Source organism: Elephas maximus, chromosome 4 (genome assembly GCF_024166365.1).
Source record: "Elephas maximus indicus isolate mEleMax1 chromosome 4, mEleMax1 primary haplotype, whole genome shotgun sequence".
NCBI classification, from domain to species: domain Eukaryota; kingdom Metazoa; phylum Chordata; class Mammalia; order Proboscidea; family Elephantidae; genus Elephas; species Elephas maximus.
Genome location: NC_064822.1, coordinates 180525833 through 180597486, shown reverse-complemented (window position 1 = coordinate 180597486; position 71654 = coordinate 180525833). Strand labels below are relative to the sequence as shown.

Below are 71654 nucleotides of genomic sequence, written 5' to 3'. Positions count from 1 at the left end.
TGTAGAACATTTTCTTTATGAACCATTGTCTTAGGCTGGGTTCTCTAGAGTAGAAAAACCAATAAAGCATACACACACACACACACACACAGATTTATATCAAGGAAATGGCTTTCGTGGTTGCAGAGGCTGTAATTGTCCCAAGTTCGTGGGTCAGAAAGAGGCTTCTCCTGATTCACATAGCCTCGGGGGCTGGTGAACCCAAGATCGACAGGCCGGAGACCAGGGCTGTTGCTCATAGGCTGTGAAGATCGATGAATTCCAAGATCAGCAGGCAAGACTGCAGGTAAGTTGCTAGCTCAAGTCCCAAGAACCAGAGGTCAGACAAACAAGAGCCAGCTGCAGAATCTGGAACAACCAAAAGCCACCACCCGCCCCCTGCTCTGCCCTGCCCTGCCCGAACGTCTGCCCATACTCGATGCAGGCCACATGCCCAAGGAAAACCCCCTTCAACTGATTGACTACTCACAGCAAATCCCATCATGGGGGTGATCACAACAAATCTCATCAGGAAAGTGATCACAACATTATAAGACTGCCAAAACACTGAGAATCATGGCCCAGCCCAGCTGGCACACAGTCTTAACCGTCACAACCATGATATGCCAATTGACCTAGATGTCCCCCGAGACTGTGGTCTCCAGCCCTTATTCTGGTCCCTCAAAGTGTTGGGATGTGTCTAGGAAACTTCTAAGCTTTTACTTTGATCCAGTTGTGCTGACTTCCCCTGTATTGTATGTCGTACTTCCTGTCACTGAAGTTGACACTTGTCTACTTCTAGTTAGTGACTTCCCCTTCTTTTCTCTCCCTGCCCCTGTACCTTCAAAGAAAGCTTTTCTGTGTGTAAACCTTTTCTTGAGTTCTTATAATAGTGGTCTTATACAATATTTGTCCTTTTGTGGCTGACTTATTTTACTCAGCATAATGCCCTTCAGATTCATCTGTTGTGAGATGTTTGTTATTCAGCCCTTGGCATCTGCCTCACCCTGTGCTCCACCTCAGTGGCTCTCAGTCTTTGAAAAATTACAGATCCGTAAATTACTCACCCCTACTTTCTGCCAAATTATTACAGTGGCCAATGTAGAGTTTCCAACATTAAGAAGAGGTGATGCTAGGTAAGAACATTTTAAAAAACAACTACTGTTTAGTTAGTTCCCTTTTTCTCCAAGCCTGCTCATTTACCATAAGTTCTGATTGTTAAAATGAGCATACTCATCCTTCCCCTCGCTCCTCCCTGGAACATTGGGTAAATAAATGGCACTATAGTATGCAAAGGAGCCCTGGATTTGCAGTGGTTAAGCGCTTGGCTGCTAACTGAAAGGTCAGCCATTCAAACCCATCAGCCGCTCCGTGGGAGTAAGATGTGGGAGCCTGTTTCTGTAAAGATTACAGCCTTGGAAACCCTATGGGGCAGTTCTACTCTGTCCTGTAAGGTCACTATGAGTCAGAATAGATTTGACAGCACACAACAGCAACAAACGACATCGTATGCAAAAGTCAAAACAGTCTCCATACCATCTACCATTGCTGATGTCACCATTCTTTTAATAAAAGAATATTTTGTTAAAAAAAAAAACAAAACCAAGATGAAGGAAGGATATAATCTCAGAATAAAGTGTAGTTCTTTAAATTCAATACATTTGTTTTTATTTTCCCATTATACTTCGGACTGGTGAAAACTTGGTCTCGGACTAGAATTTGAGAACAGTGGCTTATTTGCTCTTCCTTAGAGGGCAGCTCTGCAGGTATGTTTTAGTCCTCTCCTGAGTTATCCATTTCTTGAAGCTTGGAACTTGCCATTGACAGACCTGGGTACAAATTTCACCTCCCCAACTTCCCACCTGTATCTTCTTAGGTATATGGCTTAGCTTTCCTGAATGTGTTAATTAAGCTCTTCTAGAGTGGAGGACAGTGTTGGTTCAGTGGTAGAATTATTGCCTTCCATACAGGAGACCTGGGTTCAATTCTTGGCCAATGCGCCTCATGTGAAGCCACCACCCATCTATCAGTGGAGGCTTTCATGTTACTATGATGTTGAACAGGCTTCAGCAGAGCTTTCAGACTAACATAGACTAGGAAGAAAGGCCTGCTGATATATTTCCAAAAAAAAAAAAAAAAAATCAGTCATTGAAAACCCTATGGATCACAACAGTCTGATCTGCAACTGGTCATGGGGAAGGCACAGGACAAATCAGCGATTCATTCCATTGTACGTGGGTTGTCATGAGTCAGGGGGCGAACTCAATAACAGCTAACAACAAAAATTTCCAAAGAACAAAAATTCACTCAGTTGCCTTATTAGGATGTAGACTTAGAGCCAAAATACTGGTGATATAAAGACAGGAGCTTGCTTCTCTCTTCCCTAAAAGTCTGAGCTGGTGTCAAAGACTGAAGTTCCTTCTCTCTTGTTGATCCTCCAACACTGGGATGCTGAGCTCACCATTGTGGTCCAGGGTGGCTTTGCTGCAGACCTATATCCTGGCAGGAAGTGGAGAGGGAAAGAGGAGGGCGCACTCCTTATCTATAAGGGCACGAGCCTGAAATGGCACACAATTCTGCTTATTGCCATTAATCAGAGCTTAGACTTGTGACCGCACCCAACTGCAAGGGAAGCAAGAAATGCAATCTTTATTTATGGTAACTGTGTGTATTAGTTTTCTAGGAATACTGCAACAAATTCCACAAAGTTGGAGGCTTAAAACATCAGAAATTTGTTCTTTAACAGTTCTGGAGCCTAGAAGTCCAAAATCAAGGTGTCAGCAGGGCCATGCTCCCTCCAAAGTCTCTCTAGGGTAGAATTCCTTCTTGCCTCTTCCAGCTTCTGGTGGCTCCAAGTGTTCCTTGGCTTGGCTTTCTCCTCCTTCTCACCATTTGTCTCTTCTCTGCCTTTCTTTTATAAGGACACTTGTCATTGGATTTAGGGCCACCTGGATAATCCAAGATGTTCTGAGCTCAACATCCTTAACTTAATCATGTCTGCAACCATGCTTTTTCCAACTAAGGATGCATTCATAGGTACTGGGGGTTAGGATTTGGACATATCTTTTTTTTTTTTTTTTAATTGTGCTTTAGATGAAGGTTTACAGAGCAAATTAGTTTCTCATTAAACAATTAATACACATATTGTTTTGTGACATCGGTTGCCAACCCCATGATGTGTTAACATTCTCCTCGACCTTGAGTTCCCCGTTTCCATTTGTCCAGCTTTCCTGTCATCACCTGCTTTCTCATTCTTGCCCCTGGGCTCATCTTGTGCCCATTTAGCCTTGTATACATGGTTGAGCTACGTGTATTATTGTTTATTTTATGGGCCTGTCTAACCTTTGGCTGAAGGGTTCTCAGAAATGACTTCAGTACTGACTCAAAAGGGTGTCCAGGGGCCATACTCTAGGGTTTGTCCAGTCTCTGTCAGACCAGTAAGTCTGGTCTTTTTTTGCGGGTTAGAATTTTGTTCTACGTTTTTTTCCAGCTCCATCCGGGACCCTGTATTGTGATCCCTGTCAGAGCAGTTGGTGGTGGTAGCTGAAAACCATCTAGTTGTGCTGGACTCAGTCTGGTGGAGGTTGTGGTAGTTGTGGTCCATTAGACCTTTAGACTAATCTTTCCCTTGTGTCTCTGGTTTTCTTCTTCCTCCGTTGCTCCAGATGGGGTGGGACTAGTGGAGAACCTTAGATGGCCACTCACAAGCTTCTAAGACCCCAGACACTACCCACCAATGTAGGATGTAGAACATTTTCTTTACAAACAATGTTGTGCCAGTTGAGCTAGATGTCTCCAGAAACCATGGTCCTGTGTGGGCACATCTTTTTGGACCCACATAGCTGAGCTTTGCAGAATTGGAGAAATAATTGGGAAACTAGAGGTGGCTCAGACTCCAACATAGCTCAAGGCACTGGTTAACTTGTCAGCTGTTCGGTAGCAGCACCTGCCACTACTGTGATGACTCTCCTCCATCTTTTAGGCATATGACTTAACCTTGCTGAATGTGTTAATTGAACTCTTCTATTGCCTTATTGGAGCCCTAGTGGCACAGTGGTTAAGAACTGGGCTGCTAACCAAAAGGTCAGCAGTTCGAATCTACCAGCCGCTCCTTGGAAACATTATGGGGCAGTTCTACTCTGCCCTATAGGGTCGCTATGAATCGAAATCAACTCGATAGCAACAGGATTTTTTTTTTTTTTTTTTTTTTGCGGGGAAGGGGGTTATTGCTTTATTAGCCAAACAGTATTCTGGAGTCCCTGGGTAGTGCAAATGATAAAGGCACTTGACTACTAATGGAATATCTGAGTCCACCCAGGGGTACCTTTAAAGAAAGGCCTGATGATCTACTTTCAGAAAATCAGCCATGGGAAGCCCTATGAAGCACAGTTTTGCTCTGATACACGTGGGGTCATCATGAGTCAGAATCAACTAGATATCAATTTGTGGTGACATGATGGGAGCCAAGACCCTTTATCCTTTAGACCTTTAAGAGTGGCACATCATATTTTACCACTGGTCAAAGTGCCAACAATTGAACCACTACTTTGCACGAGGTGCTGTGTAGGCTGTGCCCACCTACCACCAGAGATGGGGTCCTCATTGCCAGCTGGGCAGAACCAGACCCCCATTTTGGTGCCCTTTTTTGGGTAATGTTTAGAACATTCTATTAAAATATCTAATTTTTGGAATTTTATTTAAAAAAAAAAAAACACCCCTCAGGTCATACACATATAACAGTTCAGGAAGGTCTTTAAGAGTTTACAAGTTGCCTGTCTTAGTTATCTAGTGCAACTATAACAGAAATACCACAAATGGCTGGCTTTAACAAAGAGAAGTTTATTTTCTCACACTCTACTAGGTTAGAAGTCCAAATTCACTGTGTCAGCTCCAGGTGACACCTTTCTTTCTCTGTTGGCTCTGGGGGAAGGTCCTTGTCATCAAACTGCCCCAACTGTGGAGCTTCTCAGAGCAGGGAGCTTGGGTCCAAAGGACGCGCTATTCTCCTGACTCTTGTTTCTTGGTGATATGAGGTCCCCATGTCTCTCTGCTTGTTTCTTTCTTTCATATGTCAAAAGAGATTGGCTTAAGACACAACCTAATCTTGTAGACTGAGTCCTACCTCATTAACATTTCTGTCACTAATCCCACCTCATTAACATCATAGAGGTAGGATTTACAATACATGGGAAAATCACATCAGATCACAAAATGGTTGACAATCACAGTACTGGAAATCATGGCCTAGCCAAGTTGACATATATTTTGGGGGGACACAATTCAATTTGTGACAGGGTATTAAAAGCTGCAAGCGGCCATCCAAGGCATGACAATTGGTCTCTATTCACCTGGAACAGCAGAAGAAGGGGGAAAGTCAGGAATAGGAGGAGGAAATGGCATGCATGCTTAATTGCCTCCATGAATAGCTGCCTCCTTTGCCATGAAACCAGAATGGGATGTTGTTCAGCTACCATTACTGGACATTTTGATCAAAGATTCTATAGAAGAATCTTCATCAAAAGGGAGGAAAATGAAGAACAGAATTCCAAAATTTCATGGAGTTCAGACTTTCTAGAGCCTTTGAGGCTGGATGAATTCCTGAAATTGTTGCCCTGAGACAATCTTTAAACCTTAAACCAAAAGTATCCCCTGGAGTCTTCTTAAAACCAAAAAATAAGTTAGTTTATTTTTACTAAAGAGTGTTTGCCTTGAATATAGTGCTCTTTTGAAGAACTGTCTATATGGGATCAAATTGACAACAGCAGCTCAAAAGATCAGATAGGAAGCTTTGGGTTGGGGGGCACTGGCAGTGGGTTCATGTTAACGAGGGAAGAACAATTTGGAAAAGGAGGGTGAGAATGGTTGCACAACTTGAAGAATGTAATCAGTGTCATTGAATAGTACATGTAGAAACTGTTGAAGTGTATGTTTTGTTGTATACACATTCAAAACAATTTTTAAAAAGTTCTTTAACTTACGGAGATTTTTCAACTTCGCTATAATAGCTCACTTCTGAGCTTGGCATCGATATAATAAGTAAGATCCTCGAGAATGTTGTCCCCTACTCTCCTGTAATCCAGTGCTCCCTAGGAACTTGTTACCTGTAAGATTCACACTCAGAGACAGCAGGAGGGGCAAATCAAGAATTGAGGTGTCACTCACCAGTCCAATTTCGAGAAAATCAATGAAATTATGCGTGTAATATGTCTAGCAAATAGTGTGCATGGGCTTATTATATGCTTTCTTACCGTTTTTTCTTCATCCTGGAAGTAGGAACACTTGATTTCAATTCATTTCTTTCATTTCAATTCAGTTTAATTCAGTAAAAATGCACTGTGGCGCATAAGGTCTGTTGTCTACTCGCAGTTCTATGGTGGTGCCTCCAAGATGGCTTCCAATGAGTCCCTCCTCCTAGAATTCACACTTTTGTATAGTTCCTTCCCACAATGTACGAGCACTGGTCTATGTGTCTGATAGAATACAGCAAAAGATGGCATGTCTCTTCTGATATTAATTTATTAAAAGACACTATGGCTTCCACCTTGGTCTCTCTCTCTGATCTCTCACTCTGGAGAATCCAGCTTCCACGTCATCAGCAGCCCCATGGAGAGGCCCATATGGCAAGGAACTGAAACTTCTTCCATCAAGCATGTAAGTGATCTTGGAAACAGATCCTCTGGCCTCAGCCCAGCCTTCAGATGGCTGCAGCCTGAGCCAAAGCTTTACTGAAACCTCATGAGAAACCCTGAGCCACAACCACCCAGCTATGCCACTCCTGGATTCCTGACCCTCAGAAGCTGTGAGATAACATCTGTTGTTTTAAACTGCTAAGCTCTGGGCTAATTTGTTAAACAGCAATAGATAACTTATGTGCTCCTCTCTCCTTGCCTTCTTCTAGTAGAACCCTCATTTTTCAGGTGGCTGGAGAGATCCCTTGGGCTCAGGGAAGGTAGGTCTCTATTGCAGCCGATAAGAAGAATCATCATTTAAGAAAACAGTTTTGGAAGCCTCATTCTGCTTGGGCACCGATGGGCCTAAGGATAGACAGGTGACTTATTTTGACTAGGAAAAAGACTGAGGGCTGCTAGATGAAGCAAATAAAAATACCTTGCCTATTGTCCTTTCGCCTCTTTCTATCCTTGAATATGGACTCAAATCCTTGGAATGCTGCAACCACCTTCAACCAAGAGGCAACAAACATGAGGGAAAAGCTGAGAGAACCATCTAGAAATGAGCCCTAACATTAACAAGGCAAGGAACCAGCATTGGTAGCCCCACTTCCAGATTTATTCTGCAAAAAATATTTTTAAGCCATTTCAGATTGATGCCACCTTATCCAAAAAGATATATGAAGCTCATGTTATGCTTGGGCCCCCACGCATCTGTCAGCTTGTCGTACTGTGGGGGCTTGTGTGTTGCCGTGATGCTGGAAGCTATGCCACCAATATTCAAATAACAGCAGGGTCACCCATGGTGGACAGGTTTCAGCTGAGCTTCTGGACTAAGACAGACTAGGGAAGAAGGACCCAGCGGTCTACTTCTAAAAGGAATTAACCATTGAAAACCTTATGAATAGCTGCGGAACTTTGGCTGATACAGTGCCGGAAGATGAGCTCCTCAGGTTGGAAAGCATTCAAAATACAACTGGGGAAGAGCTGTCTCCTCAAAGTAGACTTGACCTTAATGACGTGGATGGAGTCAAGCTTTCAGGACCTTCATTTGCTGATGTGACAGGACTCAAAGTGAGGAGAAACAGCTGCAAACATCCATTAATAATCCGAACATGAAACGTATGAAGTATGAACCTAGGAAACGGGAAATTGTCAAAAATGAAAGGAATGCATAAACATCCATATCCTTGGCATTAGTAAGCTGAAATGGACTGGTATTGGTCATTTTGAATCAGACAATCATATAGTCTACTATGCTGGGAATGACAACTTAAAGAGAAATGGTATTGCCTTCATCATCAAAAAGAACGTTTCAAGATCTATCCTGAAGTACAACGCTGTCAGTGATAGGATAATATCCACACGCCTACAAGGAAGACCAGTTAATACTACTATTATTCAAATTTACACACCAACTACTAATGTCAAAGATGAGGACATTGAAGATTTTTATCAACTTCTGAAGTCTGAAACTGATCAAACATGCAATCAGGATGCACTGATAATTACTGGTGATTGAAATTCAAAAGCTAGAAACAAAGAAAAAGGGTCGGTAGTTGGAAAATATGGCCTTGGTGATAGAAACCATGCTGGAGATTGCATGATTGAATATTGTAAGACCAACAACTTCTTCATTGCAAATACCCTTTTTCATCAACATGAACATTATCAGGGCATGAAGGAGGTGTGACGGGGCGGCCACCAGGTGTTTCCTTGTGCAGCTGGGTGTGTAGGGGGAGGTGCTTTCCTGAGACGGTGAGCAGCAGCAGGTTGAGAGAAGTGTGTCTTCGGCCAGCACCAACCCCTGCACACACAAGATGACTTTTCAGTGTTTGTGGGGGAATTGGTTTCTCTGGCAGTGGCAGCAGAGAGGAGCTGGTGTGACATTCTGGAACTGTAGAGCCATTTTGTGTTTTGGATCTTTATGATTCCAACTCCCTTCTTCCTGGAAGCACCCCTCCCCCAAACTGGACAACTCAGTGGTTTTGCCCTGGACCTCTAGTCTTCCAAGGCCAGATGTGTGCCCAACACACACCTTTACATCGGCAGGGGCGTCCTGAACCCAAATGGGGAACTAGGGAGGAGGCCCAAGCCCCTGCCCCCCGAAACCACCTGCTATTTATCAAGGGAGGACCAAGGTGGTAACAGAGATACCAGGAACCAAACCATGTGATTTGGAGTCATGGGGAAGATAAGGCCCTGTCAGAATCTGATCTACACAGAGACAGATAAAACAACTGCCCTAGCGTGTGAAGTTAGAGGAAGATCCCTGCCACTCCCTCCTGAGATGGGGCCGCTCCACAATGGCTTCGGGTGGGAGAGTTCATAGAAGAACTTAACGCAATTCACTAGTGGCCTGAGAAGAAGGGGGTGTCCCCACACCAGGCTGATGTGACAGGGAGGACAGAGTTGTTCTGAGAGGCAGCCTGTCAGCAGGAGCTGGGGCCCAGGCACCAGGGTAGGAAGTGGAAGTCCAAGGCAGGCCTCCATCTTGACCTTAGGACAGGGCCTGTGGCATGGGGTGGGACATAGAAACTCAGTTTCAGGCACAGGTGGGCCCTGGTTCTCAGAATTGAGGCTGAGCCCAAGATGAGAACAGAGGCTCCAAGAGGCAGGGGAACTGCTCTGGTCCCTGAAATCCTCCTGCCTCGGGTTAAGGCTAGTCTTAGGCCTAAGGGTGGATCAGAGCTCGGAGACAAAAGAGGAAGGTGGCTTAACCACAGGGAGAGAAGGACCTGGAGGAGGAATAAGGGGGTCATCATCGAGAATGCTATCCTGTGTGGCTGAAGGCCTTGCTCCAGGGGAGAGAGCAGGGAAGGATCGTGGGAGAAGCCTGGACAGATGGGTCCTGTGAGTGGGGCTCAAGACATGGAGCTGCCTCTGACGAGGAATAAGAGGGGTGGGGTGGGTGCTGGGTGCAGAGGGCAGGCTGGGCTGGGGCCTCCACAGCCGGGGTAGCCTGGGGCACTGACCCAGGTTGTGGGAGCTGGCAGAGATGGGAGGAACTGGGGGCCAGCATGGGCTTCTCTCATCCTGGGAATCCCCATTCCATCCCCCATTGGCAGGGGCCTACCCAGGTCCCACGGGAGCTCAGCATCTGTTCCTAATTTCCAAGGCATGCCCCACTGGGGCCAGCGTGAGACCCTGCCTCTCTCCAGACTGTGGTTTTGGCCAAACCTTCCGACGGTTCTCATTCTTGCTGTTGCATAATTTGATTTCTTCAAATTGATAGTTTCTTGAGAATAATAGAGGAAGTGGTGAGCCCACATTTTTAGGTGGTATTATGGGGGGGACTAGACATGGGGCCACTCACACCACATGGAGCTCAGGTGACAGGGGGCTGGGTTTTGGTGGGGAGACAGGTACGGAGAACTGAGTACATTCACACAGGGAGGGGTCATCAGCCCTGAGGGCCAAGGCCATCGGGGCCTCTCCCATCTGGGGGCTGCCCGGGAACTTGACCCCCAGCACTCTTTCTTCCTTGCAGTTACACCGCTGAGGCAGGCTTAAGTGCAGTTGACCCTCCTGTACTCCCAGAAATTCTCTGCATCACCTGCTTCTTTTCATGGAGTTCCTATCTCTGCACCTTCAGGGGTTCCTGCTTACCCATTGAAGCAAGACACCATAACCTCTGGCATCTCCAAACAGGCATAAAGTCATTCTACATTCTTAGGATTTTTATTTGCCTACATACTACCAGAGAAAATTTGACAGGGGTAATAAATCTGGTTAATGGAAGTCACAAAACTTCCAGAACTGTGTCGCCAGCCATGTACCCACCTCTTACTCTGCACAGAACAGTCAATGGTGCTCAGGGGTCTTTATCTTCGCTTTGACTGCCTTGGAGGAGACTGGCCCTCCTTTTATATTTAGAGAGACAAGCCCCACCTACCCCCAATGTGGCCTAAGAGAGCAGGCCCCCAAGGAGGTCTTCACTGCCCATCTGGCCCTGTATGACCAAGACCAAAGGAGAGGTCAACTGCCTGGAAGCATAGGGCCTGCTAGAACTTTCCCCAAGAGACCATTGTGTTCAGACCACCACTGCCAGAATCCCAGGTTCCCAGGGCATCCCTTCATGACCCAGAACTTCACCTTGAACTACTCTGTACACTTTCTAATCACAGCTCTTGTCTGAGCCCTCCCTCCTTTCTAGATCCTTCCCATGTGCTTTCAGGAACTCATGGCCTAGCAACAGCCAGCCTTCTTGTTCTCTTCTCTGTCCCTGTACCACACTGAATAGTGTCCTCAAAAATTTGTGTCCTTCCTGGAGCCTCAGAATGTGACCTTATTTGGAAAGAGGATATTTGCAGCTGTAATCAGTTAAGATGAGGTTATACTGGAGTAGGGCAGGACCAAATCCAATCTGACTGGTGTCTTTATAAAAGAGGAGAAGAGACACAGACACAGATGGAAGATGGCCATGTGAAGATGAAGGCAGAGACTGGAGTGATGCATCTATAAAGCCAAGGAACACCTGAGGTTACTAGAGGCTGACAAGAGGTAAGGAAGGATCTTCACCTAGAGTCTTCAGAGAGCACAGCCCTGCCAACACCTTGATTTTGGATTCTGGCCTCCAGAACTGTGAGAGAATAAATTTGTGTTGTTTTAAGCCACTCAGTTTATGATATTTTATTATGGCAGCCCTAGGAGACGAATACGGTCCTCTGAACCCTCTTGCTGGTCTCAAATCTGCTCCTCCAAGGACACTGCTTCCCGTGCACCGTCTCGAGCAGAGGATGTTTTTCTCCCCCATTCATGCTTCAAAACCCCCCAGTTCCATTCAAGTTCGTGCAAAGCCTGGCTCTACCCACACCACCACCAGCCAATAGGTTAAGCACACGGACTCTGGAGTCAGCCTCCTGGGGTGGTTTCTGGGCCTGCCACATATAGCTGTGTGCCCTGGGCAAATCTATGGACCTCCATGGGTATCAGTTTCTTTATCTATAAGATGGGAATAATACTAGCATCTACTTTGAAGGGTTGCTGTGAGGGCTAAATCAGAAAATATAATAAGGAACTGTGTGTAGCACATAATAAACCCTTAATTATTGTTAGTCACTGTCCAGTCAGGTCCAACTCATGGTGATCTTAAGTATAAGAACAAAAACGTTGCCTGGAACCGTGTCATCTTCATGATTGTTGGTATGTTGCTGTGAATATTGTGTCAATCCATCTCATTGAGGTTTTCCCTCCTTTCCCCACTTGTCTATGTTACCAAACGTGATGTCCTTCTCTAGCGATTGGTCTTTCCTGATGATGAGCCCAAAGTAAATAAGCCAAAGCCTCACCAAGCTTTCTGCTAAGGAGCAATCTGGTTTATTATTATTATTACTTCCTGGAAAGAAATCCAGCAGTTTAAAGTTTACAATCTAAGAGGATGAGAGAAGAAGCAAGAGAGGGGGGACAATGTAGGTAATTGCTTGCTTGATTACTAATGATAGCATTAGGTCTGGAATACAGATGTTCTAAGTCCCAAACTAATGCAATAAATATAACTAAGTTATATTTATTGTATCAGTCAGGGCCCATCCCAGAGATTAACATCACATTGGTTATTTGAACAGATAATTTAACATAAAGAATTGTTAATTAAATACAACTTTGTTAACGAGGTAACTAAAAAAAAAGAGAATTTTAATGTGGAGCAGAACTCGAATTCATGTAAAAAGACCAGACTTAATGGTCTGACAGAGGCTGGAGGAACCCCCAAAACTATGGCCCCTGGATGCTCTGTTAACACAGAACTGAAACCCTTCCTGAAGCCCACTCTTCAGACAAAGATTAGACAGGACTATAAAACAAAAAATAATACACATGAGGAGTGTGCTTCTTCGTTCAATCAGATACACAAGACCAATTGGGTGGCCCCTGTCCAGAAGTAGGATGAGAAGGCAGGAAGGGACAGGAACTAGTTGAATGGACACAGGACAGCTGGGGTGGAAAGGGAGAGTGTGCTGTCACATTGTGGGGATTGCAACTAATGTCAGACAAAAAGAGAGAAAGAAAAAAGAGAGAGAGAATTTTAGATTATCACTAAGTAGCAACTATAGGATGCAACGAACATCCCAGGGCTGGGGGACCAAAGGAAAGAGATTAGAACTATGAAACCTTCGCAACCAAGAGGTTAAAACTCAGACATATGAGGATGGGAAGCCACTCAGCTGGTGCTGGTGTCTAGGGGAGTGGGGCTCAGTGAAGCTGCTTCTACAAGTGTTGAAAAAGCCGGAAACTGGGCCAAGATGGCGGAGTAGTCAGTCTCTCATACAAAAATTTATATACACCTTGCTATATACTCCTAGTTGCTCTCTCCCTAATAAGACAGCACACCCCTTCCCTCCACTCTCTATTTCTGTGTCCATTCGGCCAGCTTCTGACGCCCTCTGCCCTCTCATCTCCCCTCCAGACAGAAGCTGCCCACATAGCCTCATGTGTCTACTCAAGCAGCCTACTATGTCATATAAAAACAAAACAAAGCAAGAAGCTAGGATACAGTAAGCAACATAAAATAAACTAATACAACATCTTATAGCTGGCATGGAGACAACAATCAATATCAAATCACATAAAAAAGCAGACCAGGAACACTTCAACAAGCTCACAAAACAAAGAATCAAGGAATCTTCAGGATGAAGGTGGTTTCCTGGAATACAAAAGATTAATATACAGAACTCTTCAAGACATCAGGGAGCAGATCATGCAAAACACAGAACAAGCTGAGGAATACACAGATAAAGCAGTTGAAGAAATTAAGAAGGTTATACAAGAACATAATGAAAAAGTTAATAAACTGCAAGAATCTATAGCAAGACAGTAATCAGAAATTCAGAAGATTAACAATAAAATTACAGAATTAGACAACTCAATAGAAAGCCAGAGGAGCAGAATTGAGGAAGTGGAAAGCAGAATCAGTGAGACTGAAGATAAAACACTTGACACTGATATATTTGAAGAAAAAATCAGATAAAAGAATTTTAAAAAATGAAGAAACCCTAAGAATCATATGGGACTCTATCAAGAGAAATAAGCCACAAGTGATTGGAGTACCAGAACAGGGAGGGATAACAGGAAATACAAACAGAATTGTTAAAGATTTGTCGGCAGAAAATTTCCCTGATATCGTGAAAGATGAGAAGATATTTATCCAAGATGCTCATCAAACTCCACAAAAGGAAGATCTCAAAAGAAAGTCACCAAGACGTATTATAATCAGACTTGCCAAAACCAAAGATAAAGAGAATTTTAAGAGCAGCTAGGGATAAATGAAAAGTCACCTACAAAGGAGAGTCAATAAGAATAAGCTCGGACTACTCGGCAGAAACCATGAGGCAAGAAGACAATGGAATGGAAAAATTGCCAGCAAAACTACCTCTCAAATCTGAAGGCAAAATTAGGATATTTCTGGATAAACAGAAATTTGTAAAAAAACCAAACCAAAACTACAAGAAATACTAAAGGGAGTTCTCTGGTTAGAAAATCAGTAATATCAGCTATCAACGCAAGACTAGAACACAGGACAGAGCAACCAGATATCAACCCAGATAGAAAAATCACAAAAATAAATCAAGATAAAAAAAACACTCAAAACAGGAAAACAGTGATGTCAATATGTAAAAGATGACAACATTAAAACAATAAAGAGGGACTAAAAATGTAGTCATAGATCTTTCAAATGGAGAGGAAGTCAGGGCAATATAAAGAAGTAAAAGTTAGGCTTAAACTTAGAAAAATGGGGGTAAATAATTCAGGTAACCACAAAGGAGACTAACAATCCTACACACAAAAATAAAATACAAGTAAAACATAAATACTCTGCAGAAACAAAATCAACAACAACAAATAAGAGGAAAAGACAATATATAAACTAATCAACACAAAAAATTAAATGGAAAAAAAAACTGTCAACAACACACAAAAAAAGACATCAAAATGACAACACTAAACTTTTACTATCCACAATTACGCTAAATGTAAATGGACTAAATGCACCAATAAAGAGACAAAGAGTGGAGAATGGATTAAAAAAAAAATGATCCATCTATATATGCTGCCCACAGGAGACACGCCTTAGACTCAAAGACACAAAGTAAAACTTAAAGGATGGAAAAAAAATACATCAAGCAAACAACAATCAAAGAAGAACAGGAGTGGCAATATTAATTTCTGACAAAATAGGCTTTAAAGTTAAATCCACCACAAACGATAAAGAAGGACACTATATAATGATTAAAGGGACAATATACCAGGAAGGTATAACCATGTTAAATATTGATGTACCCAGTGACAGTGCTTCAAGATATATAAAACAAACTCTAACAGCGTTGAAGAGTGAAATAGATAGCTCCACAATAATAGTGGGAGACTTCAACACACCACTATCAGTGAAGGACAGAACACCCAGAAAGAAGCTCAATAAAGTCACGGAAGATCTAAATGCCGCAATTAACCAACTTGACCTCATAGACATATACAGAACGCTCCACCCAAGAGCAGCCAGGTATACTTTCTTTTCCAATGCAGTGGAACACTCTCTAGAATAGACTACGCATTAGGTCTTAAAACAAGCCTTAACAGAATCCAAAAGATTGAAATATTACAAAGCATCTTCTCTGACCACAAAGCCATAAAAGTAGAAATCAATAACAGAAAAAGCAGGGAAAAGAAATCAAATACATGGAAACTGAACAATACCCTGCTCAAAAAAGACTGAATTACAGAAGACATTAAGGATGGAATGAAGAAATTCATAGAATCCAATGAGAATGAAAACACTTCCTAACAGAACCTTTGGGACACAGAGAAAGCAGTGCTCAGAGGTCAATTTATAGCAATAAATGCACACTTCCAAAAAGAAAGGCCAAAATCAAAGAATTATCCCCACAACCTGAACAAATAGAAAAAGAGCAACAAAAGAAACCCTCAGGCACCAGAAGAAAGCAAATAACAATTAGTGCAGAATTAAATGAAACAGAGAACAGAAAGACAATTGGAAGAGTTAATAAGACCAAAAGCTGGTTCTTTGAAAAAATTAACAAAATCGATAAACCATTGCCCAAAGAGAAAACAGAAAAAGAAGAGAGGAAGCAAATAACCAGAATAAGAAATGAGATGGGCGATATCCCAACAGATACAACTGAAATTAAGAGAATCATATCAGATTACTATGAAAAATTGTACTTTGACAAATTTGAAAACCTAGAAGAAATGGATGAGTTCCTAGAAACACAATACCTACCTGAACTAACACAAACAGAGGTAGAGCAACTGAATAAACCCATAACAAAAAAGAGATTGAAAAGGTAATTTAAAAACTCCCAACAAAAAAAAAAGCCCTGGCCCTGACAGTTTCGCTGGAGAGTTCCACCAAACTTTCAGAGGAGAGTTAATACCACTACTACTAAAGGTATTTCAGAGCATAGAAAAGGACAGAATACTCCCAAGCTCATTCTATGAAACCAGCATATCCCTGATACCAAAACCAGGTAAAGACAGCACAAAAAAGAAAATTATAGACATAAATCCCTCATGAAATTAAACGCAAAAATCCTCAACAAAATTCTAGCCAATAGAATTCAACAACATATCAAAAAAAAATAACTCACCATGACCAAGTGGGATTCATACCAGGTATGCAGGGGTGGTTCAACATTAGAAAAACAATCAATGTAATCCATCATATAAATAAAACAAAAGACAAGAACCACATGATCTTATCAATTGATGCAGAAAAGGCATTTGACAAAGTCTAATGCCCATTCATGATAAAAACTCTCAGCAAAATAGAAATAGAAGGAAAATTTCTCAACATAATAAAGGGCATATATGCAAAGTCAACAGCTAACATCATCCTAAACGGAGAGAGACTGAAAGTATTTCCCTTGAGAACAGGATCCAGACAAGGATGCCCTTTATCACCACTCTTATTCAACATTGTGCTGGAGAGCCTTGCCAGAGCAATTAAGCTAGATAAAGAAATAAAGGGCATCCAGATTGGTAAGGAAGAAGTCAAAGCATCTCTATTTGCAGATGACATGATCTTATGCACAGAAAACCCTAAAGAATCCCCAAGAAACTACTGAAACTAATAGAAGAGTTCAGCAGAGTATCAGGATACAAGATAAACATACAAAAATCAGTTGGGTTCCTCTACACCAAAAAAGAGAACATCGAAGAGGAAATCACCAAATCAATATCGTTTACAGTAACCCCCAAGAAGATAAAATGCTTAGGAATAAATCTTACGGGAGATTCAAAAGACCTAGACAAAGAGAACTACAAGACACTGCTGCAAGAAACCAAAAGAGACCTACGTAAGTGGAAAAATACACCTTGCTCATGGATAGGAAGACTCAACATCGTAAAAATATCTACTCTGCCAAAAGCAATCTATAGATACAATGCAATTCCCAACCAAATTCCAACGACATTTTTTAATGAGGTGGAGAGATAAATCACCAACTTCATATGGAAGGGAAAGAGGCCCCGGATAAGGTAAAGCATTACTGAAAAAGAAGAACAAAGTGGGAGGCCTCACACTACCTGATTTTAGAACATATTATATAGCCACAGGAGTCAAAACGGCCTGGTACTGGTACAACAATGGATGCATAGACCAGTGGAACAGAATTGAGAATCCAGACATAAATCCATCCACATATGAGCAGCTGATATTTGACAAAGGCCCCAAAACAGTTAAATGGGGAAAAGACAGCCTCTTTAACAAATGATGCCGGCATAACTGGATAGCCATTGGTAAAAAAAAAAAAAAAAAAAGAGAGAGAGAAAGAAACAAGACCCATACCTCACACAGTGCACAAAAATTAACTCAAAATGGAGGCAAAGACCGAAATATAAAATCTAGAACAATAAAGATCATGGAAGAAAAATTAGGGACAACTCTAGGAGCCCTAATACATGGCATAAACAGTATACAAAACAGTACTGATGACGCACAAATACGAGAAAAGAAACTAGATAACTGGGAGCTCCTAAAAATCAAACACCTATGCTCATCCAAAGACTTCGCCAAGAGAGTAAAAAGACTACCTACAGACTGGGGAAAAGGTTTTAGCTGTGACATTTCCGATCAGGGCCTGATCTCTAAAATCTACATGATGCTGCAAAAAGTCAACTACAAAAAGACAACCCAATTAAGAAATGGCCAAAGGATATGAAGACGAAGAAGACATTCAGGCCGCTAACAGATACATGAGGAAATGCTCACGATTATTAGCAATTAGAGAAATGCAAATCAAAACTACAATGAGATTCCATCTCACCCCAACAAGGCTGTCATTGATCCAAAAAACAGAAAACAATAAATGTCGGAGAGGTTGTAGAGAGATTGGGACACTTATACACTGCTGGCAAGAATGTAAAATGGTACAACTACTTTGGAAATCGATTTGGCGCTTCCTTAAAAAGCTGGACATAGAACTACCATACTATCCAGCAATCCCACTCTTTGGAATATATCCTAGAGAAATAAGAGCCTTTACACTAACAGATATATGCACACCCATGTTTATTGCAGCACTGTTTACAATAGCAAAAATATGGAAACAACCAAGGTGCCCATCAATGGATGAATGGATAAATAAATTATGGTATAGTCACACAATGGAATACTACACATCAATAAAGAACAATGATGAATCCATGAAACATTTCATATCATGCAGGAATTTGGAAGGCATTACGCTGAGTGAAATTCGTTCCAAAAAGGCAAATATTGTACGAAAGCAGTACTATAAGAACTCAAGATATAGTTTAGACACAGAAGAAAATATTCTTTGATGGTTATGAGGGTGGCGAGGTTATGAGGGAGAGGAGTATTCACTAATTAAATAGTAGACAAAAAGTATTTTAGGTGAAGGGAAAGACAACACACACTACAGGAGAGGTCAGCACAACTGGAATAAGCCAAAAGCAAAGAAGTTCCTGAATAAACTGAATGCTTTGAAGACCACAGTAGCAGGGACAGGGGTCTGGAGACCATGGTTGCAGGGGACATCTAGGTCAATCAGCATAATAAAATCTATTAAGAAAACATTCTGCATCACGTTTTGGTGATGTGGCGTCTGGGGTCTAAAACACTAGCAAGCAGCCTAAAAAGATGTTTTTAATGTTCTGTTGAGTGAAAATTGTGCTTGAAAAATAACATTTGGTATGATCTAATTTTTGCCCCCAAGTTATAAATTGTGTATGTCTATAAATATAAAAAGAAAAGACTGAGAGGGCAGACACCAAAAAATGTTGAAAGTGTTTTCCTGACTTGGACTATGGGTAATTTTGTTTTCTTCTTTTTTGCTTAGCTATGGTTTGTGTTTCTCAACATGTATTATTTATGAACAGGGCAAGAGAAAAAGAAGCAAGATTTAGTATCACTGAAGGTATTAACATATCTAATATCTTTAGAAGTTATTAACATACCTAAAAAAGACATGTGTCCATCAGGAGGGTGGAGGGCCACCCTTGGAAGTGTACATATGAGTAGTTGTGGAGGTCAACGTCATTCAAGTCCTGTTCAGAGGAAGGTAGCCCTGGTGAAATTGAGACACAAATCTCTCTTGTGAGATGGATCCATGAAGCCATCTTAGCATCATGTTGTTATACTACTATGAATTAAATTCTGTTCCCCAAAAAAGATATGTTGAAGCACTAACCCCTGGTTATAGGGTCTTTGAAGATGTTATTAGTTAACATGAAGTCATTCCAGGGTAGGGTGGATCCTAATCCAATACAAATAGTGTCCTTATAAAAGAGAAGAGACATAGAGGCACACACAGAGAGTAGATGGCTACCTGAGGGTGGAGGCAGAGCTGTAAGCCAAGGAATGCCATGGATTACCAAGAGACATTAGAAGCTGGGAGAGAGGAATGGAACAGAGTCTCCTTCAAAGTCCTCAGAAGGAATCAACACAGCTGGCACCCTGATCTCGGACTCCCGGCCTGCAGAACTGTGAGACAATAAATTTCTGTTCTTATAAGCCACTCACTTTGTGGTACTTTGTTACGGCAGCCGTAAGGCACTAATGCACGTGATAACCACGCACTTACCTCCTCTTCCGGGCCATGAAACACCGTGAGGATTATAATTCGTCTCTCTATCACGGTTTGGAAAAAATGTTGGGAAGAGAATGCAAGCATTTGGTGCCCTTGCAATTATATTTCTGGCTGTAAATTGATAAATTGGGGCAAGAGAGCATGATCTGGCCTGGGGCTTCCAGCTCTCAGGCTCTCAGTGGCATTGCTCTCCGCTCTGACCTGAAAGACCAGCGCTTGGCCAGAGACTGGAAGAACTTGGGTCCCAGGAAGGGGCGAGTTCCAGCCACTGCCTGGAGTCATCAATAAAGACAAGAGCATTCTTCAAGGCAACGTAAACTCATCCTCCAAGTGGAAGAACAAATTCCCCAGAGTCTAAAATAGAAAAGACAGCTTACAGAGGAGAAGCGTTCTTTCCCCTGGAGCCAGGCTGCCTGGGTTTAATTCTGACTCCGCTAACTCACCAGCTTGACTGTGGACAAATCTCCTATACCTCTCTGTGCCTTTGCTTCCTCAGTCTCCTAAGGTGTGGCAAGTTAAAAAAAAACAAGTTACTGCCAAGTCCATTCTGACTCACAGTGACACCATGTATGTCAGAGTAGAACTGTGCTCTATAGGGTTTGCAATGGCTGATCTCTCAGAATTAGGTCACCAGGATTTCTTCCAAATCACCCCTGGGTGGACTTGAACCTCCAACCTTTTGGTTTGCAGCCAAGCGCATTAAACATTTGCACCACCTAGGTGAAGTTGATAAATGACAAGTGCTTAGATCAGTGTCAGGCACATAGTAAAAGCTCATCGTAATCATTATGTCTCCAGTGTACTTTCTATGCCAATAGCAGACCCACATGCCAAGGAGAGCCAGCCTTTTTCTGGGTGTCTACACGCTATCGAAAGACCAGGGGTTGAGATATTCTATAAATTTTATAACCTTTGTGTTCAACCTTTCCAAGAAGCAACTGAGTGAAACTCTTTTGTTAGGCCTTTTCTGAGTAGAGCATGTTTGGGGTGGATTTGAAGCCAGTAGCCCCGTTTGCCTCACTGTATTTGTGTACTAGAGCTACCATAACAAAGTACCACAAAGCAGGTGGCTTATAAGAACACTGATGGATTGTCTCACAGTTCTAGAGACTGGGAGTCCGAGATGAGGCTGTCAGCTGTGTTGAGCCTTGACATGCCTTGACTTGTGGATGCATCATTCCAATCTCTGCCCTTTCACAAGGCTATCTTCCCTCTGTGTACCTCTCTGTGTCTCTTCTCGTCTATAAGGACATCACTCGTTGGTTTAAGACCCACCCTACTCCAGTATGACCTCATGTTTACTTAACTGATAACGTATCCAAAGACCTTATTCCCAAACAAGGTCACGGTCAGGTACTGGAGGTTAGGACTTTGACATATCTTTTGAGGGGATGTAATTCAATCCATCATATTAACCAAGAAGGAGATTATAATAATAGGCTGCAAATAAAAATCAAACATTGACCTAGTTCTGAACACTGAGAACATACACAGCTCAACATGAAAGGAATCATATCTGAGCTCTCTCTGCCCACATCATACTGTAAACAAATCCAGGAGCAATCCCGAGCTTGAGTTAGGTAGAAGAAAAGGCGATCGTTGAAAGATTAAGGTAAAATATTGGAAGAAACTGAAGCATCTAAATAACCTGATTCCAAAGCACAAATGCTCTCAGTAGGAACAGAAGGGCCACTTTGAGGATTAAATGGGATAATCCATGGAACGTGCTTAGAACAGGCCCAGACTCCAGTAAGCTTTCAATGCTCACCGCTGTTGTCATTATACCCGACATTCCTGACTTAGAGTGATTTTATCTCCTCCATCTGGTCAGATTAATTACATCAAGCAAATCACTTATTATTCCTCAAATCAGTGTTCATCTTTGACCCTTTCACCTGAGAGAAATTGAGGCATTCAGGGCATGTTTTATTTTTTAAATTTTTTGTTTGCTTTTTAGCAACGAAAACATTAGTTTTCCAAAGGGACATTTGTTTTTTCTTTTGGCAATGAATCTTACGACTTTGCGCAGTGGGCACTTTCTGGGTTATCCACCTTCACTGACTTCCTTTACCTTTCATTCCTTCTGCAGGACAATGGCTGAATCTTTACCCGAAAGGATTTTTCTAAGGGTATGTACTTTGTGTTTTATAACATTAGATGCCAACAGCCTCAACCAAGTGTTTCCAGAATGTTCAGAGGGACAGTGGGATGTTCAGCTTCATCTGGCTTCGTCCTTAAGCCACCCTTCTCTGATATGGCTTCAGGCTGGCAGTGATGGCACCTACCAGAGGGCCTCTGCCTTCCCTGGGACAAGTGGATGGGTAAGTCCTATAATGGGTCATCTCCAGGTCTCTTTCCACTTTAGTCTTTGGAAACGTTGGGTCATTCTGCAGGACTTTGACCTCACTCACCCATGCTGATTTTGTTGTTTTGGTATTCTCTGTCCCACCTCTGTCTCCAACATGCTCCTCGTCTCCTCCTCCTTCTTCTCCTCCTCCTCCTCCCTCTCACACACACATTCATATTGATCTTCAGAGGTTCTATGATTCAGTCTCGGAGATTCTCACTGATAGGTTTCTGAACTTGTGAGATTTTATGATCTGCAAGAGCTAATGTTGCTTCTTAAGGGTCCCACTTTGCAAACAGGAAAGGCAGAAGCCCTGGGCCAAAATTCCCAAAGTCCTAACTGGTTTCAAGTGTAAATTACTTAAATGTCAAATGGGTGAAAAAGTCAATCCTGTCCTACAGGAAATCTATTGGTGAATTCTCGTAAGCAGCACAAATGGAAAAAAAAAACACAACTTGTAAAAGCCCATTTAACAGTAACGGTAGGGTCACAGGCACAGTTCCCAGATGGTTTAACGTTTACGGGGGGCAGTTTCCTTCCTTGAGGAAGTTGTTATAGGACGGGTTGGGCCAGGGGAGGTGGGAGTAGGAAAGTATAATTGTGGCATCTGCGACTTCCTCCAGACTCCAGCCAATGTCCCCTGTGCCCTATTTTCTGCCATACCATGGTCCCCATCTCAAGTTGCTCAGAGTGTCCTGTTAAAGCTTAGGTGACTTAGGGGATCTTCTTTTTACTGCCGTGTGCCGTCAAGTCAATATCAACTCATAGCATCCCCGTATAACAGAGTAGAACTGCCCCATAACAGTTCCTCAGCTGCGATCTTTACGGGGGTAGCTCGCCAGGTCTTTCATCCCACGGAGTGGCTGGTGGGTTTGAACTGCCGACCTTTCACTTAGCAGCTGAGCACTTGACCGTTGTGCCACCAGGGTGTCTTTTTATTAAGTCAGCATTAATTTAGTGGGTGCTGTGTTCCAGGCAATGTATAAAATGTTTCCTTATTCTCACAAAAACCCTGTGATGAACCCAGTAAGGTACTATTTTACAGATGAGAAAACTGAGTCTCTCACCCAAGTTACCCAGTTAGGAAGTTATGGAGAACCCATGTCACTACTCACCAGGCCACATGGCTGCCCTGCTTTCCCTCTCTTCTAGGAGCTTCCAGGCAGGCAGCTGCTTCATGTGTGTGTATGTGTGTGTATGTGTGTGTGTGTGTGTATGCGTGATGTAGACTTATTCCCCCGCTCCAGCTGCACCCACCCTTCTTTCCTTTTGTCCCATTTCAGCTGCCTCTGATGATAAACCTCCACACCACAGCTATTGTAAGGGTTTACTGCTCTTGTCTCCTGGGAAATGGAAAATTAACCAGAACAGCGAAGTTGGAAAGCCCCAAAGTTTTCAGTCAGGGAAGAAAGCTCCAAATCCCTCCCCACAACTATGCTGGACTTGGCTTCTTGTCTCCTTGGCTTCTCTTCTCGAAAGCAAAGTTCACCAATCCACAACCGCATCCCACTCTACCGTTCAGGAAAGCCCCATGCCCACCACATGTACACAAGTACAGGAAGAGCAGAGAAAGTACAGTGAGGCCACCTTGACATTCTACTAAGCATTCACAGGCTGCCTAATGCAGGCTTGGTCACTGCAAAGAAGAGAAGTCCAATCATTGCAGAGAGTTGAAACAGCTAGGAGAGAAAGGACTGATCGGTGCTCACTAATGTCAAAACCTGGGCAAAATGACCCAAGGCAGGGAGGGAGCAAACACGCTCTTTGCATGATAGATCAGAATGATGAGTTCACATAAAATAAAGCCAAACTTCTGAAAATCAGAGAACCTGAATCTCCCCTGGAAGCCACGTTTAAAGGTTGTAATCTGTGTGATATCTTTAAAATCGTATTTAATACATACAGAATAATATATGTAACATATATGTTGCGTTCAGATTGTGGTCTTGGTGAAGAATATTGAATATACCAAGGCCTGCCAGAAGAATGAAAACATCAGTCTTAGAAGAAAGACCACCAGAATCCTCCTTAGAAGTGAGGACGATGAGCCTTCTTCATCTTGCCGACTTTGGACATACCATCAGGAAAGATCAGTCTCTAGAAAAGGACGTCATGGTAAAGTGAAGGGTAGGCAAAAACCAGGGAAAACCTCCATGAGATGGAATGTTAGAAGAGCGGCAACAGTGGACTCAAACACACCAGTGATCGTACTTTTATTGGCAATTGTTTTCTCCTCTTTAATGGAATACCTACTCATGTTTTTTGCCTATTTTTTATATTGAATTGTCTTTTTCTTATCACTATGCAGTTCTTTATATATCCTGAGTACAAATATTTTGCCACTTATGTCTTTCAAATATCTTCTAGTTTTTGGTTTATCTTTTCCCTTTCTTGTATCTTTTGATGAATTCCACCCTCCCCCCGCCCAAAAAAAAACATTGCCCTTGAGTTGACTCCAATTCATAGCGACCCTGTAGGACAGAGTAGAACCGCCCATAGGGCTTCCAAGGCTGAAATCTTTATAGAAGCAGACTGCCACATCTTTCTCCTGAGGAGTGGCTGGTGGGTTTGAACCATCGACCTTTGGGTTAGCAGCTGAGCACTTAACCACTGCACTACCAGGGCTCCTTTTTCTGGTGAACAGAAGTCCTTATGTTTAGCCAAATTCATTAATATTTACTTATTAATTTGCCTTGTTTAAGAAATCCCTCCTTACCCCAAGTTTAGAAAAATAGTATCCTACATATTCTCTCAAAGTTTTGCTTTTCCCTTCTGTGACTTAACCCTTTAAAGGATGAATTTTTTTTTTTTTTAATTTTTTGGTGTTGACATGTTTTTCCACTAATGGAATGGATGCTAAATCATTGTCTGTTGGGAGTTTTTTATTATTTGAAAAAATGGAATGCCAATTGTAAGTGAACCATAGCAGTTCCATGTTCCATGAAGTATATCACAAACACGATACACATTGGTCCCATGGACCAGGAAACGCATCACGAACTGTTCTCAGGGAAGTGAGCACTTTAGAAAAGATGTCATCAGGAAAGTGACTAATGCAAGCAGCCATATCGGTGCCATGGCCTAGGAAGTGCCTCACAAACTGTTTTCACCATTCAAATAAGTAATTTATCTGAATATTTCCAAGTGCCAGTAACTGTACCTTCCCAAGAACACAGAGGAAATAGTGAACATACTTGCAAGACTTCTCTCCCTGTACAGGAGCTAAAAGACACAAAAGTTTCACACAAATACTCCTCTGGGAAGCATCCCCTCACACAAAATGGCTCTCAACACTCAGATGTGGTGCAGATCAGCTTCCTCTTGTTTTAGGAAGTTGCACCCGTATCCACCACGATGCCAGAATGCACTAAAGCGCCTCAAATGCCTGCCAATAAACCTCCAGTGGTGGAAACTATAGCAGGAACATACGTGGGCCAGTGCCCTTCAAAGGGTTGACTTAATGGATCTAAAATTGCTTTTTGGAATGGTTTTAGTTAGATGCCAGTTTCATTATAATGGACAATTGTCCAAGCACCAGTTTTTGATTTTGTTCCTCCTTTCTGATCTGCAAAGTTACCTCTGTCATATATCAAATACCATATGTGCATGGCTTCCTGGGCTCTCTATTCTGTTCCACTGGAAAGCTGTCAATTCTGTGTTAACGTCACACTTCTTATTTCTATTGCTTTGTAAGTCTTGCTATCTGGAGGAAGATGTTGAATCACGTTATTTTCCAGGAGTACCTTGGCTATTCTAAGACCTTTGCTCTTCTATGTAAAGTTTAGAATAAATTTATGAAAGATCCTAAAAACAAAAACAGAAAGATGTTTTTTCCTAATTGTATTAAATCTCTAGATATCTGGGGATCTGACATCTGTATATATGAGCTTCCTAATCGTGAATGTGAGTTGTCTCTCTGTTCATTTTGTTGTTATTGTTAGCTGCTGCGAAGTCTGCCCCCCGGCTCACGGTATCCACGTGCGATGGGATCAAACAATTGTGATCCACAAGGTTTTCGTTAAACCAAAAAAACCAAACCCGCTGCCGTTGAGTCGATTCCAACTCATAGCGACCCTATGGGGCAGAGTACAACTGCCCCATAGAGTTTCCAAGGAGCATCTGGCAGGTTTGAACTACTGATCTTTTGATTCGCAGCCGTAGCACTTAACCACTACACCACCAGGGTTTCCAGGTTTTCATTGGACCTTCTTTAATCTTTTGGTTGTTTTTTTAATTGTATACACACAGATCTTGCATGCATTTTCTTAGACCTTTTTCCAAGAACCTTAAAGATTTTATTGTCATTGTAAATGCTATCTCTTTTAAAAATTATTTTCAAATTGTTTATTGATGGCATATCGAAAGGTAGTTAATTTAGTATTAATATAATCAGCCAGATTGCTAAACTCTATTATCAAATCTAATAATTTTCCTATAGATCCTATTGGGTTTTCTATGTAGACAATTATATCAAACGTGAATAATGACAGATATGCTTTTGCCATCCAGATCTTAGGCTTTCATTTATTTTTATTGTCCTGCTGAGTTGGCTAGGATCACCAGCGTTGAATAGACGGGGTGATATTGGGGATTCTTGTCTTCTTCTTGATTTTAAAGGTAATACTTCTGGTATTTTGATATTTCCTATTAAGAATGATGTTTGTTGTAGGATTTCTTGAAGACAGGCTTTATCAGATTAATGAGTCCCTTTTACTCCCACTATACTAAGAGGTGGAAATCCTGGTGGCATAGTGGTTAAGTGCTAACCAAAATGTTGGCAGTTCAAATCCACCAGGTGCTCCTTGGAAACCCTATGGGGCAGTTTTACTCTGTCCTATTTTTATAGGGTCACTATGAGTCGAAATCAACTTGATGGCAATGGTTTTTTTTTTTTTTTTTAATACTAAAAGGGGTGTGTTTGTGTGTGCACGTGTGTGTTTTAAATCTCCAATGTATTTTGAATTGTATCAGATTCTTTTTTCCACATCTGTTGGAGTGATCGTATTTTTTTCCCTTTAATCTATTACATGGCAAATAATATTTACAGATGTTTAAATGTTAAACTTCCCTTATATGCCTGGGTTAAATCTAACATAGGCATTTGTATTCTGTACACATACATATGTGAGATACCTGCCTGCTGAATTTGATTTGCTAAAATTTGTGTGTCTATATTCATATATGAGATTGATTTCGTATTTTTCATTACTTGTACTCTTTGTTTAGGCATCAAAATTATTCTTGCTGCATACATGAATTGGGAAGTATTTTATCTTCTATGTTTTGAAATTATTTTTTTTCAATATTAGAATAATCTGTGCCTCGATTGCTTGATAGAGCTCATCTGTAAAACTGTATTTTCCTGGTGAGGCAATATCGCTGCCTCAATTTATTTAATAGTTAAAGGGAATGTCAGGTTTCTATCCTTTTCATTTAATTTTACTAAGTTACACTAGTCTAAGTATTTGTTTTGTCTACATTGAAGATTTTTTTGGATATAAATCCTTTGGTAGAATTCTCTTAGTATCTCTTAAATCTTTGCTTTGTCTGTAATTACGATTCGTTTCCATTTTGAATACTTCTTTTTTTCTTCTCTTTTTTTAATCTTCATCAGTCTTGCCAGAATCTTTCCAAAGAACCTGTTTCTGGCTCTGCTAATCTTTGCTGTAGTATTTTTTGTTGTTGTTGACAGTGAGCTCTGTGCTTATCTTTATTTTTTCTTCCTTCTACTCTCCTTGAGTTTATTCTGTTGTTCCTTTTTTTTATGTCTGATTTTGGAAGCTTAGCTTGTTCATATCCAGCTATTTGTCTTTTTGTCGACTTTTTGTAGTGTTATTGTTGACCGTCAAAAATGTTTTTAAAAATCCTCACACATTTGGAGATTTAAAAACACACAGATACCTGATGGCACAAAGAAGCTACCATGCCTGAGTTTAAAGGATATTTACAATCAAATGATAATGACAACGGTACATATAAAAACTGGTGGGATATGGCAAAAGTGGCATTTAAAAAAATTAGAACCATCAGGGGTTCCTTGTGCCACTAAGGCAATAGGCAGAGAAAGTGTCAGTTCGGGCTCGAGTGATTGTCACTACACAAAGGAGGCAGGGTAGATAAGGTCTGGAACCACAACGATTCATGGGGGTGCCTCTTAGTACTCCTTACCCAATAGTCCCAGTCAATGGAAAACTGAGGCTACCCAATAAAGACAACGCTGCCGAGGACTCAGATCCCATAGGAATAAAGTATTGGGTCACCCTACCATTTTGAGGACTAAGGTGTGCCTGCCCCAAGCTATGGTCTTTTCAATTCCCTGATACGCATGTGAAAGCTGGACAATTAAAAAGGAAGCCTGAAGAAGAACTGACAGGTTTGAATCATGGCATTGAAGAATACTGAGCCCTGGTGGTGTAGTGGTTAAGAGTTATGGCTGCTAACCAAAAGGTTGGCATTTCAAATCCATCAGCCATTCCTTGGAAATCCTATGGGACAGCTTTACTCTGTCCTGTAGGGTGGCTATGAATCAGAATCAAGTCGGTGGTAACGGGTTTGGGGGTTTTTTTTGGCCGAAGAAGGAACAAATCTGTCTTGGAAGCAGTACAGCCAGAATGCTCTTTAGAAGCGAGGATGGTGGGACTTTGTCTCACTTACTTTGTTATCAGAAGGAAGCAAGCCCTGGAGGAGGACGTCATGCTTGATAAAGTAGAGGTTCAGGGAAAAGAGGAAGACCCTCAACAAGATTGGGTGACACAGTGGCTGCAACAATGGGCTTAAACAGAGCAATCATTGTGAGAATGGCGCAGTGCAGAGCAATGCTTTGTTCTCTTATGCATGGGCTTGCTATCCATCAGAACCAACTAGACAACCCCTAACAATGACTGATTATTTACAAGGAGCCCTGTGGTTCCGGGGGAGAAAGACCCGGCAATCTGCTTTTATAAAGATTACAGTCAAGAAAACCCTACTGGGCAGTTCTACTCTGTCAGATAGAGTCACTATGAGTGGAATTGACTCGATGGCACTTAACAACAACAGCATCTTATTTAAATGGGGTCAGTGGTAGAATTCCTGCCCTCCATGCAGAAGACCTGATTTGATTTCTGGCCAATTCACCTCATGTGTGGTTACCACCCATTTGTCAGTAGAGGCTTGAGTGTTGCTGTGATGCTGAACAGGCTCCAGCAGAGCTTCCAGACTAACATGGGCTTGGAAGAAAGGCCAGGAGACCAACTTCTGAAAATCAGTCAATGAAAACTCTGTGGATCACAAGGGTCTAATCTGCAGCTGATCACAGAGATAGTGCAGGACTGGACAGCATTTTGTCCCATTGTGCATGGGGTTACCATGAGTCGGGAGCCTAACTTGATGGCAAGTCACAACAACAAGCTTATTTACACTTTTGGTTGATAAATTTTTTGTGAAAGAATAAGTATTTAATATCATCGTCTTCTCATTCGTCCTTCAAAGAAGAAATCCTTCAAGGCCTTTATGGTCAGGTTTGTTTGCAGACATCACTGTTGTCTGAGTATGTATCAAACATTTGTTAATGTTGATTCACCAGCGTCATTCCCAGCACTGGCAATTGTGTAAATGACACTCTTTAGACGAGTTTTTCGGGAAGTTGTGGAGTCCATGCTCTGTGATTATTGCAAGCATACCGCCTGAAAAAAAGTGTTTATCTTTCTCCTAAAATTCTTTGTACACAGGTTGTAATACACATATCCCACTGGGGAGAAATAAAAGCTGAAAACACTGTTTTTCACAAGAAGTTCAGGAAGTAGGTGTGGAGAGCAATTGTCCAGGAATGATAACATTTTACAATAGTTTTTTCCAGTCCATTTTGCCCGCAATGAGCTTGTCCCACTGGAACGGAGTGCTTATTACTCAGCCAGAAAACATTCTTCTGGTTACCCACATTGTCTTGTTTGCATAATAATGAAAAGTAAACCACATACTCCTTCCAAAGATGGCAGACCTTGGTTTTTTCCAGTTATTGCCAAATAACTGTGTACCTGCAGCACTAGGCACTCGGCACACCAAGAATAGTCAACAGGGTAAAACCAACGGGTGTGCCCTCATCAGCCACTCTGTGAGTGGTTTCCTTCCCACTGTTAACTGATCTGTGCCAAGGTTTCCATCCGAGAACCTGTTAGCAAAGCCCCTGATGGATTCATTATCGGCAGAAGCTTTTAAACCTAGATTTGGTCATTTTCCTACTTCAGTCATGCCTAAAGTCAAGGATTGCCACCAAGTGAGTTTTGGTGCCAAGTTTACACAAAAGTAGATTGTGAGTCTGTAGAGATCCCCCAGCTGACTTTGGATTGGTTGTTGCCAGGAATATCTTTTTCTATAATTTTACTGCCAATGTTTCCATATTCTTATGTTTTGTGATGGTAGGTTTTTTTTTTTAAGTCAAATCTGTCAATCTCTTAATTGATACATTGAGTATACATACGTATACAGTGTCAAGATTAATACATTTTGATTTGTTTTTCTTAATTTATTTTTTATATACTACCTATTTTTCTGTTTTCTTGACTCTTTTTTTTAATTTATTTATTGTGCTTTAGGTGAAAGTTTACAAATCAAGTCAGTCTATCATACAAAAAGCCATACCCACCCCACCATGCAGTCCCAGCTGCTCTCCCCTTAATGAGACAGCACACTCCTCCTCTCCACCCTGTGTTCCCCATGTCCATTCAGCCAGCTCCTGTCCCCCTCTTCCTTCTCAGACAGGAGCCGCCCACATAGTCTCATGTGTCTACTTGAGCCACGAAGCTTACTCCTCAACAGCATCATTGTCTACCTTATAGTCCAGGGCAATCCCTGTCTGTGGAGTTGGTTTCGGGAATGGTTCCAATCGTGGGCTATCAAAGGGTCCAGGGACCATGACCATCAGAGTCCCTCAGGTCTCAGTCAGACCATTAAGCCTGGTCTTTTTAGGAGAATTTAAGGTCTGCACTCCACTGTTCTGCTCCATCAGGGATTCTCTGTTGCGTTCCCTGTCAGAGCAGTCATCAGTGGTAGCCGGGCACCATCTGGTTCTTCCCGTCTCAGGCTGATGGAGTCTCTGGTTTATGTGACGCTTTCTGTCTCTTGGGCTCATATTTACCTTGTGTCTTTGGTGTTCTTCATTTTCCTTTGCTCCAGGTGGATTGAGACTAATTGATGCATCTTGGATGGCCGCTTGCTAGCCTTTAAGACCCCAGATGCCTCTCACCAAATTGGGATGCAGAACATTTTCTTAATACATTTTGTTACACCAATTGACCTAGATGTCCCTTGAAACCATGGTCCCCAGACGCGCATCCCTGCTGCTTTGGCAGTCAAAGCGTTGGGTTGTATTCAGGAAACTTCTTTGCTTTTGGTTTAGTCCAGTTGTGCTGACTATCCCTGTGTTATGTGTTGCCCTTCCCTTCACCTAAAAAATTTTTTGTCTATTATGTAGTTAGCTAATATACCTCTCCCTCCCTCCCCACCCTCGTAAGCATCAAAGAACATTTTCTTCTGTGTTTAAACTTTATCTAGAGTTCTTACAATAGTGATCTCATACAATAGTTGTCCTTTTACATTTGACTAATTTCACTCAGCATAATGCCTTCCAGATTCCTCCACGTTATGAAATGTTTCACAGATTCATCATTGTTCTTATTGTTGCATGATATTCCACTGTGTGAATATTTAGGTCTTTGATACATTTTGAGTTGTTTTTTGTGCATGGTGTGAGGTATGGGTCTTGTTCCATTTTTTTGCAGATTGATATCCAGTTATGCCAGCACCGTTTGTTAAAGAGACTGTCTTCCCCATTTAACAGACTTTGGGCCTTTGTCAAATATCAGCTGCTCATATGAGGATGCATTTATGTCTCAATTCTGTTCCACTGGTCTATGTATCTGTTGTTGTACCAGTACCAGGCTGTTTTGACTACTTTGGCAATATAATATGTTCTAAAATCAGGTAGTGTGAGGCCTCCCACTTTGTTCTTCTTTTTCAGTAATTCTTACTTATCCAAGGCCTCTTTCCCTTCTGTATGAAGTTGGTGATTTGTCTCTCCATCTCATTAAAAAATGGGACTGGTATTTGGATCGGGATTGCATTGTATCTATAGATCCTTTGGGTAGTACAGACACTTTTACAATGTTGAGTCTTCCTATCCACAAGCAAGGTATGTTTTTCCACTTATGTAGATCTGCGTCTTACATACTTTGGACCTGTTGTCAGGAGGGATCAGTCCCCGGAGAAGGATAATCATGCTTGGCAAAGTACAGGGTCAGCGGAAAAGAGGAAGACCCTCAATGAGGTAGACTGACACAGTGGCTGCAACAATGAGCTCAAGCATAACAACGATTGTAAGGATGGCTCAGGACCGGGCAGAGTTTCGTTCTGTTGTGCACAAGGTCACTATGAGTCGGAACCGACTGGATGTCACCTAACAACAACAACAGGTCTCTTTTGGTTTCTTGCAGTAGTGTCTTATAGTTTTCTTTGTATAGGTCCTTTACGTTTCTGGTTAGATTTATTTCTAAGTATTTTATCTTCTTGGGGGCTACTGTAAATGCTATTGATTTGGTGATTTCCTCTCCGACGTTCTCTTTGTTGGTGTAGAGGAATCCAACTGATTTATGTATGTTTATCTTGTATCCGGATACTCTGCTAAACTAGTCTATTAGTTTCAGTAGTTTTCTTGAGGATTCTTTATGTTTTTCTGTGTATAAGATCATGTCATCTGCAAACAGAGATATCTTTATTTCTTCTTGGCCAATTTGGATGCCATTTATTTCTTTATCTAGCCTAATTGCTCTGGCTAGGACCTCCAGCACAATGTTGAATAAGAGTGGTGATAAAGGGCATTCTTGTCTGGCTCCCGTTCTCAAGTGGAATGCTTTCAGTCTCTCTCCATTTCGGATGATGATGGATGTTGGCTTTGTATAAATACCCTTTATTATCTTGAGAAATTTTCCTTCTATTTCTATTTTGCTGAGGGTTTTTTTTTTTTTTAATCATGAATGGGTGTTGGACTTCGTTAAATGCCTTTTCTGCATCAGTTGATAAGATGATGTGGTTCTTTTGTTGTATTTATGTGGTGGATTACATTAATTGTTTTTCTAATGTTGAACCATCCCTGCATAACTGGTATGAATCCCACTTGGTCATGGTGAATTATTTTTTTGATATGTTGTTGAATTCTATTGGCTGGAATTTTGTTGAGGATTTTTGCATCTAAGTTCATGAGGGATATTGGTCTGCAATTTTCTTTCTTGTGGTATCTTTGCCTGGTTTTGGTGTCAGGGTTATGCTGGGTTCATAGAATGAGTTTGGGAGTATTCCATCCTTTTCTATGTACTCAAAAACCTTTAGTGGTAGTGGTACTACTTTCTCTGAAAGTTTGGTAGAATTTTCCAGTGAAGCCGTCAGGGCCAGGACTTTTCTTTGTTGGGAGTTTTTAAATTATCTTTTCAATCTCTTCTTTTGTTATGGGTTTATTTAGTTGTTCTGCCTCTGTTTGTGTTAGCTTTGGTAGGTAGTGTTTCTAGAAATTTGTCCATTTCCTCTAGGTTTTCAAATTTGTTAGAGTACAATTTTTCATAGTAATCTGATATGATTCTTTTAATTTCAGTTGGGTTTATTGTGATATCGCCCATCACATTTCTTATTTGGGTTATTTGCCACCTCTCCTGTTTTTCTTTTGTCAGTCTGGCCAATGGTTTGTCGATTTTGTTAATTTTTTCAAAGAACCAGCTTTTAGTCAATTGTTTTTCTGTTCTCTATTTCATTTATCTGCTCTAATTTTTATTATTTGCTTTCTTCTGGTGCCTGAGGGTTTCTTTTGTTGCTCTCTTTCTATTTGTTCAAGTTGTAGGGATAATTCTTTGATTTTGACCCTTTCTTCTTTTTGTATGTGTGCATTTTATGGATATAAATTGACCTCTGAGCACTGGTTTCTCTGTGTCCCAAAGGTTCTGATAGGAAGTGTTTTCATTCTCATTGGATTCTATGAATTTCTTTATTCAGTCCTTAATTTCTCCTATGATCCAATCGTTTTTGAACAAAGTGTTGTTCAGTTTCCATATGTTTGATTTCTTTTCCCTGATTTTTCTGTCATTGACTTCTAGTTTTATGACTTTATGGTCAGAGAAGATGCTTTGTAATATTTTGATGTTCTGGATCCTGTTAAGGCTTGCTTTATGGCCTAACATTTGGTGTATTCTAGAGAATGTTCCATGCGCATTGGAAAAGAAAGTATACTTGGCTGCTGTTGGATGGAGTGTTCTCTGTGTATGAGGTCAAGTTGCTTGATTGCAGCATTTAGCTCTTCCGTGTCTTTATTGAGCTTCTTTCTGGATGTTCTGTCCTTCACTGAAAGTGGTGTATTGAAGCCTCCTACTATTATTGTGGAGCTGTCTATCTCGCTTTTCAACGCTGTTAGAGTTTGTTTTATGTATCTTGAAGCCCTATCTTTGGGGGCATAAATATTTAATGTTGTAATATCCTCCTGGTATACTGTCCCTTTAATCATTACATACTGTCCTTCCTTATCCTTTTGGGTGGACTTAACTTTGAAGTTTGTTTTGTCAGAAATTAGTATAGCCACTCCTGCTCTTCTTTGATTGTTGTTTGCTTGATGTATTTTTTTCCACCCTTTGTGTTTTAGTTTGTTTGTGTCTTTAAATCTAAGGTGTGTTTCTTGTAGGCAGCATATAGATGAATCGTGTTTTTTAATCCATTCTGTCACTTTCTGTCTCTTTATTAATACATTTGGTCCATCTACATTCAGTGGGATTATAGATAGGTATGAGTTTAGTGCTGTCACTTTGATGTCTTTTTTTGTGTGGTGTTGACTGTTTTTTCCACTTACTTTTTGTGCTGAGTAATTTTTCTTCCTAAATTGTATGTTCCTCTTTTTCATTGTTGTTGATTTTGTTTTTGCTGAGTCTTTATGTTTTTCTTGAATTTTATTTTGATGTGTAGGATTGTTAGTCTCCCTTGTGGTTACCTTACTATTTACCCCTGTTTTTCTAAATTTAAACCCAACTTGTGTCTCCCTATATCTCCTTTCCATATGGAAGATCTATGACTACTTTATTTAGTCCCTCTTTATTGATTTAATGTTGTCATCTTTTACATAATGACATCACTGATTCCCTGTTTTGAGTGTTTTTTTTTAATCTTGATTTATTTTTGTGATTTCCCTATCTCGGTTGATATCTGGTTGCTCCATCCAGTGTTCTAGTCGTGGGTTGATTTCTGATACTATTGATTTCCTAACCAGAGAATTCTTTTTAGTATTTCTTGTAGTTTTGGTTTGGTTTTTGCAAATCCCTAAGCTTCTGTTTATCTGGAAATGTCCTAATTTTGCCTTCATATTTGAGAGACAGTTTTGCTGGATATCTGATTCTTGGCTGGCAATTTTTCTCCTTCAAAGCTTTATATCTGTCATCCCATTGCTTTCTTGCCTGTATGGTTTCTGCCGAGTAGTCCAAGCTTATTCTTATTGGTTCTCCTTTGTAGGTGACTTTTTGCTTATCCCTGGCTGCTCTTAAAATTTTCTCTTTATCTTTGGTTTTGGCAAGTTTTATTATAACAGGTCTTGGTGACTTGCTTTTGAGATGTACATTGTATGGGGTTCAATGAGCATCTTGGATAGATATCCTTTCATCTTTCATGAAGTCAGGGAAGTTTTCTGCCAACAAATCTTCAGCAATCCTCTCTGTACTTTCTGTTATCCCTCCCTGTTCTGGTACTCCAATCACTCATAGGTTATTATTCTTGATAGAATCCCACATGATTCTTAGTTTCTTCATTTTTTAAAATTCTTTTATCTGTTTTTTCTTTGAATATGTTGTTGCCAAGTGTTTTATCTTCAATCTCGCTAATTCTGAATTTCATTTCCTCAATTCTGTTCCACTGACTTTCTACTGAGTGTCTAATTCTGCAATTTTATTGTTAATCTTCTGAATTTCTGATTGCTGTTCTCTCTATGGATACTCGCAGTCTATTAAATTTTTCATTATGTTCATGAATAATCTTAATTTCCTCAACTGCTTTATCTGTGTGCTCCTTGGCTTGTTCTGCATTTTGCCTGATATCCTTCCTGATGTTTTGAAGAATCCTGTATGATAATCTTTTGTTTTCCGCATCCGGTAATTCCAGGAATACATCTTCATACAGAAGAGTCCTTGTTTCTTTGTTTTGGGAGTTTGTTAGAGAAATCATGGTCTGCTTCTTTATGTAATTTGATATTGACTGTTGTCTCCGAGCCATCTATAAGTTATTGTATTAATTTATTTTATGTTTGCTCACTGTGTCCTAGCTTCTTGCTTTGTTTTGTTTTGATATACCCAAATAGGCTACTAGAGTGAGCTGACTTGATTATTGGAGCCTTTGAAGCACTAATGTCCTGTTACCAGTTGACTGGAGCTGTTACCAGGTATATGAGTCTAGGAGTCCATTCACTATTCTTGTATGGATTCAGCTCAGGTGTCCCAGTAGTCAGTCACCTAGTGTGTGGTAAAGGTTCTTACCTACGATCTTAGAGGAGCAGAGGTGATTGGTGTATGCACAGGTTTCAGGTGTCTGTGAGGAAGTCACACCCCTGTTCTCTAGGACACTCTGGTACATGGGCTCTGCAGCCGTACCATAGGCACCCAATGCTTTTAACGGTAAGGACTGGCAGGCACCACTTATCCTGGGACGCCTGTGGCAGGTGGCTAGGCTGCATGGGTGAAGCCTACAGTCCTCAGGCCTCTGCCAAGGGTAGGTGAGGGCCCTGTTTAATAGGAAGAGCAGTGTCAAACATCAAAAACATGCGTCTCCACCACACAGCTGAAACAGTTACAGTCAGACCTCAAACAGATTCACCCTTGCAATATAACAGCCAGATCCCATCTGCAGTAATGGGGCCACCTGGATCCATGCAGGGGTGAAAGACAAAGTTTGTGAACTGCTTGTGTCTGGACTGGAGCCGCTTCTGCTCTGAGTTTCCAGATTAGGGGAGTCGGCAGAGTATTTCCCCCTGTTTGTTAATTTGTTTCTTCTCCAAGGCCAGGGGAATAACTCAGAAAGTGCAGCAGGACCTATCTCAGGCCCAGGGAAGTCAACTGTTAATGAAGCTGACTAGGGCAGAGGGAGGAGGGATCAGATAGATAGGAGAGAGTTCTTTCAAAAGGAGGAGTGATTAGATCCACACAGTAAATTAGACAAAATCGCTTACCTTTTGCTGAGAGCGCCGTTTTGTCTCAGATTCCAGAGGCGTATGTAGATTGTGTGCACTGGCTCAGCCCCTGCCACAGTTGCGCCAGGAGGTCAGGCTGTGCCACCTCCCTTGCCTTTTTTGCTGAAGCAGCTGCACCCTAAACACCACCGCCAACCCTGCCGCAGTCATGCCAGGGACTCAGGGGTGTGCCACTTCACTTGCCTTCTTTCACTGAAGCAGCCGTGTCCCTAAACACTACCAGCAGCTCTGCCGCAGTGGTGCCAGGGAATCAGGGCTGAAGTGCTGTCACCAACTTGGCAACTCCTCACTGCTTCTGCACCATCTCTCCCTCCCCTTGTCACTCAGTCCAATTTCTTAACTTTGTCTTTGATGCTTAGGGTTCCTAGCTTGTCATATATATAATTGATTCACTTGTCTTTTTGAGTCTTTGTTGTAAGAGGGACCACCGAAGCGTCTGACTACTCCGCCATCTTGGCCCCACCTAAGGAATCTCTTGACTCTTTTTGATTGATTTCCTTTGTCATTATCCATTTTTATTTAAATACTATGGAACTTGTATGCTCTGATTCTATTCTTCCAATGACTTTCTTTGAAATTTTACCAGTGTATATTTAATGTGGCAAAGTCGAATGTTAAACATTTTTTAATGTTCCTTATGACTAGCATTAACAGCTCAGAATACCTTAGAACCACCTCTGCCAACATACATACTATTATTATCTGATGCCTTAATTCTGTCCTTTTCTAAAAACTCTATAAATTAGATGCTATAATTATTTTGTGCTGACAGTGTTTCTTTGAATTTATATCCATGTGTGTCAGTCAGTTTGATCTGAGAAGCAGAATCACTGGGAAAGATATCATGAGATTTGTTTTGAGGGTTTGATCTTCCTTAACTGTGTCATGTTTGTGTGATACTGTTGCATCTGGGCAGATAGTCAGGAATAGAAGATGGATATGAATTGAGGGAAGCAAGGACAAACAGGAACTGTGAAGACAGACTGAAACTACGTCAGGCTCTCATAACCTCCAAGCCTCCAATAGAAGTGACCTACAGGAGAATCTGGTACCCGTTGCCATGAAGCTAAACACACCCCTGACCCAGCAGCTACAGAAGCTGGAGGAGAATCCACAAGAGTTGCTGGGGCTGGAGACCTGACTACTGTTGCACACGAATGAGATGAGCCAGCAGATAAGCAACAATATGCATGAGTGGCAACAGTATCTCATATCCTGAACCAAAATAAATAAATAGTAAGTTGACTGCTGTTTCTCTTTTGCTCCTAAATAGAATTTTACAGATCTGTTTTAGGCAATTGCTTTTTAAATCAGTTATGAGAGAAAATAAAAAGAAACACATAATTGTGTTGTCTTTTATCATTACCTACATGTTGTTCTTGTGTGTTATCAAGTTGATTCCAACACATATTGACCATATAGGACAGAGTAGAACTGCCGCATAGGGTTTTCTGGGCTGTAATCTTTAAGGGAGCAGCTTTCCAGGTCTTTTCTCCCACAGAGTGGCTGGTGGGTTTGAACCACTGGCATTTTGGTTAGCAGCCAACCACTTAACCATTGTGCCACCAGGGCTCCTACATAATTACCTTTATTGAGATTTTTAAAATTTTTTTTGTGTGTAGAATTGGAATTAGTGTCTGGTGTAAATTTCTTTCATCCTGAAGAACTTCTTTCAGTATTTTTTGTAAGGCAAGTCTGCTTAGCAATGAATTCTCTCAGTTTTTGTTTATCTGAGTAGGTCTTTAATTTACCTTTATTTTTTAAAGATAGCTTTCTATGTATAGGATTGTTCGTTGACAGCTTTCTTCTTTTTTTTTTTTTAGTAATACTTTGAATATGTCATTTCACTGCCTTCTGGTCTCAACTGTTTCTGTTAAGAAGTCAGCTATTAATCTTATTCTGAGTCTCTTGTACATGATGAACCATTTTCCTCTTTCTGTTTTCAAGATTTTCTTTGACTTTCAACATTTTGATCACAATGTGTCTGAGTGTGAATCTCTTCATTTATTCTACTTGGAGCTTATTGAGATTTTGGATGTGTAGTTTGGTGTTTTTCATAACATTTGGGGAAGTTTCCAGCCATTATTCCTTCAAATATTTTTCTGTCATTTTCTCTTTCCTTTTTATGGTACTCCAGTTATGTATTATGTGAAGTCAAGGATTTCATTTTACTTGAATCCACAATCAACAGCCATGGAAGCAGCAGTTAAGAAATCAAAAGACACATTGCATTAAGCAAATCTTCTGCAAAAGACCTCTTTAAAGTATTGAAAAGCAAACCTGCCACCTTAAAGACTAGGGTGCATCTGACCCAAGCCATGATGTTTCCAATGGTCTCTTATGCATGTGAAAGCCGGATGATGAATAAGGAAGACCAAAGAAGAATTGATGCCTTTCAATTGTGATGTTGGAGAGTATTGAATATACCACGGACTGCCAAAACACTGAACAAATCTGTCTTGGAAGAAGTACAACCTGGATGCTCCTTAGAAGCAAGGATGGTGAGACTACGTCTCACATACGTTGGACATATTGTCAGGAAGAATCAGTCCCTGGAGAAGGACGTCATGCTTGGTAAAGTACAGCATCAGCAAAAAAGAGGAAGACCCTCAGTGAGATGGATTGACACAGTGGCTACAACAATGGGCTTAAGTATAGCAATGATTGTGAGGATGGTGTAGGACTAGGTAGTGTTTCATTCTTTGTACATAGGGTTGCTGGAAGTCAGAACCAACTTGATGGCATCTAAAAACAACAACAGCTATGTGTATGTCAGCATACTTAATGATGTCTGCATTTCTCTAAGACTCTGTTTTTCTTCATTCTTTTTTCTTCAGATTGCAAAATCTCTATTGACCTAGCTTCAAGTTTGTAGGTTCTTTCTTCAGCCAACTCAAATCTACAGTTGAGTCCCTCTAACGAATTTTTCATTTCATTCACTTCTGAGAGGGAGCAGTCTTGGGCATGCACACAGCCTTCCACGCCACGAGGATGAGTGTGATGCTATTTTTAAGCCTGAGGACTTTCTGGAAGTCCTCTCTGGGCCAGAGTAGTTCATTGTTCTGCCATTATTTTGTCAGAAGTTAGCTTAGGCCCCTTGATCCAGTAACATTTCTGCATTGCTGATGAATCTGTGTGTGGCTTAGGGAATGCTTTCGGTTCTGCTCCATGTTCTACTCTGATTGCTCCTGAGTGGGTGCAGCCTAGCACGCTCACAGTTTTCCAGACCCCCAAGGATGAGTGTGATCCCAGGAGGGTTATTTTTGGCTGTCTCTTTCCCTGGTTCTGTTAAATTTCTGGATAGCCTGCCCTTCCACTTGTTGCTACTAAGAGCATGGAGCTACCAGCCCCCTCTTAATTTCTGGCCACCAAGATCTCCACTAATTCATTGATTTGTTTTGTATAATACTCCTAGGCATGAACTTTTTCAGGCTCCATTCCAAAAAAAGCAAGTCCCCTCAGGCAAAGCTGTCCTTTGGTCTGTCTGTCCTCTGGGCAGAACTTCTATCTCACTGCACCATAGTTAGGTTCTTCTATGAGTGGGCTCTTGGGGGTGGCATCCCCAGATCTTCTCATCTTGCCCTTCCCAGTATGGAACCTCTCCCTACAGATGAGCCCAGTCAAAAGCAATTATTGACCTGTCACACTTGGGGCAGTGTATTCTTGACCTATTACACCTGGGGCAGAGCCTACTACTGGGAGCTAGACATGATTGCCTAGAATAGCATTTCCACAACACAGGACTGTGAAGGATAAGAGATACTGTCAACCTGGCCCCCTCCCCCAGCTTAAACCATTAGGCTAGACTAGGAGCTGAGGGGAGAGGGAGCCCCATCTTCTTGGCCACACCTACCCAGAGTAGAATGCTTAGAGTTTTCATCACATAGAGTTGGCAGTAGGGGATGGGAGCATGTTGGGGCTCAAATGCCACAGACGCTTACTCTTCATACTGAGATATAATAGATTTTCTTGAACAAATGTTTCTCCATCTGCTATATACCCATAGGATAGTTTCCAAAGACTTGAAATGGTTGTCTTTTTTTTTTAAATCATTTTTACCAGTTAAATGGCTGTTTTTCTGAGGAAAGGGTCCCCTACCGTCCTTATACCTTTGTCCTGGAAGTCCTACCTGTTTAAATTTTTATAAATGAGGAGAGGAGCTCTGGCTTATAAAAGAAGATCACATCATTCTGCTTCTCCCCCCTCCTGGATGGGACCAGGGTCCTCCCCACAACCCCCTACTTACAGGACAACCAATATGAAGACCCAAGTCTCCCCATCCCCTCCACAGAGCAGCAGAGATGGGAGGGCAGAGGAGAGGCTCAGATACTCATCACGCAGCGGGAGATTTGGCACTGGCATGACATCAGAGGGCACCTGGGAGTGAATTATTTCTGTGAGGGAGGTGGCTAATTCCAGGAAAAGGGGAGCAGGGGGAAGGAAAGGGAGCAAAAGGGAAGCAGGCAGCAGGGGCAGGGGTGCCATGTGGGTTTCTCCACATATGTGGATAGGGCAGGGGAATGGGATGGCTGGATTAGAGGCCCAAAGCCTGGAATCCCCTTGCATTTGTAAATGGACCCTGTTGATGCTCATTCAATGGTATCTTACTTCCGCTCCTCTCTTCCCTCAAAAGACACTGCTTTCCTCAGTCTTGCCCTTTGAGTTGAAATGGTTTATTGAATTCAGAGATTAAGTGTGAAAATAAAGTGCAAGAAAGAGAGCCAAGCCCAGTGGGGGCCATCAGATTTGGACTAGGACGTCTGTCCCCCACTCCCAGCCTTTTCTGGAGGTCCTAATCTCCTCTGAGGGCTGAAGGCTCTTCTCCAGCTGTCCCAGGGACACCTTCACTCAGGGGACAGTGTTGTAGACCCTGTAGTCATCCTTCTGGGTGACATGCAGCTTCCAGGGGAAGAGGCGCTTCTGGGAGGGGAGGCCTTGGGCCTGCCTCACCATGAGCGCCACATCCTCGTCCGACAGCAGCCGAACCAGATCTCCCTCTGTGTCCCGGTAATTCAGGGCAATATCCTCCCTCTGGAACTCCCGCCTGGGTGGGAAAGGTCAGGGAGACAAGGTTAATCAAAGGTAAAGAGGAGAAGCCAGAGGACTTGGGCCTAAGTGAGGGGGCAGAGAGAGTCCTAGGGCCTGACTTGGCAAGAGAAGTAGATTTGGCTGGGTCCCTACAGAGTGGAGCAGAATAAAGCCCCATGGGAGATACCTGTGTGCAGGTATTGAGGAAAATTCTTTTAAGGACTGTAACTGTCTAATGTGGGGTGCAGGAAGGTGGGTATTCTTATGTTGGCTAGAAAAAGTAAAAATCAATCTAACCTTCCTATAGGTAAGTTGGCAAAATGAATCAGAAGTCTAGCAGACTTAAAAATTCTTTGATCCCCAAATTCCACTTCTAGAACATTATCCTAAGGCAATAATCAGACAACTCACCAAATTTGTGAACAAAGATGGTCATCACAGCATTGTTTATAAAAAAAAAAAAGGAAAACCAAACCAGTTGCCCTTGAGTCGGCCCTGACGCATGGTGACCCTGTGTGTATCAGGGTAGAACTATGCTCCATAGGATTTTCAATTGCTGATTTTTAGGAAGTAGATTGCCAGGCCTTTCTTTCAAGATGCCTCTGAGTGGACTTGAACCTCCAGCCTTTTGATTAACAGCTGAGTGTGTTAACCATTTGTACCAGGCAGGGACCCCAGCATTGTTTAGAGTGGGAAAAAAAGAAAAGAAAGCTAACCTAAGTGGCCAACGAAAGGGGATGCCTGCCTTAGTTCCAGTACACTCACAGACTGGTACCTGGCAGCCAACTAGAGTAATATCTGTATGTGTCCATGGAAGAAATCAGAATGGACACCAAATAATAAGAGGGGTTAAAATATGGGGTGATCTCTCTTCTTCATACCTTTCTGTGATTTCTGACATCCTTTTTTTATAATGAATCCAAACCAAACCTGTTGCCATCAGGTCAATTCTGACTCACAGTGACCCTACAGGACAGAGTAAAACTGCCCCATAAGGTTTCCAAGGAGCGGCTGGTAGGTTCGAACTGCTGACCTTTTGGTTAGCAGCCAAGCTCTAACCATTGTGCCAAGTAGGTATTACTTTTATAGTAAGAAATGGAACAACACTACTTCCATTTTGTAATATAACTGTCCAATGATGAGCTGATCACGGGAGGTCGTGAGTTCCCTGCTGGCAGAGGGTCCAGGCCTAAAGTTTTCAGCTGGTGAGGCTTTGGCTCTGGCTGCAAATCTACGCCACAAACTGCGTGACTTAACTAAGTCCTTTTATCTCTTGTCAGCTCCACAGCTCACCTCTAACACAAATGATGAAACCTGCCCAGCAGGGCTGGAGTGTGGATAAAACAAATGCAAAACACCTAAACCAGAAAAACACAAACTTGTTGCTGTCAAGCTGGTTCTGACTCATGGCAACCCAGTTTGTGCTTGACTACCAACCTAAAAGTTGGTGGTTCAAACCCACCCAGTGGTGCTGTGGAAGAATGGCCTGGTGATCTGCTTTCTTGAAGAAAACCTTATGGACCAGTTCTACTCTGTAATGCATCGGGTCACCATGCAAATGTGACCTTAATAAATTGCATTTCTCTCTCTGTTGTCACCAGAGTATCTGACCCCTCCGGCCCTGCCCCCAGCCCTGCCCCCCTCACCTCATGAGCTCCAGCAGGTCTTTGAACAGTGGAGTGCTGCTGAGGTCTTCTTCCACCGCGATGTCCCTAAGGGGCAACAGGCAGGGCTGAGGGGGTGTCAGGTGTGAAGTAGAGGGTCGGGCTGGCCACACCACGCTGGGCCTTGACATCACATCTTGCTTTAGTATTATGGCTTATCTGGAGGACAGTGGGGGCCACTGCAGGCTTTCAAGCAGGGGAGGAACAAAATAAGAATCAGTTTGGGTTTCAGAGCTGACGTGGGGTGGTGGGAGCGGGGTGGGCAGGAAGAGTGGAGTGGAGTGATGGGGGATGGGCAGAGAGAGGGATGGGCAAGGAGGGGGGACCAGCGCCTCCCTCCCAGCAGGCCACAAACTTGATGGTGCTGATTGTGTCTTTGTAGTAGTAGCAACGGAGCCAGTTGGTGAGGTCGTCTTCCTCAGGGAAGTCCTTAAGGATCTTCACGAAGGACAGGGGGAAGATGCCCGTGGTTCCCCGGAGAGTGCCCTGAGGAAAAAGAGAAGGGACCACCCGCTGGCATGTGGCTGGGCAGCAGGGCCAGGCCTCTGAGTACCTGGCCCTTTGATAATGATGGTGAAAGGCAGACAGAGTCTGGGTCTCCGTATATAGAGGGAGGAGAAAAAGTGAGCAAGCTGACCAAGTTTCTTACCCCAAGAATTTCATTTCTGTTATAAAATTGGTCAGGACTTGAATTTGGCTAGAAACCTGCTTTCAACTCACTCATTCATTCTCACCCATTCATTTACTCATCCAACAAAGACTTTGTGAGAACCAGCCATGTGGCAGGCTCTGGGCACACAACAAAAGTAAAAGTCCTTGTCCTCTTGGGGTTTCCATATGGTGGAAGGAGACAGACAGTGCCAGGGAAACCCATGAACTGCACAGATGGAGTAGGTGTTGAGGAGGAAAACTGAACAGGGGAGAAGGAGAGTGAGGGGTGGGGGAGGACCTGCTGTTGGTTCCCACTTACTCATTCATTTCAGGGATACTGCAAGCACCTACTCTGGACCAAGGAGTCTGAAATCCACTTCTTCAGCCAACCTCTCTCCCTAGCTCCAGGCCAAGATCCAGCCCTGCTGGTGCTTTGGGCACATTTTCTCTTAATCCTTAAACCACCCTATGGGAGCCATACTATTTACTCCCAATTGTATAGATGTATAATCTGAGGCTCAAAGCGTTCCTCTCCCTGCTCCCTGCCCCTCTCCTTAACCAGCATACTGATACATAGCACTTTCCAGAAAGCAGGAAGGCAACAAACATTTCCTGTTTCTGAAGAATGGCCCAGAGATATCCCTCTGGTGGCTTTAAGAGCTTCTGAGTTCCTGAGACAGAGCTCCAGGACTGCGGTAAAATCAAAATTGCTTTAGATTGGCTAGACCAATGGTCCTTTCCTTCCCTCCAGTCCCTGTACACCAAGGACCTAACCCTTCTCCTGATGGCCCCAGGGCCCCTGGGTGCTGGCGCTGTCTGAGGAGGAGCACTGAGGAAAAGGAATCTTGTTAACAATAGGCCCTAATATGAGGCTCACAGCGGGCTAGAGCGTCCCAATCCCGGATCTCTTGTCTCCATTCACCGAGTCAGTGTGGGCAAAGCAATGACCCAGACAGGCCCTAGCTTTGGAGAGCTCCCAGTGGAGGGTCTCGTCTGTGTCCCCGAACGGGCCAGATGCCAGGCACCCAGCGCTCTCTATGGGTCAAGTCCTGCCCCTCCACCACCTCAGTTAACCTTTAGAGAAACCGGCTATGAAGAAACGGTCGGTGTTATCTCCGTTTACAGAAAAGGAAACCAGGGTTGCATGAATTTCCCAAGGTAGCAAAGCTCATTAAAAACAGAGCTAGGATATGACCCCAGACAGGCAGACTCCAGAACTCCTGCTCTTAATTACTATCTTTTATTGCTGCCTGCAGGGAGCCCTGGTGGTACAGTGGTTAGGCACTCAGACGCTAACCAAAAGGTCCTTAATTCGAACCCACCGGTCACTCTTCTGGAGAAAGATGTGGCATTCCGCTTCTTTGAAGATTACAGCCTTGGAGACCCTATGGGGCAGTTCTACTCTGTCCTGTAGGGTTGCTATGAGTCGGAATCGACTCGACGGCTACAGGGTATTGCTGCCTGCAAGGTACATAATGTTATCCCCACATTATAACAAGTGGTTCTCAATGGGGGACAAATGTCTGGAGACATACTTGATTCATAAAACTGAGGAGGGGGGTTACTCCTGGCATCTAGTGGGTTGAGACCAGGGATGATGCTAAACATCCTATAATACACCAGACAGCACCCCACAACAAAGAATTATCCAGCATTTTTTTTATGTATCAATAGTGCCAAGGCTGAGAAGTCATGTTACCGACCAAGGAAATTAAACTCAGTAGGTTAACTGACTGGCCCGTAGTGCCCTGTTTGTTGGAGTTAGAATTGAAGACAGGTGTGTCAGCTCTGGAATCTTCTACTCCTGCCACACACCTTTCCTCAGGTTCCCCACTCCCACCCCCATGCCCGTACCTCCAGGACTATCTCTTACCTGATCTTCCCTAACCCTCCTTGGCCCCTACCCCAACAGGCACCCAGATCCACGTCACCTCCAGCCAATCCTTGTTGATCCGACTGAGGAGGAAAATCACGTCTCCGGCTTTGAAATTCAGCTCCAGTTTGCTGTTCCCAGTGAAGTCAAACAGGGCCTAGGAGGAGGAGTAGGGTGAGGAGGGAGGGGGGAACAAGCCATTTTATAGACAAGGAAACTGAGGCTCAGCAAAGATGAGGGACTTATTGAAGCTCCCCACCCCCCGCCATTTGTTAGTGAAGGAGCTAGGATTTGAACCCAGGTCTCCCTGACACCAGAATGGTGCTCTTTCCAAGCCTGATGGGATGAGCCAGAGGGGAAAGGATGCGAACTCTCTAGGCCATGTGCCTTTCCTGCCTTCCCCTCCCCTACCCCTTCCAGCCTCCCTGGGGGCCTCTAGTGCTCGCATAGCCCCCAGCTCCTCTCTACCGGGGCACCGGCCACACTCATTTTGAACTGCCCCTTTGTAAGTCTGTGTCCCTGGGGACTGTGAACTCCTTGGAGACAGGTCCCTTGTCTGATTCATCTCTGAGGCTTCAGTCCCCACCACAGTGGGGCTGGCCCCGAGAAGGCCCATGAAAACTTGCCGCATGAATGGATGGATGGATGTCTTCTCTCTGCCTCTGTGTTTCTGTCATGTTCCCTCCACTAAACTGGGGTGGGGGTGGGGGCCCTCACTGGCAGAGGCTGAGTGCTAGTCCCTTACTTCCGCCACCCCCCGCATCATCCTAGGCACACAGCTGGGCCCAGCATGGAGGGGCTAATGGTTGACTGGTAGAGCAGAGACTGTGGTCAGGAGGTGGGAAGCCGGAGGCTTGGCCTGGGTGGGGTACCTCTGCTCGCGGGGCTGCCATGCCGTCAAAGCTGGGGCCTTGTGGGGAGACGCTCTTGCTGTAGAGAGAGAAGAGCGGCCTGTCAGCCCACTTGATTCTCTCAGGGCCTGGACCTCGGCTTCTGTGCCCAGAGGAGACCCTCACAAGGGAAAGAAAGGCAGGGGAGGGGAGACACTAGAAAACTCAGCCACAACTGCCCCTCTGGGCATGTCACACTAATCTCCACACAGCTCTCACAGCCACCGTGGAGACAGGAATTGTTATCCCTGCTTTATGGACGAGGAAGCAGAGACTCAGAAACGGGGTAGGAAGGAGGATACAAATTTGTTTTGTGCCTATAACTTGCCAAACCGTTCTGTTTGTTTTTCTGCTCTCCACAAACAACCTTCGAGGTCACTGTGATGACGGTGTCCTAGTTTTTCAGCTGAGCAAAACTGACCCTCGGGGTAGAGGTTGGCATGACTTGTTCAAGGCCCCACAGCTGCCCTGGCGTTCAGAGTTGCCTCTGCATTGAGGTGGAAGCCTGCCTGGCCTTGGACACCCTAGACTGCCAGGTCCAGGGGACGCCCACAAATGTCTCCTGGAGGAAGAGAGGGAGGGGCTGGAAGGGAGGTCAGGGTTGCGGGAACACTCTCCCTGCTTTTCCTGAAATTCTGAGCCGGGGAAACCTCGGTTTTTCAGTGTTCCCTGAATCAGCTTGCTTAAAGGAGGCAGGAAGGGAAGGGGGTTCTTTGGCGTAAGGGCGCACAGCGGCCCCTAGGGGTCAGCGTGATACAGCGGGAGCCACAGCCGCTCAGGGAACAAAAACAAAACAGGGGCTCTGCATTCGGGGAGAGTCTCAGGGAATGTTCGCGGATTGAGTGACTCCTCCCTCCTCTCCCTGCCCCCGCCTTCTCCAGGCACTCAGAGCCCCGAGGTCATTCCAGGAGTTGCTGTGGCACCAAACCCTCACTGGCCAATGTCCCAGCACCTGTCCTCCAGTCCTTAATGTCACACATCGAAACGTGCCCTCCCTTTGCCCCTCCAGGCTCTGCTCTTGATTTTCCAAGCTCACGCAATTAGCTAAACCATCTTGGATTGCTCAGGAATAGAACGGACCCACACTCCTTTCCTTCCAGGGTAAAGAGGTGCCTTTCCAACAGGGGCCTTGTTGCAAGGACGTGGCCCAGGGCTCAAGCGGAGTGAGGCCGGGTTGGCACACTTACACCTTCCGGGTGCGCGGGCGGAGCCGGCGGAGCGCCTGGGGCACCTGCTCGGAGTCGTAGGGTGACTGGTAAAAGAAGATCCGGACATCCTCGTCCATCAGCACCCAGACGGGCAGGCTGAGCAGGTTCTGCGTTTGGGAGAGGGGGTAGGGTGAAGGTGATCAGCAGAAAGATCTACACAGCCCAGCCCAGCTCGTGTTGGCCCCCTCTCCCTACCAAGGCATCGCAGGCCCCATAACACAAACAAGATGTGTATTTTTTTTTACTCTCGGCATGTCAAAGGTAACATTTCACAAGGTTTGTTCTTGGGCCCAAGGTCAGGAGGGGGACAACTGACTTGAGCAGTTCATTCAGAAAAGACATAAAGGTCTCCAGAAATAAACAGAATGTATAGCAGGTAGTGTGACCTAGCTAAGGGTGTACCAGGCACTAAGTGTCTCACATGCGTTACCTCGCCCATCTCACAAGGACCTGGTGAGTTAGGGTCAAAGAGGTGAAGGGACCTGCCCAAGGCCACACAGCTAGTGAGTAACAGAGTTAGTGGCACCCAGAGCCATCTGCTGTCGAAGCTTATGCCTTAACTCAAGATGAAACAACAATGGAATGAGGGTCCCCCAAACAACTCAAATTAATACCAGTTGGTGGTATTACAGCTTCCTGATACTTTATCTCACATCACAGTTGAAGAAACAGAGGTTCAGAGAGGGTGTGTCTTGCCCAGGGTAGCAGAGCTAGGAAGTGGTGGGGCTGGGACTTGAGCCCTAGTCTCCTCACTCTACTGCATTGGTTACTTGGGGACCAACACAGCCCCTCACCAGGGGACAGGCTAGATTTTCATCACTCTCACAGGCCTCGGCTAGGCACCCTTGTGTATTCTCCAACCTACAAATTGTATGCATCCCTAGGAGATGGGAACACAGAGGAAGGAGCAGTGAGGGTGGTCAGGAAACGCCTTCCACCAATCAGAGCCATCCAAGAAAGGGACAGTGTTCCTCAAGAGGTAGTGAGTGCCCCACCACAAGAGGCATGTAAGCTAAGCCTTTCAGAAGCTGGAGAGGAAAGCCCTCCTCACTGCCAAGCGGCATCCACATAGACAGCTGAAGGCTCCACCTCCTCTTTGGCACTTATGGCTGGAGAGCAAGGAGCTAGAGGTCTCTGTAGACTTGGCTATGATGTTGACTGGCTGGGTGATTTGAGGCAAGTTGCCCATCCTTTCTAGTTCTTGGGTCTCTCCCCTATGAAAGGGAACGAGTGTCTACAGACCTCTGGTCTCCCAGGAGTAAAGTTGGGATCTATTGAGAAAAGGATGGGAAAGTGTTTTGTAAACTGTGAGCCTGCTCCAGGAATGTGAGAGATCCTGGCCCCCGAGTAGGAGTGGGGTGGGGAGGGCCAGGAGGAGCACAGAGGAGATGGGAGGAGGGTGGATGCGGGATAGAGGAGGTGGCTGACCTGCTCTCCCCATTGGCTGCAGGGGTTCTGGGCTCTGAGCAGTGGTGGGCACTGAAGACAGGGAAGGATGCCCTGTGGACTCTAGCACTGGCAGTGTCTCCCCTCAAGGGGGTACTTTGACAGCTGCTTGCTCGGGGTCACCAAGCTAGTGAGTGCAAGAGCTGGGATTCAATCCCGGGAGCAGTGTGGCTCAGACGGCTATACCCTTAAGCCCCCTCTGAGCTGCCTCCTGCCGGTACAATAGTTCACCCAGCTCCCTCAGCCTGGTCTCTCCCAGGCTCTCCATTCTCAATTCCTGTGGATGGAGTTTCCTGGGCCTTCCCTGTCCTGCTGCCTCTGGGGATTCTCTGCAGGGGCTGGGTGCCTCTGGAGCCACAGCATCCAAAGCCCACCGCAGTGTTCCCAGGGGAGTCTGCTCTGTGCAGAGCTTGGCGGGGTGGCCTCACCAGGTCCTAGAAACTCTGCAGCATTGATGAAGACAGCCTTAAGGTCAGGGCCCCTCAGAACACATCCTGTTCCTCTCACCTGACCTTTATGGATTTGAAGGCAGGGAGCCCATTGGAGCCCCAGTTCCCAAAGCCATTCCCTGGAAATGGTGCCTCCTACCTCCCCACAGCCCACGCCCTCCCAGGTGCCCCCCCGTGATACCTTCATGTAAGCATTCAGGGCAGGTATCCGCATCTCGGCAATCTCCTGCTTCACACCCACGTAGACTTTGGCTGAGGAGAGGCAAAGGAAGAGCTGTTCTGGAAGCCAGGCTCAGGGACAGAGGCTGGCTTAGAGTAATAGAGATGGCCCTTCACCTGCAGCCCAAGGAAGGAGGAATGGACAGGTGTGAGCAAAACTAACCCCAAGGGCAGGAACAAGAACTGAAAGCCACGGGGATCAGCTTGGGTTTGCTTTGTGGGGAATGAAAGAATAGCAACCACATTCACTTGCTGAGAAAGAGAAGTAAGGGAGCCGGAGGTGGGGTTTGGAGCAGGAAGAAGAGAGGTTTGGGGAAGGGCGATTACCCATGCGTGTGCTGGGCCTGCACCCCCCGGGAGCCCATACCTCTATGGGATGTGGCAGGAGCTGAGAAGCCAGAGGTTGGGAACTGTCTGTAGTGCACGTCAGGACCTTGCTGGGGATGAGGCAAGGGAGCCAGGGAACTGTCTGGAAGCTGAGGTGCAATGCCCCACAGTGTCCTAGGGAACAGGGAGGGCCACAGGAGCCTGGTGGCAGCTAAGACTGCAAAGCTAGAGAGAGGGTCTTAGGAAAAAGGTAGGGAGTGGGGAGGGCTGGAAGATGGGTCGTCATGTTTAAAGTGGGAGACACAGAACTCCTGTCCCAAGAGAGCAAGGCCAAGTGCTGACAGGCTCCAAACTGTGGCCTTGGTGGGGGATGGCTGAAGCAGGGTGGCCATGAAGGTCATCAGAGTTGAGGAGGTTAAGGAGTGCCAGGCCAGAGTGCTAGAAGTGAAGATGACAGGGTAACCCACAGAGCTAGGGGCGGGGCAGCCTGTGTCCGTCAGAAGGGCCATGGACTAAACGAATGTGTTCACATGGGGCTAAAGAGAAGAACCCAACAGTGTCAGGAGGAGCTGGAAGGAGAGGCAGACACAGCTTTGTCCTGGGGGCAGCAAAAGCCAGCTCCACGGCTGGCCAGCCAACCTGGGAGGGTGGGGAGGCTGCAGGTGAAGGGGCTGGTCTTGTTCTCTGGCCCGAACCGCTCCTCCAGCTTGGTCTGCAAGGCATAGAACTGCCGGTAGCGGCGGTAGATGAGGTACTTGGCTCCCCCTTTCGTCTTCACCTCAATAACAAAGACCTAGAAAGGACAGAGACCAGAGGAACGGGCCTCAGAGGCCAGGGGCAAAAGACAGAGGGCAGAGGGTCAGAGGTCAGAAGGGTGTAGGTTCAGAGGTCATAGGGATGGAGCAGGCTTTCTCAGCCTCAGCACTATTGACATTTGGGGCTGAATAACTCTTTGTTGTGGGATGTTCTGTGCACTGTAGGGTGTCTAGTGGGATCCCTGGCCTCCCTCTACCCACTAGATGCTGGTAGCAAGTAGTGACAATCAAATATGTTTCCAGTCAAGTATCTCGCAGGGACAAAATTGCCCGAGTTGAGAACCACTGGGATACAGGTTAAGAAGTGAGAGTGTTGGATGCTCAGAGATCGGAGGGTGAAGGCTCAAAGGTCAGGATGGAGATTCAGAGGTCAGAGGGTGAAGCTCTAGGGGTCACTTACAAAGTGGCTGGTGAAGCCTCTCTTCTCTTCGATGTCGGCGATGTTGGCTGAGATGGGGATGTCATCAGGAAGCTGCTCAAAGTCACTGAGGGAGGCCGGAGGAAAAGCAATCCCCTTAGTACCCTGGTGTGTTCAGGGGGCTAACTGTGGGCAAGGCGGTGAGCAAAGCGACCTAGTGTCTGTCCTAGTGTCCTTGTTCAACATCCCTCCCCTGCCAGGCTGTCACTGGGGACACAAGATAAACAGAGCACAGCCCAGACCCTGAGAGTGGAGGGATTTGGAGACGGGGACCACACATCGATACCTGTGTCATCATCTAACACACTGCTTTGAGACTGCATGAGCCCCCCTCAGGCACAATGTAGCTGTCAGACACCTCCTAGGCCAGGCCCTGTTCTAGGCACTGGTCACAGGGGTAAACAAAGTCAGCACAGGTCCTGGATGGACAGAGAATGACTAGTTATGTTGTGTCATTGATTGCATTTCCAATAGACATACAACCAAATTGTGAGTGCTTTCTGACTTATAAGAACAGCAGGGTTTGGGGACTGTTTGGCTGTGGGGGTGGAATAAACAGCAGTATCTAGTGATAACCACATTTCTGACCAGGGTGGGTGAGAGGGGGTGGGGTTGGTAGGCTCAGTTTCAGGTGTGCTAATTTGAGAGGCCTCCTGGGCCCTCAGCTCTATGTCCTGCAGGAAACAGGTGTACAGCTCTGGAGCTCGGCGGGGCGTCTCGGCTGGAGTGGGAGAGGTAAGAGCTTGTGGCTGAAGGAGCCCTGGTGGCGCAGTGGTTAAATGCATGGCTGCTAACAGAGAGTCGGTGGTTCAAACCTACCAATCACTCCACTGAAGAAAAATGTTGCAGTCTGCTTCTGTAAAGATTACAGCCTTAGAAATCCTATGGGGCTGTTCTACTCTGTCCTCTAGGGTCACCATGAGTTGGAATCAGCTCAATGGTAATGGGTTATGGGTTGCTTGTGGCTGTGGTTAAGGCCCCCAAAGAAGAGAAGAGAAGTGTGCTAAGAGAGGCAGGCGGAGGAAGAGAAAACAGATGGCCAGGGAGACAGAGAAGGAACAGCTAGGGACGTGGAGTCCAGCCACTAATAGACAGATGAGGAAGCAAGAAGCAATTACGACTTCTCTGTGGCAATGATTGGGAAACTGGGCGGGGGCAGGACTGTCATGTCTGAGGCCTTCAACCATGTCACCCACTTCCAGCCCCAGGCCACACCACCCCACAGGACCAGGGTCCACCCAGGATGGCAGGCTGGGCCAGGCCTCAGGATGCTGCAACTGGTCAGTGACTCAGGATGACAGGGGACAGGCAGAGGAAACTCCCCACCATCCTCAGCAACCCCCCCCCACAACCTTCTCACTCACTTTTCATACATGCCCTGGTGATGACACCCTCAGAAGAAGCTCCCTCCCCCATTTCCTCCCCCTGAGGCCACGTGTTTCTCTGCAGCTTGTTGAGGGTGGGGAAGGAAGGAACAGGAGGGTAGATATGCCCTGATCAGGGAGGCTGCAGATTGGGTAATAACGGCAGCTAACATTTCCTCAGCGTATACTCTGCACCAGGCCCTCTTCTAAGACAGTGTCGTCTTTTTATGGATGATGGAACTGAGGCACAGAGGAGTTAACTAACCTGCCCAAGGAAGTCGGGATTTGAACCCAAGAAGAATGGCTCCACCATTTTGCTCTCATCACTGGTAGACTAGTTCTGAGGCTCCCTACAGCTTGCTGTATGAACCTGGATGAATTCCTGCCTTTCTCAGCCTCAGTTTCCCCATCTGAAATAATAACAATAATAGTAAACCTTACGTTGTTGTTAGGTGCGATTGAGTCGAATCCGACACATAGCGACCCTATCTACAGCAGAACGAAACACTGCCCAGTCCCATGCCATCCTCACAATCGTTGCTATGTTTGAGCCCATTGTTACAGCCACCGTGTCAATCCGTCTCCTCAAGAGTCTTCCTCTTTTTCACTGATGCTCTACTTTACCAAGCATTTTCCCTCTCCAGGAACTGGTCCCTCCTGATAACATGACCAAAGTATGCGAGAAAAAGTCTCACCATCTTTGCTTCTAAGGAGCTGTACTTCTTCCAAGACAGATTTATTTGTTTTTCTGGCAGTCCATGGTATATTCAATATTCTTCCCCAATACCGTAATTCAAAGGCATCAATTCTTCTTAGGTCTTCCTTATTCATTGTCCAGGTTTCAAGTGCATATGAGGCGATCAAAACCACTATGGCTTGGGGTCAGGTGCACCTTAGTCCTTAATGCAACATCTTTGCTTTTTAATACTTTAAAGAAGTCTTTTGCAACAGATGTGCCCAATGCAATACCTCATTTGATTTCTTAACTGCTGCTTCCGTGGGTGTTGATTGTAGATTCAAGTAAAATGTGAGCTTCGACAACTTCAATATTTTTTCTGTTTATCATGATGTTGCTCATTGGTCCAGTTGTGAGGATTTTTGTTTTCTTTATGTTGAGGTGTAATCCATACTGAAGGCTGTGGTCTTTGATCTTCATTGGTAAGTGCTTCAAGGCCTCTTTACTTTCAGCAAGCAAGATTGTGTCATCTGCATAACACAGGCGGTTAATGAGTCTTCCTGCAATCATGGTGCCTTGTTATTCTTCATATAGAAAAAAACAAACAAAAACCAAACCCATTGCTGTCAGTTGATTCTGACTCATAATGACCCTGAAGGACAGAGTAGAACTGCCCCATAGGGTTTTCAAGGAGCGCCTGGTGGATTCGAACTGCCAACCTTTTGGTTAGCAGCCGTAGCTCTTAACCACTACACCTCTTCATATAGTGTAGCCCTCAGATCTCCACGGAAGCAGGGGCTTTGTTCACTGCCGCATCCCCCGTGCCCAGGACAGTGCCAGCACGTAGTTGGTGCTCAGCAAAAGGCTGCCTGCCACCTTCATTAATGTTTCAGCAGCTTCTTTCTAGAGGGAAGAGTCCCCAGGTGGTGCAAACAATTGAAGTGCTCAGCTGCTGACCAAAACGTTGGAGGTTCAAGTTCACCCAGAGACACCTCAAAAGAAAGGTCAGATGATCTATTTCCAAAAAATTAGCCACTGAAAACTCTGTGGAGCACAGTTCTACTCAGACATACATGAGGTCACTACGAATCAAAGTCAACTCAATGGCAACTGTTTTTTTCCTCTGAGGGCAGTGTGAGAAAGGCCTGGCTGCCTGCTGGGGCTAGCTTGAGGCTGCTGCACCAGGGCGGGGGGTGGTGCCCCAAAGCTGACTGAAGGCCCCCCTGGGGTAGCCTCTCCCTTGAAGACTGACGTCAACACAGGGGCCCTACCAGGCGGGACGCTCCGGGTTTATTACACGCTCACTCGTTCCGTTCACGGAGTCTGCCCTTACAGCCCAGACTCCGGGAGGCTGGGGTCGGTAGGGCCCTCAGAGGGCAGCGAGTTCGGGTTTCCGTGGCACCTGGCACATAGGCTCTACTCAAAACATGCTTGTTGGAACTGAACTCACTAGCCCTGTGGCAGCGCCTTGTGTCTTTGGATGCCTCAGCCTTTAGAAATCCTGCCATGTAAACCTGGCTTCGAGTGGAACAAATCTCCAGCCCATTTCCAGATAAGGCATTTGAGGGGCAGCAAGGCCAAGTGACCTTCAGGATCTTGCTCCAGGGCTCCATGAAGGAGGGGAGGAGGGCAGCCTTTCCCCTCTGAGGGTCAAGGGTGGTCAAAAAAGGGACAGGGATTGGGGCTACTGAGAGGGAACATTCTTGGTGTCATCCCACTGACCCCTGATCCCCAAGAAGCAGGAAGTACCACAAACCCCAAACAGCTGCTGACTCTCGAAGGTTCCAGTTGCATGTCTGGCCTAGTCTCTAATGAAAACTTGTTGGGAAGAGAGGCTGGGATCTGGCTGATGACTTCACCTGGGCCCCCAGCACCACCCTCTGTGCCTCAGGAAGGCCATGCTCAATTCCAAGTATTTGCTTCTGTTGCCAGTAACATGAAGATTATACAGGGACAGGAAAAAAGCACAAGGGGGCAGAGTGTGATGGGCTGGGGATATCTAGGAAGGCTTCCTAGAGGAAGTGACATTTGAGCTAAACCCTGAATAAAGAGCAAGAACAAGCCACATTCCATGATTCTGTTCAGACAGAAGACAAGAAACCATTTCTGACCACAATGTAGACCCAGGAGCCAAGGTCCGGGACCCAGGACCTCTGAGTTCCTGTCCAGACTTGGCAGCCCACCCATTATGTGAACCTGGACAGATCACGCCCCCTCTCTGGACCTCAGTTTTCTCATCTGTGCCAAAGGGAGTTGAGCCACACCTCAAAGGTTCCTGAAAGCCAAGAGTGTGCACTTCTGAGTATTTGGGTTCTGACTCACCCTCAACCTTTCACCATCTCACGTTGATGAGGGACTGCAGGAGGGCCTGTCTGGGCCCCTTAAGTCTGCCAGGAACAGTGAGGCAGCCCCAGTAGGACAGCATCCAGCACTCACCTCTCAGCCCGCAGCTGCTGGGCTTGGGTCATGGTGATCGGGGTCCAGGGGTACAGGTGGCAGAGGGTCTCGTCCCCCAGGCCCAGACTGAGTTAGCCTCTCACTTCCTCCAGCCACCCTGCGGCTTTACCCGTGGTCCTGGGAGTCCCCAGAAGCTGCCTTTGGGAAGGCCCCACCCCCGTGTCTCTCAATTTGAGAAGGGGCTCCTCCTCCAGGCTCTGTTCTAGCCTGTGGCCAGCACTTCCTCTTACCCCACCTCCCAGCTGCACAACAATTGGGTAAGTGTCTCCCTTGGGAGCTGAGTTTGCAGGAGTCCACTGACTTTGGGGCTTTGGGGATTTTCTCGGTGCTACTTTCTTGGTGCCAGGGCTCGGTGGGGTATCAGAAAGCCCTACTCCATCAGAGATAGGGTCCCCATGTTGACTCAGCCACCAAGGGGCTCTGAGACCTTGGTGGGTCATTTCCCTTCCTCACCAAGCCCACCCTGCACCCCCTTACTGCCAAGCCTTCATGCAAGCTGTTCCTTAGGCCTGGAAGGCTGGCCTCCTCCTTGCCTGCCATCCCTCATGGCTCCATGCAAATGCAACCTCCTCAAGGAAGCCTCCCTGGCGCTTTGACAGTTAGTGCTCTGGGAGAGTTAGTGCTCACAGGCACCTCCGTCGTAGGAGAGTGTGGAGGCTGGATTTTACCATCTTACCCTTACACTGCTGGTGTAGTGGTTAAGTGCTGCTAACCAAAGGGTCGGCAGGTTCGAATCTGCCAGGTGCTCCTTGGAAACTCTGTGGGGCTAGTTCTACTCTGTACTATAGGGTCGCTATGAGTCGGAATCGACTCAAAGGTGCCGGGTTTGATTTTTTTTTTTTGGTTTTACCCTTACCCTACAGCAGTGGCCTATGCTTTCCTCATCCCTAGGTCCCCGTACCCAGCGCGGGCTCAGCACAGCCATCTTCTCTACTGGGCTGCCAACCAGAGTGAACTCACAGTACACACCTGATCACACCCCTCCTTGCTTTAAACCCTTCCACTGCTCCATCCTGCACTTAGGAGGAAATCCAGACCCCTCGCCCTGCCTGCCTCCCGAAGCCCCCAAGGTCCTATTGGCTTCCCCAGCCTCCTCACCTGTGTGCTCTCCTTCCCACACTTACCTCTTTTCTGTTTCTAGGAGGCTCTAAGATGCCTTCCCCTCAAGGCCTTCGCACACGTTGTTCCCTCTGCTGGAATGCTCTTCCCTGCCTCTCTCAAGGCTCGGCTTGGAACTCACTTCTTTGCAGAGGCCTTCTCGACCCCTCCCTGTTATATTCTCTCACAGATTCCTGTACTTTTACTTCAGAGCACGAATAACTATTATAATTTCGTATTTATTTGTGCATTTATATTTTCAATGGCTGCCCCTCCCTCCCCACCCCCCAGCTACTGCAGTGCCCGGCACGATGCAAGTACTCAACCGATATTTGATGAACGAAAAAATGCTTCCAGTTGGTGTTTCTGTGGCTCCTCCTAATATATGCAGCTGTTCGATTCCAAGGGGAGCTCCCCAAAGAGAAGTCCACAAGGAAGAGGGCACAGCCATACCCAGTCACCCCCAACAGGCCACACACACACTCTCACATCTTACACTTATACATGCGTACATATTCACACTCATCACACTCACAGGCTCACACGTTCACGCTCACTCAGACTCACATATACACACTTTGCAGAAGCAAACAGAAAGACAGCAGAGGAAGGACATGATGAGGAGGCAACCACACCTTCAAGTCCATGGGCGCTGAGACAATGGACCTTTCTGACAGGCTCACGCCTCATTAAGAACCCCCAGGACTGGGTCAAAGGTCTACAAGGAAGAGCCAGCTGGATGAAACCTAGAGCCAGGGGTCCCACCCTGATCTCTGACTTCCCAGAAATGGCACCAGGAACAGCAGCCATTCTCAGGATCCTTAGGCCTGCCTGGCTCTGAGGAGAATGGAGAGTGGCCACAGGATCAGGTCCTTCCTCAGAATCTTGTCCCTGCTCCGCTCAGCCACCCTAAAGGATCTTCTGCGCCAAATAGAGCTTGGGGTGGATCCAGGGTCCCGAGGATGGGACATGTTCTGGACGCAGCCCCAGAGCCCCGGCCTAGTGAGGATCTCCCTTCTTTTATCCAGCTGGGCCAAGGTCGCAGCTCTTCAGAGCCCGGGATCCTCTATGGGCTCTGTGGGAGGTAGGGACAGAGCATGGTGCAAGACAGAGGAGGGGACAAGCAAAGGGAACAATGGAGAGAGACCATCAACAGCTATTTATTGAGCAAGGCATTTGGGATACGGAGACACATCAAGAACAGAAGAGGGTGGTCAGAAGCTGACTTTCCCATCCTGCTCCCAACGTATCAAAATGCTGAAAGATACATGTTTAAATATTTTGAACATTCCGAGCCAAGTTCAAAAGTGAAAAAGTGTGATTTGCGGTTCTAAGAGAGTAGACAGGAACTCATATCAGTGAGAGGGACTAGAACCCACAGCTCATGGGGAAACCAAGGGTGGATATGAGTTGTAGGGGCTGAGATTTTAATGCCTATACTTAGGGACTAGGTCCAGGCTACGGGACCTGCTGTTAACAGGGAGTTAAATATGAGCTCTCGGTGTAAAGCCAGGTGTCAGAACTGATTAGAATAGAATTTCTGAGCTGCCAGCCTGGTGTTACTGCAGGAATTGAGGGGCTGTCCCAGACCATGGGTGGAGCAAGGGACATGCACACCCAATCAGAGCCTCGAACCTGAAATACGGACTGGTGTGAGACCCAGATATAAGCTACCCACGTGGTACAGAAATCCCAAGCTGAAGCATTACACAAAAGTAGTCTGGAGTCAGTGAGTCTACAGGCGGAACAACAAAATTGCCCCATGAGCTTATAAACCAAAACCGTAAAACATGTAAGGAACGCCTACACTATGAAAGGCAGCTTACAGATGCAATATGCTGGAGAATTCACACCTGAAGAACTAGAAATAATAGAGATGAGGAATCTAACCCGGTTGTTGGTATCTCCAGGCTCCTACTCCAGAGGATGAAAATGTAAAGGGCAATTAAAGGAGAGGGTTAAATGTGTTAGACATGGCAGGTATGTACCAAGAAGTGCAAGCACCTGGCCACACTTTCTCACAACAATTTAAGTGAGAAAGTGTGTTGCAGTACTGCCATGTGACTTTGTGGGCAGCGTATCATATGCGTATAATTGAAAACACATATTTGTATATATAAACATGTATCTAAACACATACAACTACATGTAGACAAGTGTGTTTTCATGATTTTGTCTATAAATGTGTATGCGATGTGCAGGGTTGTGACACTATAAAAGAATATATTTAGTGCTCTTACAAGTGAACACATAATGAGGTTAAGCACGAATACATTTACAACTCGTGAACTTGGGGATACGGACAAGCTGTATGTCCTCTTTGATCTTTTCTTTACTCTTCTGTAAAACCACTACCACCACCAGTTGTCATCAAGTCAATTCCAACTCATGGTAACCCCATGGGTTTCAGATAGAAATATGCTCCACAGGGTTTTCAGTGGTAGATTTTTCAGAAGTAAACCACCAGGCCCTTCCTCTGAGGTGCCTCTAGGTAGACTCGAATCTCCAGTATTTCTCTCAGTAGCCGAGCGTGTTAAATGTTTTCACCACCCAGGAACCATCTGTAAAATAGGTATTCCTAACGCATGGAATTGACTCAGCAGCAACAAGTTTGGTTGTGTTTTGTTTGTTTGTTTGTTTTAATGGGGCTATAGTAAGAACTAATGAGAAAGTGTATGAAAAGTGCCTAGTACATGGGAATTTCTTGTTCTTATTCTTGTTTAGAGTTTTCAGTGTGTGTGTGTGAGAGAGAGAGAGATGTGGCAGGTTCTGTACATGCTGGTTCAGGTAGGCTGAGCCCTCAAGTTCACCTTTCCAGGTTTCTCCAGGTCTTACCTTCTCATACCACCACCGCTGCCACCAGAAGAAGCCTCCTATGGCCCCCACACAGTCACTGGCAGCCACATCTGCAGAGAAGGAACAGGGTGGCCACGGAGGGCCCCAGGTAGGGGATGGGGGGTTTCCCTTCCCCTCCTCCTTCTCTCCCCGCCTGTGATTCTGCTGAATAGGGCTACTTCTCGGGCTCCACATACACACAGAACACTGCTGCTAATTTTATGCCCGAGCTCTGAGACGGTATAATTTGAGGCCAGACACCCTGTCAGCAGTAGGCCGCCGAGTGCTGTGCTGAGGCCACTGCTGTGGCTGCTGCTGCCAGGGTTCCTGTCCTTCGAGCCCACCCCACCCCTACGCCCAGGCTCTGGCTGCTGCTGCAGATAGGGAGAACCAGGCAGGGGAATAGCCTGGAAGAGGAGCCAAAGTCTTCACACATTCGAGCAAGAACACACTCATTGAGCCTTCCCCAGGTAGATGGCAAAGAAACGCCTGAAGTGACCTCTTGAAAATGGAGGCCTGACTCTCCACAGCCTGGAAGGAAACACAAAAGCTGTTGAAGAGTCGGAATTGGTATTGCAAAGTCCAAGCATTAAAGCTCACGTACTTTATTCATAGAAGAAAGCAGTCGGGCTCTCACTTTCTGCCAGCTTACTTTGAGGGCAAATGCAAATTCAACGACCTCGATATTTGAAGCAGCAAATTAGGAGGCGGAAGAGAACGGCTAGAGGCAGTCAGAAGCAAAGGACATCAGTGACAACCTGACAGTGATGAAGAGGCTGGGATGGTGAGATAAAGAGACTCAAGCTCTCAAAAACAAATGCCAGAGGCCCTTCAGAGAAGGGGCACCACGTATTACCCAAGTTCACTAATTCCCTTCATAGCCGCATCCCCAAGAAAAGGTTTAGTAAGCTCAAGACCACACTGAGGGATCCCTGGGGCCTGAGTAAAGAATGGCTGTCAAAGTCACAACCTGCACAGCCGGTCTTGAACCTTCCCCATTCAGGCACTGGGGTGTACAAGATGAGACAGAAACCCTTGTCTTAGACAGGAGGAAGCCAGTTTACAAGTGGCCACGGGTCGTGGCTAGGAGCTCTGGCTGCAGAAACTGGAGGGAGGTGGCAGACAGGGTCTGGGAGGAGATGAGCATCTTCTGTGGGACCAGGAGATGGCCCAGGGAACTCAATATGGGAGCTCAGCACATGCCCGCTGCCTGAATCAGCAGCTCTCCTATGGTGGAGAAGGTAAATCCCAGATTAGGTTGAGCAAGCAAGATGCCTGGGGATCCCTCAAGCACTGAATGCCCCAATCCTGACCCACATGTGTCTCTCTTTATAATTTATGAGGGGAGCTTTGTTGGGCCTCCTTCCTGAGCCATAAATAGCAACCCCTGGCAGGCCCTTGGGGGTGGTATTTGAAGGCAGAGAGGGTGTGAGTGAGACCACTTAGATGGCAAGCTCCCCAAGGGTAGAGGGACCTGCCCTTCACTTACAGCCTGACTCACAGCAGAGCTGGTCTGGAACTCAGTGGCCCTGGCTCTGTTATGGACTAGCTGTGTGATCTTGGGGAAGTTACTTAACATCTCTGATCATCAGTTTCCTTGTTGTTTTTTATGCTGGAGATGATAATACTTTCCTCATTAGATTACTGTATATTTTTTGTTGTTCAAAATGCATTGAGTACCTACTACGTGTCAGGCAACTACTGTGTGCCAGGCTCTGCATGAAACGAAGACATTGTTCTCAAGACCCATACCTTCTATAAGTGTGTTAAATAAGGCAATGATGCTAAATGCTTAGTACAATACCTGGCATATAGCAGGTAGTCACTAAGTTACAGATGTTTATGTCGTTATCAGTGATAATTTCCCTGGTATGGCTAGTCCCTCCCTTCTTTAACTCCCCGTATACACAGTCTTCTTCTCTATTATATAACTCATTGCATTAAATACTTGCCCTCTCCCCCATCTCTGTCATACGTTCGCCTCTCAGGGGGCATGAATTGCACTGTACTTACTTTACATAGAGACAGCGCTAAGCTTATACAAAATGTTCAGGGGAATAGACCACCAGGGGGCGCCGTGTCTCGGCAACCCATGTTGCTACCGCTCTGCAGCGCCACCTAGAGGATGAATGTCGTAAACTGCAATAGTAGGACCCCTCCAACCGGAAGGTCAAATTGTGAGCTGGACAGCCAGAGCGCTACTTCCTGGGTCCGACTGCGCTCTCAAGAAGGCCCCATCAGTTAGAATCTGAGCGGAAAGACTAGGGGGAAGATGTCCCCAGGGGCTGAGGATCCTGAACCCTGTCTCCACAGACCATAAATCCAAAACCCAAGATGCACAAAGAGTTTACAGTGTAATCATCCCTACGCCATAAAATTGCAGGAAGGAGCATCTGAGTTAGCACTAGAAAAGCTGTTAGAAGACGGGCTGACTCACAATCCGCCCTCAGTACTTGTTGGCTCTGCTTGTTGTTACTTAATCCTAAACACCCCATTAAATAGATCGTATTCTTAGAAAAAAAAATTTTTTTTTTTTTTTTTTATTCTTATCCCTATTCTGGAGACGAGACGAAGCAGCAGTCTGGAAATGAAATGACGTATTGCGTTGGCCGAATCTGCTGCAAAAGGCCTCTTTACGGTTCAAAAGAAAAGATGTCACTTTGAGGACTAAGGTGCACCTGACCCAAGCCATGGTATTTTCCATTGCCTCATATACACGCAAAAGCTGAACAAGGATTAAGGAAGACCAAAGAAGAATAGATGCCTTAAGGTACAGTGATTTTCTTTTTCGTTTTTCTTTTCATTGTATTTTAGATGAAGGTTTACAGAACAAACTAGTTTCTCATTAAACAGTTATTACACACATTGTTTTATGACATTGGTTAACAACCCCATGACCTGTCAACACTCTCCTTTCTCATCCTTGGGTTCCCTATTACCAGCTCTCCTGTCCCCTCCTGCCTTCTAATCTTTGCCCCTGGGCTGGTGAGCCTCTTTAGTCTCATTTTGTTTTATGAGCCTGTCCAATCTTTGGCTGAAGGGTGAACCTCAGGAGGGACTTCATTACTGAGCTGAAAGGGTGTCCGGGGGCCATACTCTCAGGGTTTCTCCATTCTCTGTCAGGCCAGCAAGTCTGGTCTTTCTTTTTTGAGTTAGAATTTTGTTCTACGTTTTTCTCCAGCTCGGTCCAGGACCCTCTAAGGTGATCCCTGTCAGAGCAATTGTGAATTACGGTGTTGGTGAAGAATACTGAATATCCCATGGACTGCCAGAAGAACAAACAAGTCTGTCTTGGAAGAAATACAGCCAGAGTGCTCCTTGGAAGTGAAGATGGTGAGACTTCATCTCACGTACTTTGTACCTGTTAGGGGGACCCGTTCCTGGAGAAGGACATCATGCCTGATAAAGAAGAAGGTCAGTGAAAAAGAGGAAGACCCTCAAAGAGATGGATTGATACAGTGGCTGCAACAATGGGCTCAAACACAGCGACAATCATGAGGATGGCGTGGGACCAGGCAGTGTTTTGTTCTGTTGTACATAGGGTCGCTATGAGTCAGAACCGACTAGACAGCACCTAACAACAACAACAACATTCTGGATATGAGGAGACCGAGATGTTGTGCGATTAGGTGGCAAATCTAGCTGGTTCCCAAACCCACACTATTAATAACTGCACTATACTGGTCTCCACTCATCCACTTATTCATTCCACAACACTCTTATAGCATCCACTTTGCACCAAGTAGGAAGACCTAGTGGCGCAGTGGTTAAAGTGCTTTGTCTTTAACTAAAAGGTTGGCAATTCAAACCCATTAGCTGATCCACAGGAGGAAGATGCGGCAGTCAGCTTACCTAAAGATTGCAGCCTTGGAAACCTTGTGGGGCAGTTATACTCTGTTCTGTAGGGTTGCTATGAGTTGGAATCCGCTCCACACCAATGGGTTTGGTTTGGGTCTGCACCAAGTAAAAAGGATGCAGAGGTGAATCTGGCACAGTTGCTGCCCTCAAGGATCTCATGCACCTTTGTTGAGGCACACACACAAATATGCATGAATACATACACACATGCACACACACACATGCATACAAGACTGAGTACAGTGCAGGGAGAAATCAGAAGATACATGTTTAAAATCCAATTTCCTTGATTCCATCTCCAAGGCTGTCTTCAGTCCCTAGAGATTGTAAACACAAATGTCTCCAGGGGCCAGGCAGGTATTCCCATAGTTTCAGACAGAGTCAGGAGTGGGAAGGAAGGGGAGGCAGTCTAAGGGATAGGGTGTATCTCCCCATGCCAACACCTCCTGGCACAGAAATCCAAGGAGTTCAAGAACTGGACTGCCCTTCCAGGTCATCATGAAGGTATATTTGCCAAGGTAGGAGGATAGAGCTTGTTTTATTAGCAGTTTATTGACTTGATTTATAACTTTTACGTATTAGATACATGGTGTGTGGCCTCCGTTTGCTCTATGACTCCAGGCCCCACAAGTGTTGGCATGGGTAAGCCAGGCAGAAAGATCAGTAGGTCAAAGTGGTTCTGTGGATTCCATTCAAAGAGGAAAGAGAAGCTATTGTTGTTGTTAGGTGCCATCCAGTCAGTTCCAACTCATAGCGACCCTACGTACAACAGAACGAACGCTGCCTGATCTTGTGCCATCCTCACAATCCATCCATGCTTGAGCCCATCGCTGCAGCCACTGTGTCAGTCTATCTCATTGAGGGTCTTTCTCTTTTTCACTGACCCTCTTCTTTACCAAGCATGATGTCCCTCTTTTTTTTTTTCATTAACTTTTATTGAGCTTCAAGTGAACGTTTACAAATCAAGTCAGTCTGTCACATATAAGTTAATATACACCTTACTCCTTACTCCCACTTGCTCTCCCCCTAATGAGTCAGCCCTTCCAGTCTCTCCTTTCGTGAAAACTTTGGCAGCCTCCAACTCTCTCTATCCTCCCATCCCCCCTCCAGACAGGAGATGCCAACACAGTCTCAAGTGTCCACCTGATATAATTAGCTCACTCTTCATCAGCGTCTCTCCCACCCGCTGACCAGTCCCTTTCATGTCTGATGAATTGTCTTCGAGGATGGTTCCCGTCCTGTGCCAACAGAAGGTTTGGGGACCATGACCGCCGGGATTCCCCTAGTCTCAGTCAGACCATTAAGTATGGTCTTTTTATGAGAATTTGGGGTCTGCATCCCACTTATCTCCTGCTCCCTCAGAGGTTCTCTATTGTGCTCCCTGTGAGGGCAGTCATCGATTCTGGCCGGGCACCAAGTAGTTCTTCTGTTCTCAGGATAATGTAGGTCTCTGGTTCATGTGGCCCTCTCTGTCTCTTGGGCTCTTAGTTGTCCTGTGACCTTGGTGTTCTTCATTCTCCTTTGCTCCAGGTGGGTTGAGACCAGTTGATGCATCTTAGATGGCCACTTGTCAGCTTTTAAGACCCCAGACACCACATTTCAAAGTGGGATGCAGAATGTTTTCATAATAGAATTATTTTGCCAATTGACTTAGAAGTCCCCTTAAACCGTGGTTCCCAAACCCCTGCCCTTGCTCCGCTGACCTTTGAAGTATTCTGTTTATCCCGGAAGCTTCTTTGCTTTTGGTCCAGTCCAGTCCAGTTGAGCTGACCTTCCATGTATTGAGTGTTGTCCTTCCCTTCACCTAAAGCAGTTCTTTTCAGCTAATTAATCAGTAAAAAAACCCTCTCCCTCCCTCCCTCCCTCCCCCTCCTTGTAACCACAAAAGTATGTGTTCTTCTCAGTTTATACTATTTCTCAAGATCTTATAATAGTGGTCTTATACAATATTTGTCCTTTTGCCTCTGACTGATTTCGCTCAGCATAATGCCTTCCGGGTTCCTCCATGTTATGAAATGTTTCACAGATTCGTCACTGTTCTTTATCGATGCGTAGTATTCAATTGTGTGAATATACCACAATTTATTTGCCCATTCATCCGTTGATGGACACCTTGGTTGCTTCCAGCTTTTTGCTATTGTAAACAGAGCTGCAATAAGCATGGGTGTGCATATATCTGTTTGTGTGAAGGCTCTTGTTTCTCTAGGGTATATTCCGAGGAGTGGGATTTCTGGGTTGTATGGTAGTTCTATTTCTAACTGTTTAAGATAATGCCAGATAGATTTCCAAAGTGGTTGTACCATTTTACATTCCCACCAGCAGTGTATAAGAGTTCCAATCTCTCCGCAGCCTCTCCAACATTTATTATTTTGTGTTTTTTGGATTAATGCCAGCCTTGTTGGAGTGAGATGGAATCTCATCGTACTTTTAATCTGCATTTCTCTAATGGCTAATGATCGAGAGCATTTTCTCATGTATCTGTTGGCTGCCTGAATATCTTCTTTAGTGAAGTGTGTGTTCATATCCTTTGCCCACTTCTTGATTGGGTTGTTTGTCTTTTTGTGGTTGAGTTTTGACAGAATCATGTAGATTTTAGAGATCAGGCGCTGGTCGGAGATGTCATAGCTGAAAATTCTTTCCCAGTCTGTAGGTGGTCTTTTTACTCTTTTGGTGAAGTCTTTAGATGAGCATAGGTGTTTGATTTTTAGGAGCTCCCAGTTATCTGGTTTCTCTTCGTCATTTTTGGTAATGTTTTGTATTCTGTTTATGCCTTGTATTAGGGCTCCTAAGGTTGTCCCTATTTTTTCTTCCATGATCTTTATCGTTTTAGTCTTTATGTTTAGGTCTTTGATCCACTTGGAGTTAGTTTTTGTGCATAGTGTGAGGTATGGGTCCTGTTTCATTTTTTTGCAAATGGATATCCAGTTATGCCAGCACCATTTGTTAAAAAGACTATCTTTTCCCCAATTAACTGACACTGGGCCTTTGTCAAATATCAGCTGCTCATACGTGGATGGATCTATGTCTGGGTTCTCAATTCTGTTCCATTGGTCTGAAATCAGGTAGAGTGAGGCCTCCCACTTTCTTCTTCTTTTTCAGTAATGCTTTGCTTATCCGAGGCTTCTTTCCCTTGCACATGAAGTTGGTGATTTGTTTCTCTATCACCTTAAAAAATGACATTGGAATTTGGATCGGAAGTGCATTGTATGTATAGATGGCTTTTGGTAGAATAGACATTTTTACTATGTTAAGTCTTCCTATCCATGAGCAAGGTATGTTTTTCCACTTAAGCAAGTCCTTTTGAATTTCTTGTAGTAGAGCTTTGTAGTTTTCTTTGTATAGGTCTTTTACATTTTTGGTAAGATTTATTCCTAAGTATTTGATCTTCTTGGGGGCTACTGTGAATGGTATTGATTTGGTTATTTCCTCTTCGGTGTTCTTTTTGTTAATGTAGAGGAATCCAAGTGATTTTTGTATGTTTATTTTATAACCTGAGACTCTGCCAAACTCTTCTATTAGTTTCAGTAGTTTTCTGGAGGATTCCTTAGGGTTTTCTGTGTATAAGATCATGTCATCTGCAAATAGAGATAATTTTACTTCCTCCTTGCCAATCCGGATGCCTTTTATTTCTTTGTCTAGCCTAATTGCCCTGGCTAGGACTTCTAGCACGATGTTGAATAAGAGCGGTGATAAAGGGCATCCTTGTCTGGTTCCCGTTCTCAAGGGAAATGCTTTCAGGTTCCCTACATTTAGAGTGATGTTGGCTGTTGGCTTTGCAAAGATGCCCTTTATTATGTTGAGGGATTTTCCTTCAATTCCTATTTTGGTGAGAGTTTTTATCATAAATGGGTGTTGGACTTTGTCAAATGCATTTTCTGCATCAATTGATAAGATCATGTGGTTTTTGTCTTTTGTTTTATTTATGTGGTGGATTACATTAATGGTTTTTCTGATATTAAACCAGCCTTGCATACCTGGTATAAATCCCACTTGATCATGGTGAATTATTTTTTTGATACGTTGTTGAATTCTGTTGGCTAGAATTTTGTTGAGGATTTTTGCATCAATGTTCATGAGGGATATAGGTCTGTAATTTTCTCTTTTTGTAATGTCTTTACCTGGTTTTGGTATCAGGGATATGGTGGCTTCATAGAATGAGTTTGGTAGTATTCCATCCTTTTCTATGCTCTAAAATACCTTCAGAAGTAGTGGTGTTAACTCTTCTCTGAAAGTTTGGTAGAACTCTGCAGTGAAGCCATCCGGGCCAGGGCTTTTTTTTGTTGGGAGTTTTTGGATTACCGTTTCAATCTCTTTTTTTGTTATGGGTCTATTTAGTTGTTCTACTTCTGAATGTGTTAGTTTAGGTAGGTAGTGTTTTTCCAGGAATTCATCCATTTCTTCTAGGTTTGCAAATTTGTTAGAGTACAATTTTTTGTAATAATCTGATATGATTCTTTTAATTTCAGTTGGTTCTGTTGTGATGTGGTCCTTCTCGTTTCTTATTCGGGTTATTTGTTTCCTTTCCTGTATTTCTTTAGTCAGTCTAGCCAATGGTTTATCAATTTTGTTAATTTTTTCAAAGAACCAGCTTTTGGCTTTGTTAATTCTTTCAATTGTTTTTCTGTTCTCTAATTCATTTAGTTCAGCTCTAATTTTTATTATTTGTTTTCTTCTGGTGCCTGATGGATTCTTTTGTTGCTCAGTTTCTATTTGTTCAAGTTGTAGGGACAGTTCTCTGATTTTGGCTCTTTCTTCTTTTTGTATGTGTACATTTATTGATATAAATTGGCCTCTGAGCACTGCTTTTGCTGTGTCCCAGAGGTTTTGATAGGAAGTATTTTCATTCTCGTTGCATTCTATGAATTTCCTTATTCCCTCCTTGATGTCTTCTGTAACCCAGTCTTTTTTCAGGAGGGTATTGTTCATTTTCCAAGTATTTGATTTCTTTTCCCTCGTTTTTCTGTTATTGATTTCTAGTTTTATTGCCTTGTGGTCTGAGAAGATGCTTTGTAATATTTTGATGTTTTGGATTCTGCAGAGGTTTGTTTTATGACCTAATATTTGGTCTATTCTAGAGAATGTTCCATGTGTGCTAGAAAAAAAAGTATACTTTGCAGCAGTTGGGTGGAGAGTTCTGTATAAGTCAATGAGGTCAAGTTGGTTGATTGTTGTAAGTAGGTCTTCCGTGTCTCTATTGAGCTTCTTACTGGATGTCCTGTCCTTCTCCGAAAGTGGCGTGTTGAAGTCTCCTACTATAACTGTGGAGGTGTCTATCTCACTTTTCAGTTCTGTTAAAATTTGATTTATGTATCTTGCAGCCCTGTCATTGGGTGCGTAAATATTTAATATGGTTATGTCTTCCTGATCAATTGTCCCTTTTATCATTATGTAGTGTCCTTCTTTATCCTTTGTTGTGGATTTAAGTCTGAAGTCTATTTTGTCAGAAATTAATATTGCCACTCTTTTTTTGCTTATTATTTGCTTGATATATTTCTTTCCATCCTTTGAGTTTTAGTTTGTTTGTGTCTCTAAGTCTAAGGTGTGTCTCTTGTAGGCAGCATATAGACGGATCGTGTTTCTTTATCCAGTCCGAGACTCTCTGTCTCTTTATTGGTGCATTTAGTCCATTTACATTCAGCGTAATTATAGATAAATAAGTGTTTAGTGTTGTCATTTTGATGCCTTTTTATGTGTGTTGTTGACAATTTCATTTTTCCACATACTTTTTTGTGCTGAGACGTTCTTCTTAGTAAATTGTGAGAACCTCATTTTCGTAGTGTTTGACTTTATGTATGTTGAGTCGTTACGTTTTTCTTGGCTTTTATCTTGAGTTATGGAGTTGTTATACCTTTTTGTGGTTACCTTATTATTTACCCCTATTTTTCTAAGTAAAAACCTAACTTGTATTGTTCTGTGTCGCCTTGTATCACTCTCCATATGGCAGTTCTATGCCTCCTGTATTTAGTCCCTCTTTTTGATTATTGTGATCTTTTATCTATTGACTTCAATGATTCCCTGTTATGAGCATTTTTTTTTAATTAATCTTAATTTGTTTTTGTGATTTCCCTATTTGAGTTGATATCAGGATGTTCTGTTTTGTGACCTTATGTTGTGCTCGTATCTGATATTATTGGTTTTCTGACCAAACAATATCCTTTAGTATTTCTTGTAGCTTTGGTTTGTTTTTTGCAAATTCTCTAAACTTGTGTTTATCTGTAAATATCTTAATTTCTCCTTCATATTTCAGAGAGAGTTTTGCTGGATATATGATCCTTGGCTGGCAGTGTTTCTCCTTCACTGCTCTGTATATGTTGTCCCATTCCCTTCTTGCCTGCATGGTTTCTGCTGAGTAGTCTGAACTTATTCTTATTGATTCTCCCTTGAAGGAAACCTTTCTTTTCTCCCTGGCTGCTTTTAAAATTTTCTCTTTATCTTTGGTTTTGGCGAGTTTGATGATAATATGTCTTGGTGTTTTTCTTTTTGGATCAATCTTAAATGGGGTTCGATGAGCATCTTGGATAGATATCCTTTCGTCTTTCATGATGTCAGGGAAGTTTTCTGTCAGGAGATCTTCAACTATTTTCCCTGTGTTTTCTGTCCTCCCTCCCTGTTCTGGGACTCCAATCACAAGCAAGTTATCCTTCTTGATAGAGTCCCACATGATTCTTAGGGTTTCTTCATTTTTTTAAATTCTTTTATCTGATTTTTTTTCAGCTATGTTGGTGTTAATTCCCTGGTCCTCCAGATGTCCCAGTCTGCATTCTAATTGCTTGAGTCTGCTCCTCTGACTTCCTATTGCTTTGTCTAATTCTGTAATTTTATTGTTAATCTTTTGGATTTCTACATGCTGTCTCTCTATGGATTCTTGCAACTTATTAATTTTTCCACTATGTTCTTGAATAATCTTTTTGAGTTCTTCTACCATTTTGTCAGTGTGTTCCTTGGCTTTTTCTGCAGTTTGCCTTATTTCGTTTCTGATGTCTTGAAGCATTCTGTAAATTAGTTTTTTATATTCTGTATCTGATAATTCCAGAATTGTATCTTCATTTGGGAAAGATTTTGATTCTTTTGTTTGGGGGGGTTGT

The 71654-nt window shown here is 44.2% G+C and overlaps 1 protein-coding gene across 5 annotated transcripts; it reads right to left on the bottom strand.

The window, feature by feature from the left end:
• Positions 1-41944: 41944 nt before the first annotated feature.
• Positions 41945-56934, bottom strand: NCF4 (neutrophil cytosolic factor 4). 5 transcript variants are annotated; one of them, XM_049884341.1, is made up of 12 exons: positions 56758-56933; positions 54341-54851; positions 53911-54055; positions 52264-52348; positions 51688-51841; positions 50684-50754; positions 48587-48714; positions 47382-47439; positions 46568-46666; positions 44341-44471; positions 43968-44033; positions 41945-42337 (listed from the first exon to the last, which is right to left on the bottom strand). In XM_049884341.1, the coding sequence occupies exons 2-12, from the start codon at positions 54474-54476 to the stop codon at positions 42142-42144; spliced, it is 1269 nt and encodes a 422-aa protein (XP_049740298.1). In that variant the 5' UTR covers positions 54477-54851; positions 56758-56933; the 3' UTR covers positions 41945-42141. The 5 variants fall into 5 exon arrangements, 4 of the variants coding, with proteins under 4 accessions (XP_049740298.1, XP_049740299.1, XP_049740300.1 ...); XR_007517391.1 differs by having other exon boundaries at positions 42216-42337; positions 43968-44171; positions 56758-56934; XM_049884342.1 differs by lacking the exon at positions 54341-54851.
• Positions 56935-71654: the final 14720 nt, after the last annotated feature.

Bases quoted from the DNA above. Each gene is read 5' to 3' on its own strand.
- NCF4 (XM_049884341.1), bottom strand. From the start codon at position 54,476: ATGAATAAGGAAGACCTAAGAAGAATTGATGCCTTTGAATTACGGTAT. The intron at 44,472-46,567 runs GTGACGTGGATC...CTTTTTCCTCAG, and splicing joins TCAACAAGGATTGGCTGGAG to GGCACTCTCCGGGGAACCAC. The intron at 42,338-43,967 runs GTGAGGGGGGCA...TTTCCCACCCAG, and splicing joins GACCTGCTGGAGCTCATGAG to GCGGGAGTTCCAGAGGGAGG.